We start from the raw sequence: 72,089 nt of genomic DNA on the forward strand, positions 1-72,089 counted from the left end.
TTGTTTTCCCTTCTAAAAACTCGCCATTAGTTGAGAAAAACAAAAGAAATTCGGATGCAATTCTGCTTTTTTATTTCCTTTGTGAACCTAGACACTTTAGTTTCATTAAAGTATATTTTTATAAAGTAATTAATTTTTCATTGTTTTTGTTGTATTGCTATGTATAGCTTTATAACATGAACTAGTCATTTTCTTCCGTAGTGTGTTTTACGACAACCCGACCATCGAATTTTTAGTTCAAAAAGTTGTGTCTTGTTCTTCAAGCATGGCATTATGATTGGTTCCGTTCGACAAACCAAGCCTAAAATTTAGTTGAAGTTATAATTCTACCGTGCATGGCATAGCATGACAGACATAAATCTCCGAGTAATTAAAGAAAAAATGACAATGAGAATTCATAAGGTTAAATGATAATAATGAAGTTGATAAAGAGTATAGCTTCCAAAGTATTGAAGTGGTAAAAAAAAAAACTACAACGTTACTCTACTCGCAGATTTATTTATGTTATATCACTCCTGTTTCTATTTTTTCACTTGATTTTTGCATTCTTTCCATGTTTTCTGTGTTAAGATGTTCCATGGACTGGCCTGCCAGAGTCTACCGGGATTCAACCATACACCCGCTTACCCAACCGGCGCCCCGCACATCAGCATTCGATAATAAAGATATTACCCCTTCGCATACAATTAATCTTTACCTTCCTTCCATCGGACTTCTCGTTGCCATGGTAATTCACTAATATCCTCTCATCTTACAAGTGAAGCTCTAATTGCATATCCGATTAGGTTGGATTTTACACACATTCCTAATTGAAGAATACATGCATATATTCCTTCCGTAGCAACCGGCGAATTAGACTTCTGATATCAAAGGCCGTACTTTTATTTGTTATATCGACTGTTCGATGCGCCACGCGGGGGTCGATAGTTTCTCCTATTGCCCGATGTTGTTTCCTCCCCTGCCCCATTCTCCAATCATTATCAATATTTAATGAGGAACTAGTTCCTGACTGGAGGGGTAACAAAAGCAGGATTGATCGGATTGTGAGGGGGTAAGAAAACTCTCCACGGTGGATAAGCATGAGAGGGGGTAGGGGTGCAACGTGCCGGTGTATGGTATTGAGCGAGGGGGCTGTAGGGGTGAAAGGTTATAGGAAGGGGTGGTATAGTCTTTCCCCATGAGCATGGATGTTGTTGCCATGGTGATGCTAATAGCGTATCGCAGACCGCGGAAAAAAAGAAACGTGATGGAATGGACTGGTGTGTTGTTGCGTGATTGGGATTAAATGTGAGGATTTTATTTCTTAAAGAATAAATACAAATTGTAATTCCCAAACGCCCCTTCTAGAGGGTTAAATGACTAACCCTCTCGCTGTCTCTCTTTCTCACTCTCACCGTGGGGGATCAATTTCGGATATAATGCCTTGCTCAATGGCATAAGTCTCGTGGCCAGGTTTCGAACCTCGTATACCTTGTACCCACCCCTTCCTCACTCTCTCTCTCTCTCTCTTTCTCTCTTTGCGATCTACATTCCAGCACCACCCGTTATCGTGGATATCCCACTCGTAGAACTGACCAAAAACAAACCCTTCTTTCCCTTTTGTAAAGTCACCTTCGCGGGGTGCTTCAAACAAGTTGTAAAAACCTCAAATGACAATTAATTCTTTCTTTTGGTATTGTCTGATTCTACACGTGTTATTGAAAAGCGTCGATAAATATCTTTGACTGAGGAATTGATCAGTTCTATCGCCTGGGGCTTTTAGCGCAACAAAGCCGCAATGCTATCGATCGTGGAGTATAGGCCACTCAGTGGAGTAACTAGTAATGGCGAGCATTCATTGTAGTTATAGTTTGTTGCTAGGCAACGGACTCGTAACCATACCCAATTTTTAGGGCGAAGATGAAAAATGGAGACAGGAATGAAGGAAAAAAGCGAGAGTAAAAGAAGGAATAGAGATCATAAATGTTAATGGATATTAAAACAAATGCAAGCTAGAGTGAAAGAATGAAAGGTAGGAAGAAGAATCTTTAAAAGAGAAAGAAAGAAAGAAAGAAAGAAAGAAAGAAAGAAAGAAAGAAAGAAAGAAAGAAAGAAAGAAAGAAAGAAAGAAAGAAAGAAAGAAAGAAAGAAAGAAAGAAAGAAAGAAAAAAAGAAAGAAAGAAAGAAAGAAAGAAAGAAAGAAAAAAGAAAGAAAGAAAGAAAGAATGAAAGAAAGAAATAAAGAAAGAAAGAAAGTAAGAAAGAAAGAGAGAAAGAAAAAAAAAGAAAGAAAGAATGAAAGAAAGAAAGAAAGAAAGAAAGAAAGAAAGAAAGAAAGAAAGAAAGAAAGAAAGAAAGAAAGAAAGAAAGAAAGAAAGAAAGAAAAAAAGAAAGAAAGAAAGAAAGAAAGAAAGAAAGAAAAAAGAAAGAAAGAAAGAAAGAATGAAAGAAAGAAATAAAGAAAGAAAGAAAGTAAGAAAGAAAGAGAGAAAGAAAAAAAAAAGAAAGAAAGAATGAAAGAAAGAAAGAAAGAAAGAAAGAAAGAAAGAAAGAAAGAAAGAAAGAAAGAAAGAAAGAAAGAAAAAAGAAAGAATGAATGAAAGATGAAAGAAAAAAAAAAGAGAATATAGAAAAAAGGTAAGGCAGTGAGTGATTCGTGTTTTTATTGGGAGGAATATTTTAATGGCTAACTAAACTTTCAAAAAATGACTTCATGAAATTATTTAGATAAGTATAATAGTATTGCTTAAATTTTCCTTCGTTAATAACAATTTTGTGCCTTATTCATGTTATTCCAGAGAAGAATTTCCTGCATTACACACACAGAACTTGAGGCATAAGGGTTATTACATAATTCTTTTTATACCAGTTTTTATAATTGCTATACACTGAATAATTCTACACCGTATACTTTAAACATATTCCTTTACTAGTCTGATATTCATTCATTCTATATTTATTTCATTATTATGATGTTTCATAAATGACAATTTTGAATACAAATGTTAACATTGATATTTTACATATGCGTTTTCACCCATTTTGTTATGTTTCAGGGCCTTAAGGAGAAACAAATATACTGCTGGACAAATCACCCACTTGAAATAAACCAACTAATAATACATTTTTGATTTTCAATAAAATAACTAAAATAAATTATTTCGACTGATGTTTTCTTCTTAGGTCACCGTGAGAAATAAGATTCTAAATCATTTTACTTTCCATATTTTTCGCAAAGTTATGTTATAATTTATCATTAATATTTTTATACATCTTTAAAAAATAAAATCACGAACCATTCTACACACACGAGCCAACATGTTCCCCTCCGCTTTTGATATTCAGATATGAAATACTACACTGTTAATAAAGACAGATTTGACAGCCTTTCTTCTCAAATCAGTGTCGGGAGAGGTATTTTCTGTAGCTGTTTGTGATAAACAAAAATCTAAATGATACTCATGGCAAGAAAGCATTGACTCTGATCTACGTTTCACCCGCAGATCAAAGAATTCTAATCTGCGTTAATGTTTCTTTTGCAAATTACAAGCCTTTTCGCAAATGTCAATTTAAAATTGTGGGAGTTTTGATTTCCAATGCGATTTTTGCCTTTGTGTAGTACTATTGAGCGTCATGGAGGTCGTTTTGAGTATGAGAATGAACTTTAAATGTTTTAAAGTGATATTAAGTCAGCTCGTGTCACGTGAGACAGGTGTCGTGTCGAGGGATGCAAGATTGTACTTCTACTGAACGAAAAAAAAGGTTGAAAGGTCAGGAGGAAGCTGCTTTTGGAAAGAAAGTGAAAGAAAATGTAAAAGGGTACGAAAGCTTGAAAAGCTTGATATATTTTATCTTGATAGGTTTATATATATATAATATGCATATTTCATCAACTTGAAAGTATATCTTTAGGAAAGTCAGATGTGTACGTGTGTGTAGGTAATATGTGGAGAGAGTGAGAGATGGATGTGGGAGAGGGTTGAAGGGAGACTGGAAGAAAAAGATTGATTTCCCGATAATGGGGAGGGGTGTGTATTTTTTTTTTTTCGGGTCAGTCCATGGTGTTATAAAATAGCAATGTAATATGTATATATATACTTATATATATAATATTATATTATATAATATATAATAATATATAATACTATATATAATAATAATAATAATAATATAGGGTATTTATATTGCGCACATATCCACCGTGTTAGGTGCTCAAGGCGCTCCTATATTACCCGGCTAAGCTAGGCGTTCATAGCGCACACAGCTTTTTAAGGAATTACTTCCTACCGGTACCCATTTACCTCACCTGGGTTGAGTGCAGCACATTGTGGATCAGTTTCTTGCTGAAGGAAATTACGCCATGGCTGGGATTCGAACCCACGACCCTCTGTATATATATATATATATATATATATATAATACTATATATATATATATAGTATATAATACTATATAGTATTATGAATATAATACTATTATATTATATATATATACTATTATAATACTATATATATATACTATTATATTATATATATAATACTATTATATATATAATACCATTATATTATATAGTATTATATAAATAATACTATATAATATAATATATAATACTATATAATATAATATATAATACTATATAATATGTATATATAATACTGTATGTGGAGCGTTGTGGCCCAGTGGATAAGTCTTCTGACTTTGAAACAGAGGGTCGTGGGTTCGAATCCCAGCCATGGCGTATTTTCCTTCAGCAAGAAATGTATCCACATTGTGCTGCACTCAACCCAGGTGAGGTGAATGGGTACCCGGCAGGATCAATTCCTTGTATGCATGAGCGCTGAAAGGCAACTCGAGCTAAAGCCGGGGTAATAATGATAACAACGCGCCTCGGAATATAATATTTCTAGATAGAAGACGCTATATAAATGCCTATTATTATTATGTGTACAATGTATACACGCTTAAAATGTTGGGCAACATACTGTCCACTGTATTAGGTAATGTATATGTTGGTAATATATATATATTATGTATTCTGGGCAATTATTACCCAATTAAGCAAATTTATTAACCAATTATTAGTTTTTATTACCCAATTTGGGCAGATTTTAACCAATAGTTGTGTGGACAGTATGTTGCCTAGGGTTGGTTAAAAGTTTGGCATTTTTTGCCAAACTATTTTAAGAGTATATATAATACTGTATGTGTATATAAAATATATGTGAAGTAGTAGTTCATATAGTTCAGTAGTTCATATAGTTCATTCTTCCTTTCATAAAATTCATACATGGTAGTTCAAAAAATGTTAAGATTAAAACAGATTGTCCACATAACATAGATTGAAGTAGTTACATATCTCACGTCATATACAGAGTAGGATTCCGAACACAAAAGTTACACAAAACTTACATTTTGAAAGAAAGAGGAGAACTTAAAAAAGCTAGGCTTGTGAAGACAAGGTCCTTAATTAGGATACGATGTGTACAGATATGTCTTAAATACCTTAAATAAGACTACAAGACTAAATCTACATGGAAAAAATGAAAGAAGGAAATACAAAATGAAATTAGTAACAGAAGGAAATAAATTAGGGATAAATATCAATTAATAAATATATATAAGTTTAAAGGTCAAGTCCTCCCCAGGAAAATGCTGACTTGAATAAATAGAGAAAAATCAAATTAGCATAGTGCTGAAAATTTCATCAAGATTGGATGTAAAATAAGAAAGTTATGACATTTTAAAGTTTCGCTTATTTTTCACAAAACAGTGATATGCACAACTAGGTGAGTCGGTCGATGATGTCCATCACTCACCATTTCTTTTGTTTTTTATTGTTTGAATTATGCAATATTTCATTTTTTTTTAGATTTGACAATAAGGACCAACTTGAATGAACCATATAGTATTCAACAATGCTAATTCCACATGTTTAGGGAGGAATTAATCGTTGTATCACTTGACAATGAGGAGAAAATTAGAATAATTCATTTTTCATATAGTAAAATACAAAAGAAATAGTTAGTGGATGACGTCGTAGTCTCCTCATTTGCATACCAGCCAGGATGTGCAAATAACTGTTTTGTGAAATTAAGTGAAACTTTAAATTGTCATAAATCTCTTATTTTACATCCGATTTTGATGACATTTTCAGTGTTATGCTTGTTGGATTTTTATTTTCTTATTCAAATCAACTTTTTGTTGGGGTGGACTTGTTCTTTAAGTTAAAGAAAAAAAATTTGCTCATCTCTCGGATGTACTTAGGGTATAATTTCAAGATGCCAGGAAATCCTTCAATTATAATCTCTAATTAGTCAAAATGTCCCCCCAAAAAAAATTCCGAAGTGAATGAAAATTGAGGAAGAAGGAGCGAGCTGAGGATTTTTCGAAAGCAACTACTTCGGTTTCTTTCATTTTGGTTACTAATTCATTGCATTAGGCAAATATAATTGGAATTTTCTGCGTCGCGTGCATTATCATCGATTTATCAGCAAATGGTTATCAGCAAATATTTCATATAATGAAATACAAAGGAAATAGTGATTTGATTTGATTTGATTTGATTTGATTTATTGATTTCCGTTTCACAACATAAGCATGATAAGTATAACAAACAAGGTCGAAAATAATGCAAGACGTAATAAAATATATATAACATAATCTTAGATTTAAGGAACACAATTCAATAAGTGAGTGGGTGATGTCTCTTGATTAGCATATCGACCAGGATGTGAATAAAAAAGTTTTGTGAAAATAAGAGAGAAACCTTGAAATGTCCCAACTCTCTTATTTAGCATCCGATTTTGATGAAATGTCCAGTGTTATACTTGTTTGATTTTTCCCTTTTTAGTCAAATCAAAATTTTTATGGGTGGACTTGTCCTTTTCATACCCCTCTTCCTTATCTAACCCCCCCCCCCCTTCTCTCTCTCTCTCTCTCTTCAACTCGTCATGAGGAAATACCTCCTCCATATACTTGGCTTGGCATTTTTCAATTCATTTTTTTTTTTTCAATTTAAATAAACATTTATTTTTTTCCATTTCATTACATTTTTCGTAAACATAGATTCATACATAAATCAATTTGTTATGAAAGATATAAATAGGTACATGTTGGGTTTAAAGAAGAAGGCGTATATCCTAAAAGCTGAGGCTTGTGGCGGGATACGCCTATAGACAAAAATACAATACAAATACAATAAACAATACAAAGGAAAGGGCAGATACAAGAAGAGAAGGAAAAGGAACAAGAGAGGGAGAGGTGAGCGGGGAGGCGGGTATGAATTACTAAATAAATAAATAAATAAATAATGAACAATAATTACTGTTTTCAAAATTTTGAATAGCTTGCTTGCGCATTCGATTATTCCATCTTGGAGAAGGGGAAAATAAAATCTAACCCCCCCCCCCCCTTTGGTGGATAATATCATACTCATTTCCCCATGATTTATTTACTTCATCCATTTTGTAGAAGCCAAAAGTCAGCACTCTTCTGCTAGATAATGTCAAATCCATTTCCACACCATAAATTGTGTAATGTACAAGTAATGCGATAAGACTGGACATGGTTTTATAATGTCAAATATTGTTTGGGTTTTCTGATAAGATAGATTTTAATTTTTTCCCAGAAAAGTCCGAGATGTGCGCATTAATACAAAATGAATATATTGTTCTATATTTGATATTTATCATTTACAGTAAATCTATTCGTTGAGGTTGCACGGCCCTATTAACAACTGGAAGGCAAAAATATCTTATTCTCTTATATATATATATATATATATATATATATATATATATATATATAAGGCCCCCAGCTATGAACGCCGGTGCCTTAACCACTAGACCACAGAGACGGGTTAGTGGCTAGGGCGACCCCGATCCGATTGACGTCAGATAGACAGAAAGATATAATTTCCTTTGTCGGGTGTAGGTGGGTTTTGAACAATGACAAGCCGCCATGCCTCAGCTGGATCAAAGCTATTGCTTTGATACAATACACGTATGAGAGAAAGTATACAAATGTGTGAAATTATACATGTACAACAGCTTTGGCAACTCTTTTATTTAAATATTTTGTGAAAGAAATGGATGAGGAGAACAACGGTATATATATATATATATATATATATATATATATATATATATATATATATATATATATATATATATATTGTAAAGAAATGGATGAAGAGAACTATGGTAGGCGTAGCTTAAATCAAGGTTCCCCAGAGCTATCTACCCTTTGGAAAAATTGGTGATGCCGAAAAATGCCTCTGCCGGGAATCGAACCCGGGCCCCCAGCTTTGAACCCGGCAGAGGCATTTTTTCGGCATCACCAATTTTTCCAAAGGGTAGATAGCTCTGGGGAACCTTGATTTAAGCTACGCCTACCATTGTTCTCTTCATCCATTTCTTTACAATATTTAAAATAAAAAGAGTTGCCAATGCTGTTGTACATGTATAACTTTACACATTTGTATACTTTCTCCCATACGTGTACTGTATCAAAGCAATAGCTTTGATCCAGCTGAGGCATGGCGGCTTGTCATTGTTCAAAACCCACCTTCACCCGACAGAGGAAATTATAATTGGTATAGTGTCGAAAATCTGTCTATCTGACGGTCAATCGGATCGGGGTCGCCCTAACCACTAACCCGTCTCTGTGGTCTAGTGGTTAAGGCACCGGCGTTCAAAGCTGGGGGCCCGGGTTCGATTCCCGGCAGAGACATTTTTTCGGCATCACCAATTTTTCCAAAAAGGGTAGATAGCTCTGGGGAACCTTGATTTAAGCCACGCCTACCATTGTTCTCTTCATCCATTTCTTTCACACAATATATATATATATATATATATATATATATATATATATAGCTGGTGACAATGTGTATGAATATGATTGTCCATCTAACGCTGATTCTTATTAGGGTAACTACTGAACTTTCTTTTCCCTAATCGGGAAGAAATATCACCAACTTTGGAACTATGTATTTGACTGGCGGAAGGATTAGGGCTATTTTACTGTTTCAGGTGATGAATTTGTTGTTGTGGTTGTTGTTGTTATTTTGAATAGGCAATCAAGTCAGTTTTGACTATTGTTGCCATGTTAATTTGCTTTCCTTTTTTTCCAAAACAGAATAATTTCTTTGTTCAATTTATATCAGTTAGAAAAAGTAAAGGAAAGGGAGGAAAGAAAAGTTCTTAGGATATCGTGCAAGACCACCTCTCCTTCCCTGCACTGTTAGAAAATGTATCCTCAAAATAAAAGACGTTCCCGCAGCAGAGTCTCGAGAACACCTGTAATCTTATCAGGGGTCCGTTGCAGAAAGAGTTGCATCTAAACGCAAGTCAAAAATTCAATCGCAAGTCCCAAATGCGCGCTGTTGATTGGTTGAAAATTAAGTTGCACATGATTCTTAGAGTTGCGATTGATTGCAACTCTTTCTGCAACGGGCCCCAGATTGCGTAATCTTACATTATATCATGTAAAATTACAGGAAATTGGTATTTGGTGTATGGAACCTTACAAATTTCCTGAAATAAAACACAATTTCCCCCTTTTTAAATAGACCTGCATATGGGCCCCGTCTTACAAAGAGTTATACCTTGGTCACATTTGTTCTACGGCGGCCGTACGGCGAGTCGAAAACAGCCGTTTTAACATTTGTTTGTACCAGCTACATATAGGTGGTTTTAGTAAAAATGAATAAAACGGCTGTTTTCGACTCGCCGTACGGCCGCCGTAGAGCAAATGTGACCGTGGTATAACGATTGATCCAATCAATTGCAACTATGGATGGCCAGCAACGTCAACATGTATTATGCATGTTTGTTCCAAATATTTTCAAACTATGATGAATAATCATGCATTCATTGTTTTCTTGAAAATTCACTGTGCTTCTCTTTGTTTACAAAGGACATTGTACCAATCTCCTATAGAAAAAAATTATGACACTGATGGATTTCCATAGAGTTACGATTGATTGGATCAATCGTAACTCTTTGTAAGACGGGGCCCTGTTCTGTTAAATCGTAGAAAAATTCCTGTTTTATGAATTTACAGAATGATCTGTTATTGCTTTCTGCAAAATCTTATTTTTTCCCCTTGTAAAATCAGGGTTTTCTTAACAGTGTGTGTCCTGACAAGATGAATTTGATCCCTCAGGAGACGTTTTCATAAATGCCGATTTTTATTTTTAAAAATGAGCCGGTCGAGGAACCCTTTTGGGGGTCAGATATATTTCCTATCCACTGGCATGACTGGTAGTAAACCTCGAATTTCATCCTTATTGTTTTTTTAATCAAAAATGCTACTTTTACACACAAGTCTATGGGAAATGTTTTAGACCCGTGAAACCTTTAATATTGACCGTTGTCACCACCCTATGCGATCAAGAGATACATGTATATCTCCACGTGCTAATAATTAAGGAAAAATAACACTGCTGTTATTTTTCCTTTGTCAGTTATCATAATCACTGTCAGTGGCGTAACTACGGGGGCATGGAGGGGCACGTGCCCCCCCCCCCCCATCGGCTGACCCCCCAAAAAAAACGTGGAAAAGGAGAAAAAGAGGGAGAGAGGAAGAGAAACGTAATGGGAAATAATAAACTATTGTTCATTGTGAAGTTATATTATATTACAATTATGTTATATTACATAAGGAAAAAAAATTTCATTACTTTATGAAACATAATTTGATTATGGCCTATGTCTTCATTGTTCCTGGTGCTCGCATTGTCTGTTAAACTTTAACGAGATATATAATCCTGTTGTACTAAAACCTCCCGTTTTCAATATACTTCCTCGCACTTCGAGTCATTATTGTTTGATGTACAATAATATAATCTATGCTTCTTTTTCATGACTGCTTAAAGTGATCGCCACATAGGTCTTAATATAAAACATTTCTTGTCCGTGCTTATGTTCGCATTAGTGGATTGGTGAGATATGTCTGCTCTCCATGAGTTCCTAGAATCAGTCCTTAAAATGTTCCTTTTTCTGATCTCAATATCAAAAATTTTCAGCTCGCGCTTCGCGCTCGGTCTTAGTGAATTACTACAAACAAGCTTTAGAATGTCCCTTTTCAGGTCTGAATATCCTGAATTTTCAGCTCGCGCTTCGCGCTCGCAATATTTGATTATTGAGATGCGTATATTAATAATCATGATTACAATGACTACAAGTGATTCATGTGTAATTCTAACATAATCAGCAAACGCTTAGCATTAGATGACTGTGGTGAGATATGTAATGGATTCCTTATATATAGTCCTTAAAATCTCCCTGTTTGGGGTCAATATATACAAAAATTTCAGCTCGCGCTTCGCGCTCGCATTGTTTAGCGAGACAGATACGTATCATGATTACAAAAAGTTGATTATAATGTCCCTTTTCAGGTCGGAATATCAAAAATTTTAAGCTCGCGCTTCACGCTCGCATTATTTGATCAGTGAGATACATATCTGTTTAATATATGGCACTGTCCTTAAAATGTGTCTATTAGGTATACCTGGCAACTGAGCGCCGGCTGCAATGCCGTGACCCACGGTACGCCACTGATCACTGTGATTATTACCGTGATATTCAAAAATTCATTTTTGGGTTTAGGGTTCGGCAAACTGATTTTTGGTTCGTTTCCCAAAATACATTATCCTAGTTTGGGTGAAGGCCTAATCGAACCTTTCCCCTTTTCCATGATTAATAGAAGACAAAATTTCCTTAAATTTACAATCAAGAAGAACGTTTCAGTTTTATTATTTTTCTCATTTCCAACAAAACAGTAGACCAAATCCATAAAACATACAGCTATAACATTTAAGATATAAATAAAGAAACATGTAACGCACGCAAAATACATATAAATATATATATATACAGTATACATTCATCTTAATTATACATTTAAAACTTAATATGAATCATTAAATATTTGTTGCTGAAATTAACATGCTGGAAATGGAAAGGTCCACTGTGAAGATGTGCTTGTAAATCGTAAATCGTGGACCCCTCAAATCAAATTATTCATTAATATTTAAATTACATAATTAAAACGTCTTGGGAAGAGGTCCACAAAAACATATTGCTGTTGCTGTTGATGCTCCGAATATTGTTCGGTTTATAAAAATTATGTTCGCAGTTTCGCATTCTGCCCCTTGTTTGAATTAACTTTGTCATCCGTTGCTACATTGATGAATAATCCCAGGATTAAGTATATTTGTAATCTAAAAAACAAAACAAACAAAAAACACGACAAAGGTGTACACAAATAACTCACTGGATTACTAAAAGCTTCGATAGACTTTTCAGTGAGCTCGGATAATGACTTGTTTAATGTACAGGCTATACAGGAATACACTGCAAAACACCGGTGTTGATTTAACACCAGCCCGGAATCTATATTATGTCCAAACCAGAGAAGTGTTAAACTACACCAGTTTGGTTTTGATCTAACACCAGATAGGTGTTTATACAACACCAATTAGTATTAAAACAGCATGCATGGGTTTGATTCCAAACTGGTGTTGTTTCAGTACTTCTCTGGTGTGGACATATGTAGATTCCGGCGGGCTGGTGTTAAAATCAACACCGGAGTTTTGCAGTGTAAGAGATTTTTTTCATAAACTAAAAAAAAAGGCTGATAGTATTGATAAAAACGACAATACAAATAATACATCCTGACACTTTTAATATTTTAGGTATATGAATTACAAATATCAAATATTCGCATTAAAAACCCCTTTGAAATAGAGCTTGATGGGGGTGGAAAAGCTGTTCGTATACTATACATGTAGTTACAAATACAAACATAACATTAATCTTACCTTATTTGGAATCGATCTTACCTTTCTGAAAGAAAATCAAATAATTTCATCAATGACGTAAAAGGAGGATCCCTTGATCTCGAGTTTTATTTGGCTATTTCGATCTGTCACTGCCGTTCCCCGAGTGTGTTATGTAGTTTGGCGTTCCATATGACGTAGGACTGTTAAACACAGCAACATACATTATTTAAAGATTGTAGTGTGTTTCTACGACGCTGTTAACGTATTAGTTTAGGAGAAAGAAGAAAATAATAAAGAAAATCCTGACAAAAAAATTAACGGCAGATAGAGATCACTTTCAGTTGTATCGATCGAATGCCCCTTTTCTTTTCCTAATGCATTGATTTGATCCTTAATACTGCATGCTCCTGATAGGCCTACTGCGTAAATCAATACTTAAAGACTTGGTCATGCCTTTTATAGCCACCATTATTAAGTAACCAGGCAATGATCGCATTTCCCCTCCATAACAATAGAACTTATTTCGAAAGTGGAATGGCACTTTTCTGGTTTCGCGGCATTCATTGTATTCACTTTCCGCCCTTTCACACGGTAAAAAAAAATCTTAATTTGAATGATGATTCCAGTGAAATATAAGGCTAATGACGAATTTTTAGCACGTGTGAAACCAAACTAGAATCACGAACGCTAATCACAATCACGAATTCAAATTCTACTCCAGAGGTGAATACCATGAATTCCAGTGAAGTTTCATTCAAATTACGGTACGAATTTTCCGTGTGAAAGTCCGATGATTCTAAAGACATGAAAGACGAACTACAATCATCATTACAATGATGATTCAAGATTCACATGTGAAAAGGCGCATTGTCTGAGGCCTAGAAGGGCTCTACTTTATAAGGGTGCCTTTTTAATTCATACATCGTCTTGCACTATAATTATTTGCCAACACTCATCCATTATTTCTTCCAAATCCCTCTCTCTCCCCCATTATTTTCTCTCCCCCTTTCTATTCTCCTTCTCGTTGCATTTTTGTCTCTAATTCGAATTCTTACCATCCCCTCGTCCTCTCTTCGACCTTCCCCTCTTGCCGCGGCCCTTTCGCATGGTTTAAAAAAAAATCGCAATTTGAATGCTGATTCCAGTGAAAAATAAGGCTAAAGACGAATATTTAACACGTGTGAAACCAAACCAGAACATGCTTAAAATCACCAACGCTAACCGCAATCACGAATTCAAATTCTACTCCGGAGGTGAATTCTAGTTAAGTTTCACTCAAATCACAGTTTTCGAGTGAGCGTGTGAAAGGTCCGATGATTCTAACTTAAGACGAATTGTAATCATCATTACAATGATGATTCAAGATTCACGTGTGAAATGGCCCCTTCTCTTCCCACTCTCTTTATTTTCCCTCAAACCCATCAAAATCTCCACCACTTATTCCCCCTGGAAGAACATCATTCGTTTCTTCAAAGTAAAAAATAAGAAGATACACCTTATGTTTTTGTTAAGTAGTCTTTATTGTTAATTCACTTAAAATTCACATACATAATCTGAAAATTATTACATCAATCATTAATGTTGCAATTATAACATCGTTGTTCAAATCGATTGTATCTAAAATTCTTTATTTTTGGCAAATCCCCACAAGCATGTCATTTTTCTGATTCATTACTAGATTACATTACATGATGAATTGAATTGAATTTATTAGAACGTCACTGGCATTCGCCAATATTTTGTTCAAAACAAGAAGTACAAAATAATACAAACACATATATACAATTCAAGGAATATAAGCAGATAAAAAAATAGTATTTCGTAAAAAAGAGAGACATGTATAGAAAGATGTAATTAAAATGTATTTTATTCGATAAAATAGACCTATATAATCCTACGCAATTTAGGTTTTGGCCTACGTTATCGCGCTGCAATTTTATCGATTCATCGAACAGACAAAAAAGAAGAGAAAAAAAACACGCACTGACAATAGTGTACAAACAAATTTAAATCGAGCCATTTCTACAAGATAGTTGTCTTCAAGTTTTTTGTTCTTTTTACTATTTCCCCCAAACCTTTATAGATTCTTTCAACATCGTTTTAGCAAAAAAAATAAATCAATTGTCCAAACAATAAAACAAGCAGACTATAATACCGCATTGAGTGCCAGTCACACCAACGAAACCGAGTCCAAACCAATCGATGGTATGTCATTGGTAATAACGTAATAAATTTGATCGGTATGGAATCAGTTGTACAGGTGTGACTGGACACGAGAACTAAGTCAATTGCTGACGTCACATCCTCCACGCTATCAATAATTGTCGTGAAGAGTGGGTTTCTTTGTATATTTCTTGTGACCGGAATACGATCGAGGATTCTGATAATATCATTCCACGCCATTCTCTCTCGAAACGTTGCTTTGTTATTCGTCTCTTTTATCTTTGCCAGTTTGTCTTGATCATTTCTTTTAATTCAGACTTCTTAATAATCGATTTTGGTGTTCAAGGTTTTCTTCTTTCTGCTCCTTCATTGCAAAAGGAATCATTCCCCGTTTTACTGCACTGCAGTAAAACGGGGGAATTGATTCATTTTATGATAATTATCTTCTCCGGCATTTAAAGAAATATAGGTTGGGGTCATATTTCTTGCTTTCTTGCAACTAGATTCCATGTGTAGGCGATACCATGCTAAAATTTTTGAATCATAATACATTTTGTATTACATTTGTATTAATTGTATACATTTGTAAGTGGAGGAGCCGTGGTGTAGTGGTTCTGACTCTCGCCTTGTAAACAGAGGGTCGTGTGTTCGAATCCCACCGCGGTCTGGCGTCCTTTGGCAAGGCGTTAATCCACACTTTGCCACTCTCGACCCAGGTGCTAAATGGGTACCCGGTAGGATGTGAAAGTCATTGTAGCTTGTCCAGTACTGTGTGCGCCTCACCGGCGACTGACTGGAATACTCCCCAGGGAGTGGAGGATGTGCACACATTGTGTGCGGGTATGACTGATTGAATCCGATGACCGGGGTAATAATATATCTGTAAAGCGCCTAGACACGTCGTTCCGATGTATTAAGCGCTATATAAAAAACGGATTATTATTATTATTATTATTACAATGTGACATGATGTTTGCATGTTGTTTTTTCAAATCTAATTCGGAGCTATGAATTTGTATGCCAACTCACAACTGTATTCTCCCGATTTTGTGCATTACAGAAGTGCCTATAATTATTGAAGAGTTTGGTTGCTAAAGGGGTTAGGTCCACTTTGGATCATTCCGAGAAGAAAGCACGTTTTTTATTCTCACTTATTGCAATATTCTTATGAGAAACTAAATTGTCATGATGTACTACCCTATCATGTGAGTTAAAATGAAATTGGGTATAAGAAAAATCTATCTGTCTTCAATTTTTTTCAAAAATTATCATTGTGGACCTTACCCTGTCTGCAAGCAAACTAAAATGAATCCAATCTCTTTTGAATGAAAAAAGTGATTTTTCTTTGCCACGTTTATTCACGTTTTAATGTGAATTTCAACTTGTCTTTGGTATCATCTTATAGAGTTTCTAAAATTCTATACATTGAGACAAAAAAAAAATCAAATTTGGTGAAAATTGACCTAACCCCCTCTGCAACTGAGCTCTTCAATTATTGCTTGTGTCTCAATCATATTTGATAAGTTCAATTCAATTCAATGCTTGAAAATACAATCAATATAATAGCAATCTGAAATTACGAAATATCACTTGTTTTATTCTCCTATCATTTAACTTTCACCATATTCCGAGTTGTTTTGTATTGTGGATATTACAACTTTTCGTTACCTCTTTCTATCTCTCTCTTTCTCTGTTTTCTACCTGCAATATGAGTTAATTTTTCTTTTTTTCATAATTTTAAAGATTTTTAAAATTTTAAATTCTCAAAACATATCAGTAAAAAATGACAATTTAATCAAGTCAGCTGGGTGCAACTATGAATATACATTATATTTGACTATTTTCTAATCGTATTTTACTAGAACAGAGTTATTTCTGACTAGAAGATACGACTGAAATGTGACTTAACATATCAGTTGCACCCAGCTACCTACAGATCAAGTCAATTTGTATGATGCGTTTTAAGAGTGAAAGCTTGTTGTCGAGAGATTGTATGTTTACATTGACCTTTTTTCCTCTAATTTGTTGTCATCTTTCCTTAATATCTAAGCTTGTTGTCGAGAGATTGTATGTTTACATTGCCCTTTTTTCCTCTAATTTGTTGTCATCTTTCCTTAATATCTACAAAGTAAATCCCTTTATTTTCATCATCTGCCCTTGAAGCGTCCATACAGCTATTTCGGATTAAAGATTAGCGTTTGCTACAAAGTAGCTTTTAGTTCACAGCGGACTCTAGACATGACCAAATAAGTAAAATCCAATACATATACAAAAGAACGTCGGGTTTCTCGCAACAGGGAAGAATTCATTCTTCATAAGTAACAGGACAAAGTACTTAAAAAAATCTTCATGAAAATACACATTTTTAAATTAACCATCTCCTCTCCACTATCGATTAGTTCCTCATCATCCTCCACCATCTCTCTCTCCCTCTCTCTCCCTCTCTCTCTCTCTCTCCATTTCTAACCTTTCTCCCCCTTTCCTTATTCATCTTTCTCTCCCTCTTTTTGCCGCTCTCTCTTTCTTTCCTAGTTTAATACTCTCTTCAGTATTTTCATTATTACCATTTCCATTGAATTTCAAACAGAATATGGTAATAAACCTGCAACTCCCACCCCCCCCCCCCCCACCCTGCGTAACAGATAAATTATTCACCTTCAAGTGTAATTTTTTAAAACTGTTTGGTTTTTCTAGTCGGGTAACATTTTATTGCATTTGTGAAGGCTTTACCAAGCGGTGCTAATTCTGGTGTTTTTAATGATAAATATATCACAATGTTTAATACAAAGTTACGCCCCCCCCCCCCCGTTCTGTTGGCAACTATTTACTGTATTGCATGTCAGTGCTGTATCCCTAGATTAACAAGTTCAGAATTATGTATTTGATTCAGTCGATATTTGAATTGACAAAATACTGTCCGTCTTTCTTTCAGAGTGATACAGCGACCATTGATTGCAGAGTTTATATTTGATAGACAATTGGGTCGGTGCAGGGATATGTGTACCTCCTATCTCTTGTCGTACATGGCTCGATTTTGCTTGACCTGCAAAACAATTAGAATTTTGAGTAATAATTTCGATTATTTAAAATGTATAGGTTTCACTCTCTAGCATGTATATCATTATTGTGGGGCTGAGTAATTTTTAAATAAAAAATGTTCTTGACAAACCAACAATAATAATAGTAATTGGCATTTATATAGCGCTATATCAATCCACGACTGTTCAAAGCGCTTCACAATTATTATTACCCGGTCACTGGATTCATAGCATTTCAAGCAGCCTGTTAGGCGCACACTTGCTTAACCAACCACAATGACGGTTGCTTCCTACCGGTACCCAATTAACACCTGGGTGAGAGTGGCAATATGTGGATTGACGCCTTGCCAAAGGGCGCTAGGCCATGGTGGGATTCGAACACACGACCCTCTGATTACAAGGCGAGAGTCAGAACCGCAATACCACGGCGCTTCCACACTGTCGAACAATGTCAAACGGTCTTTCAAATAGCCATATCCATAATGTATTTTGAATGTAAAGTATTTGAGAATAGCTTACCATTACCATAAAGAAAGTATTTTTTTAGCTTCTTTATTCCCTTCATCATACTGGGAGTTTTAATGATGGATTGACAGAACTACCTATGTCAAAGATACAGTTTCGGCTGGATTCATCCAGTACAGTAAGCATCGCACATCACCATGATATGACAGAAACCATTGGTTTTTATCTACTTCAGAAGAATGTCGTAGCTCTGTAGCTGATGCCTTGATCACGTTTCTTTCTTTCATTCATTCTTTCTTTCATTCTTTCTTTCGTTCGTTCGTTCTTTCTTTCTCTCTCTCTCTTTCTTTCTTTCTTTTTTTCTTTCTATCTTTTGTTCCTACAAACCAAAAGAGTAATAAGAAGGATTGTTTATGTTGGTGATGCAACGATTCACTTTGATTACAATCCAATTTATTGCACAATTGAACTACTATCCAGCCAACGACAAATTATAGACATCGACCTCAGCTGTAATATTGCTCATTGAATCGGGATGCTTACCTGTCCGGTAGTTGTTCGAGAGCAAGAATGAAATCGTTTCATTGAAGTTGAACGTGTTGGCAGGTAAGAAGAAAATGGCACCAGGTTTCGAACCCAGGTCCTCATTATAACAAGGCCAATGATTCCCTTGAACCATCAAATTCCCAAGTCCGTATCCTGATTCTAGACCGTGTATAGCATCCCAATAGTAAATTGACCCTCTCCAAGTGCTCTGGGAAAAATCTTAAAAAACAATAAAATGAAGAAGAAAAAAAGCATGGTAACATTCAAGATTTCGATATTCGATTTTTAACATTCCTTTACGAAGCAAATTAAGGCTAAAATGGGGGATAGTTGATTTAACAGTGTTTCTGATACTGGTATGGAAAGCTTGATAAATTCAATTAGCATTAGCTTGTACAATTTCCTCTTACGGATTTGAGATATTTCGAAAATTCAAGTAGTTTTTTTTTATTAAAAACAGAACATCGCAAACATGTCTAAATTTTCAAAGTCCGTTGACTCTCTATTTACATTCATCACACTTATTAATTTTGTTTTCATTTGTGTAATTATCGGATTTACAAACCTTGGGAATATATACGATCGACTGGTTCTCAGATGACCATTCTAGTCACAGTGGTTGTTGATGGGCTCCTCCAATCCTATCCTTCCTTCTCATCATCTCCATAGTCGCCCCCTTCCATCTCCTTCCTCCTCCTCTTCCGTCACCTTCATGCTCCTCCTTCTCCCCTCCAACTTCGTATGCGCTCCTTCCCCTATAGTCATCTTCCTCCCCCTCCTCCATCTGCCTCCTGCTCCTCTTCCTCTACGCATCCCCCTTCCCCTCCTTCTTCTCCCTCTTCTCTAAGGGGACCCCTGTGATCATGCAGTTGATGACGTCCCAGAGATCAGGGTGACCTAACAAAAAAAAGCTAAACTTAAAATAACGACCTATAAAGTATGATTATGACATCGTTTAGACCAGCGCTTCTCAATCTTTTTTTACTGGAGGACCACTTTGACTCTCAAATTTTTTTCGAGGCCCACCTACCAAAATTTTAAGAAAGCGATATGACTACTTGTCTCGACTCAAAGATAGACAATGATTATAATGAACATATTTGTGCGTATAACTTTCAGTAGCCCGGCCTTTGAGCCCCTCCTCCAAACATATACAACCATGACAACATAACAACTTAATAACAAGAATACTGAATACCTTCAACATTCGACACACATTGCATATGGTTTTGCATCACTGCCAGCCATGATGAATCCAAATTTAATGTATTCAGGGTCATATTTTCTTACAGTTACATTCAAAGACTTTTCAATTTGTTTCGCCTCCATCGCCCTTTTTAAATCGCTTTTTAAAAAAGGTCAATTTTGATGAAAGTATGCTTTCGTGAAATTTGAACACAAAGCCCTGAAGCACGTTCGAGACAAACAGTTCAAGAACTGCATTCGCAAAGGTCCGGTTAATGGGCGACAATTAACTAAATTCTACACAATATGCATTCATGATGAGGTTCACATCAAAGTTAGATCGAAACCATCATACTGTGTATGCATATTGCAACATGCATAAAGCAATATGCTTTAGCTTTGTTTGACCCACGTAGACCGGTCAAACATAACATATTCGGGCTGTCGGACAGGTCCAGGTCTGTCAAACATGCTATAGTCATGATAGTTTTTCCTCCATTTTTTTTTCTTCCTCTGGAGCTTCTCGCGGCCCACCGTTTGAGAAGCGCTGGTTTAGACTTAACACCATGGAAATATTCATCAGCTCAGAGATTTTCTTTTCCTCTGACAAGAAGCCAGAATAATATTAGAAAAATCAATAAGATATTGTAGGGGGGGGGGCAGCCACACCCTGTCAATCTTCAAGTATAAGGGGGGAGGAAGAAACAACGAAAAGGAAAAAAACAAGAAATTAAAAGTACAGAAGAGAAAGGTTCCGGTCGTGCTACTTTATACCTCTTTATTTCATGAAAAAAATGACACAATTTTGGGACCATCTTGCCTCCACCTATTAAAATACCTTTAAGAGGCACGATTAAAATGTGTAATGTAAAATGCCGTTAAAACTGAAGTGTGCCCCCCCCCCCTGATATGCCCCCCCCCCCCCTTTCGAAAAATCCTGGATCCGCCCCTGATGGCGCCATCCCCTTTTCTTTATAGAGTATACCTACAACCCATGATAAATTATGCATTGTTTATTTATGTTTTTAGTTTTCGATTGTTCTGATTACAATATTACACACATTGGCAAATATTAATTGATAAATTTTAGAATATATTTACTGAAAATTATGTATAATAATCTAAGGGATGTGTTCTGTTCCTAATCGTTGACCAACCTGATGAAGTATGATATGTTTCTTCATCATCGACCACGGCGCATTCCTCATCGATGTCCATCTCTTTCTTATGTTCTCCCATTACGATGTCCTGTACGATCTGGAGTCCTGTTCGGTAGACGTTGCCGCATGCATTCTTGATGTCATCCAGGATATTCAATTGGAAGTCATGATACTTGTCTGGATGTGCGATTAATGAAAACGAAAAATATAATCAATTCAATAACGACTGGATCTTACTGTAGATATATTTCAGTGAATAATTATTAATATTTGTAATGAAGAAGTGACAGAAACACTATTTTGATTAAAAAGATAACCTTTGTACAATTATTTTTTTATAATTAATATTACTGTTATTTTTTTTATGTGGACATGTCCTGTCCTTCAAATGATTTCAGAACATTTTCATTCTCCTCTTTCTTCTTCTTCTTATTCTTCTCCTTCTCCTTCTTCTCCTCCTCCTCCTATTCCTCCTCCTTCTTATTCTTCTTCTTCTCCACATTCTCCTTCTCCTTTTCTTCGTTTTCTTTTTCTTCTTCTTCTCCTTCTCCTTCTCCTCCTCCATTTCATTATACTTATCCTGTCCTTTCCATTTTCCTCATTCTTCCTATTCTCTTTCTAGGTCATATCTTCCAATCATTCAGATAGACAAACCTAAGAGAATACGATCTCCGATCTCGTCAGGGACACCAACACCTATCTCCTTGTCGATGTCCTTATCATCCTCACTTGTGACGTCATTTCCCTCTGATGTGCACGAGGGATAGATGGTGTCTTCATCTAATAGGGAGAAAAAAAAGATTAACAAAACTAAATTAATTTTGAATTTTTCCTCAGAGTGACAACTATGCTAATGATGAAACCTGTGGTTTTCAATAATTTCCACACTTAAAATTGGGAAATTTAGAAATTATCAAGAAAAAAAAAACACTTACATTTCATCACATACATGTAGAGAGAAGAGAAAACGAAGAAGCAGGAGAGAGGGAAAAAAGGAGCGATGGAGGCAGCTGAGAAAGATAACATGCAAAAAGAAACACAGAGACGTAGGGCAAATATAGGAAGAGAGAGAAGGTTAACAGAAAGAATGAGCTTCTTCATAAACTCGTCATAATTGCCGCTCAATTATTTAAGAGTAGCTCACCTGACCAATTAGTGTCCATGATATTTGTAATCTGCTCACGGACATACCCCTTGACCACCTCCGACTCTGAGCTGGTTATATTTCCACTGCACCCGTCGTCCGTTTCCTCGACAAGGTTATCGAACCCCTTACGAACGTTGATGGTATCTTGTTAAAGTTATATGATACTTCACAACTACATGTATGATAAAGAAATGTTATAATTGTCATCTCTCCCGAATAAAGTACCCAAAGAAGGTAGATATCTTTAGTATCATCGAATTCATCATCATTATCAATGTAACTCTTGTTTGATCAATTTTGTAAAAAAAAATGCTAATGTTCGTTGAGTGTATAATCCTTTATGCTTGGATATGGAATCAATAAAATAAACTTGAAACTTGTGGTTTATCATTCTTACCCCTTCACTCCCTCCCTACCCCTTTAAATTACCCCTCCTCCATTCTTTGGATCTCACCTATGAGATAAAATGTACCTTCATGATTTCACCCTTACTGGCGCTCTTGTCCTCATCCATTATTGTATAAAACACTTTATTATTACCCGTTAACCAATCTTGCTCCTGAAGTATAATATGACATACATATAGTTACTGAAATTACGACCATGTTTGTTTGTATTTTCTTGATACTTACACATATCCTCTGAAAAATCAAAGCCAGATATTGAGGTCTTGTCATCATCGATGTTGGATTCAACATCAGCATCGCAATGGTCATCACTGTAATCGACGTCAGATGAAACCGATACATCATCGTCGTCCTTATCGTTGACGAATCGATCTTTTTGAGAGGCAACAAAAGAAATGCAAATAATAATAATAATAAAAACATGACTACATCCACACACCCCTTCTAAACATTTTGTATACTTGCTCTTCTTATGACTCACCTCTATTTTTTTTTCTCAACATCTTTGCTTGTGTTTTCTTCTTCCTCCTCTTCCTGCTCTTCTTCGTCTTTTTTCGTCTTTCTTCTTTTTCCTCTTCCTCCTCTTCTTGTTCCTCTTCTTCTTCCTCAACTTATTTCGGGTTTTTTCTAGGCCTACACAAATCATTAACATCTTTTAATTTCTCGGTTTTCTTCCTCTGTCTCTTTTTCTATTATTCACATGTAATACTTCAAATCCAATTATCTATATTTTATTTGACGCTCCAATTGAAATCACCAAACGAATAGCCTATCCAACTTACGGTAGGACAAGAAATCTTGTGCAGAGACCCTCACGTCCCTCGGATAGGACGTAGAGGGCGGCTCATCCTCGGTTCTGGGGCTCAATTCGGACATCAAGGTCTGGCGGCTGTCTCGGCTAAGAATAGCTGGAGCAGACCAAGACTGTCGGAGCACCGTTGACTCGATGGTAGTGACTGAGTGGTTGGATGTGGCGGAGTGGGTGGAAGTAACTGATAACTGATTAAAGTTGATGCGGAAGCTGTCACCAGTGTCAGCATCACTGCAGATATATTCCTCCAAAAGCTGCAACTCCTTCGAAGTTTAATTTTTTGGCAATAACATTTTGTTTAACTTAATTACAAATTCATTATCACTTGTTCGGGGAGCGGTCAACTCTCGCATTATAAACTATAGAAAAACAAAGCCATAAAAGCAATCTATGGTTGAAAGTAACTGTTTTAATGGAATCATTTTTCTCATTATCTAACGTCTACCAACTCAGCTCTCTTCTTTCTATATTCATCTCTTCCCCCCTCTCTCTCTCCCTTTTTTCCTCTCTCTCTCTCTCTCTCTCTTGATCCATCAGTTCGTAGACCTTAAGATCTACACTCTAAAACAGGATTGTTCAAATTCAAAATAGCTATTTTGTTGGTGATAGATGACGTGTACGACAGAGAATGAAGGTTAATTGCAAATAGATTCTAAGTTAAACCAATAATGAATTGATTTCTATAATTTTCTTTGTCGGTCGGACACAATCAACAAAATGGGTCTTGTCAGACCTCTTATATTTTCCATGACAATATGATCTCCAAAATGGTGGTTTGAATCTAAAATTCAGTTTAAGGTAAGCCTTTCTTAATGTGTTCTTGTGAAGGGAAATCGGGCCTCATCGGGTCCATCTAAAGATGAATTTAATATCTAATATTTATCTTCATTCCATATTAGGTTTAACTTAAACCATAAAACATTTGATTTTAATTGAAGACTATAGAAATGTGTAATGAGTCAGTCGGCACGTTGACGGCCCGCGACAAATAGTTTTTAAAAAAAAAAGACTTAGGGAAGAGAAAGTGGAGAAAGTGAAGGTTCATATAAAAATGAACATATTCTACACAGTTCTAAAAATATTAAACATGTATCAATGTTTTACACCCCCCCCCCCGTTTACTCTATAAAATTGTTCGTTAAAAGTTTAAAGAAAATGTTAACAAAAGTTTCACAAATTTAAATAACAAATCTGCAACTTTAAAACAATATACATGTATATTGCGTTTTTATTATGTAGATATTATATATTGCAGTTGAATATTTGATAAATAATATTTGTTAAAAAATTAAATATTATCCGATATCAGTACATATAGTAAAGCAGATTGTATAAGACCTTTTTGCTCTGCAATCAATCAATAATTGGCTCGTGAAATGATAATTTAAGATCATTCATTAACATAACAAGTCAGAAATAGTCGAGACAAGAATAAATATGGGGGCCAACGTGAACATTATGCTATAGAATATTTGCATGTCAACCCTTAAAAGGCTAATTTCCTCGACTCATGAAGTGGTATTGAAAAGCATTTAATTCTCTTAAAGAATATTTTGCATGTCTACATTATGATAATTTTCATGCATCCTCATCTGTTCTAAACGAAGCTTACCATCTTGTTCTTGGAGAAGAATGATCTAATTCCTGTCAGACAACAGGTCTTGTTCTTCTCTAAATCATCTTTGTTTTCTCCCGTGAAAGACAAAGATCGGGGTACGGATTTTGCACAACCCATCTTGAAATTTTGCTCAAAAGTTTCTGAAAGATTTTGAGAAAAATCGCTCAATAACTCTATGTCAGCAAGCTGTAAGAGATAAATGATAATAATCATGAAAGTAGGCGTGGCCGTGGTTACCTGAACAACACGCATGCGCATTGTGGGTTTAGATTCGCGCGTATGCCAATATACGTCAACAATAAATATGCGCACGCCTCAGAAAGTTTGGAAAGTTTTGTTTTGCCATAAGCTTTTGCATAATGCTTTTGTCTTTTAGTTTTCTTCACTCTCGAGAGTATAATTAGCAGGACCTATGAGTAACATGCTTATACACTTTTATGTATCCATGGATTAACATAGACCTACGACCCCCCTCCCTTACCTCCTATGCGGCTACGAGCTCAAGACATTGGCAAATGTATATTCCAATTCTGCCCTCTCTTCTTTTATCTCATATTCTTAAAAAAATCTCTCCTTCTTTTTCTTCCTATCTCATAGCTTTGATCAACTATTAAAAAAATTGAAATAATAAGGGGGGCAAGAAATGGCGTATGCGGAAATTTTTATGAAGTTGCAAGCGAGCGGAGAGAGCAATTTTTTCCCTTAACAATACAAAAATCAAAATTTGAGGTAGATTTTTACATAAATCCAGAGGGTGAGGGGGTGGGTCCATCCCCCTATCCGTACGAAAGCTCCTCCGATAAACATATGTCTCTTTGTTTTTGTCACTCCTTCATATGCATAACCATTCTAATCTTTTATCACCTCTTCACTTGTCTCTCCCTCTCCTCTCCCCTTTTCTTCATCACTCCTCTTCTGCTGTCTTGACATCATTCCCCTTCTCTCTCTCCTCTCTCTCCATTCTTCTATCTCTCTCCATTATATTCTCTTCCCCTCCCAATCTCACTGTATCTACACCCTCTCTTTCCTGTATGTTATCCTTTCCACAGTGACAAAACCCTAGTTTTTGCTTACGTATGTTTTCTTCCTTTTCTCTTATCTTGAAACCCCCCCCCCCCCCCCCATTTACCTCTTTTTCTCTCTCTCTCCTCTATCTTTCCATCATCTCCATCATCCTCATCCTGTCTGGTTATCATGATGTCATCATCCCTTTCTTTCTACCTTTCCCTCTTCTCTCCCCCTCCCTCCCTCTCTACGTGCTCTACCCCTATCTCCTGTTGCCTCCCTCCTCCTGCCCATTCTCTCCTCTCCCCCCCCCCCACCCTCTTTCTCTCTCTCTCCCTCACCCTCTCTCAATACCCCCTCTCTCTCCTGTTGCTCCCTCCCTACCTTCACTTTTTTATTCTCTCACACATAAAACCATCAAAATTAAGTGAAGCAAATATTTCATGCACTGCAAAACCGTGTCAATTTAACACCAGCCTGGTATCTATATCGGTTCACACCAGAGAAGTTTGGCGTTAGGCTGACACAAATTTGGCATTTAAGCATCACCAATTAGTATTAAACCAATATCGGTTTGATTCTTAACTGGTGTTGTTCAACACCTCTCTGGTGTGGACCAATATAGATACCGGGCTGGTGTTAAATCAACACCGGAGTTTTTGCATAAGTGATATGAATAAATGGTCAATAACACAGATGCGTTGCATGTAAATAAAATCATGTTTATTTGATGTTGTACATTTCCACCACTCGAATGTCACATTGTTCTGGGTAAAAGCCATAAAGGATATATATTTCTTTGCAGTAGATGAAATTAATTGAGTGGGTAAAGGGGAAGGAAAGTATTTTATGATGATTACATAATAAATATATTTAACAAAAATCCCCTTTAAAAGGTAAAGTATGGGAGAGAGAGGGAGGCTACACACCAAGGAAGTTTTTCACAAAGATTCAAGTCTGAACAAAAATCACAATTATTCAGACAGAACTCTTTGTGACCCCCCCCCTCAAAATTTGGTTCAAGCGTGAGTATGCAGAGGAAGCATCCGTATCAGTGACCAGACCCATTTTATTAGATGGGACAGGGCATTTTGGTGAGCAATTCAACAAGAAGAGGGCAAACAAGTCTTTATTTCTTCCTCCATTGAGTAATGAATTAACAAGCTATCTAGCTTATGTTTTCACAGGAAGAGAGGAGCAAACCGGAAGATGTAAGGTTATGGACACAAGATGGCGTTACACACTATATGGGTAAAGCAAAGAAATACCGGTAGTTTAATAGGTGAGGGCAAACCTTGCAATCCTGGAGCTCAAAACAGTTCAGGGGGTCGTGATACAAAGATGAATTAATTAAAGTAATTAATCATACAATTGCTTTGTATGCTAGATTGCACATAATGATTAATGTAATCATGTATAAAAATATGAAGCTTTGTAGTAAGTAGCCTCATGTTGAGGCCTTGGCGGCTGCTCTTGGTTTGTCGATAGTATACCAGGCGAAACATCTTGAGCTCAATTATATATTCACTAATGAATATACATGTTCTCATGAATAATCAACAATCACCCAGCAATTTGACCAATGAAATGTCAAGGGTGATTCAACTGGAGTTTGGAATAGTCCATTTTTAAGGCAGGGGGTTCAATCAATTTAAGAACTTTGTCTTTAAAATACAGTCATAAAAATCACATCATGACAATGACATTCTTGATTTTATTGTAAATATATGGGCTATTGAAGAAATTTTCTTCAAAATTCATTGCAGAATCTTAACGAATAATATTGAACATGATTTGTGGTTGAACGTTCAACCATGGCGTTCAACAACTTCACGTGGTCACTACCAACGGGTGATAACCAGCATAATGCTATAGTATTAGCTGGGTACCCGACCCATCACCTGCCCAACAACTTCCCAGGAGAGATCAGCCTGGTCCACACAGCGAAGCAGCAACAGGACAGCTCTATGTTATTAGACAATCTGTACCGATCGCAGAGAGAATTTGTTAGCGCGAACAGAGGCCCCGTTACCAGCGGTAATGTCGCGGCGATGCCCAACGTGATAACACAGTGTTTAATTTACATCTTTGATCAACATTTGGCATCACAATCCGAAAGATGTGACGGAGCCTACTGCACAGTTGGCACTCTGTTTGCACTAACGCTTCTGTGCGGCCAGTAGTTAGGATTACAACATCTGCTTGTAAGCCAAGCGCACGTAAACCCCACGTAGTGGTGACAACTCATATAGTTTCACTGTGGTCATTAAAGCAAGTGTTTTTTATTAAATAGTTCATGATTCATCTAAAATGAATAAGCCCAACTTCAGTCACTTGGCTCTTTGGTTTTCTTCTTCTTCTTCTTTTTCCTCTTTGCGCTCTTCGACGCCGACGATGTCGTCGATGACGATGCTTCCGATCCTGTCTCCATGGAGTCCGCCTCCGCTGCAGCTTCTTCGCTCTCGACTCCTTGTGACCTTTGACCTCTGTGCACCAACTCCGAAGGGTGTGGTATGACGGGATCTTTCTGCCGCTCTCCAAACCGCTTCACAACTACACAAAAGAAAAACAAATTGAGAGGACTTTCAATCATTGAACTTATTGGTATGTACATAAAATGAAGAAGTAAATATAAACCAATGGAGGTGTTTCAAAATGTTGAACTTTTTGTCCCGAATTGGTTGAACCAATGGTTTATGCAGATTTCCTGTATAAATTACGCTTATTTACCACGTATATTAAAAAATGTCCAATGCTGATTTGCGTTTTCGTCACAGTGCGCCAAATTGACACCCGTTACCATGGTTAGATACGCTATTTTATTCATGAGTCCACTGTTTGAAGAGTGGACTCATTAATTCAAAACAGTGGACTCATGAATAAAATAGCGTGGATAACCATGGCGACAAGCGTCAATTTGGCGCACTGTGACAAAAGCGCGCATCAGCATTGGACATTTTCTAATATACGCGGTAAAATAAGCGTAATTTATACAGGAAATCTGCATAATCCATGGGTTTTCAAAACCACCTTTGTGAATTCGGGCCTCAAGAGTTCTGTTTTCTCTCAAAACGACATTTCAGGGTAATAGCCATAAAGGATATATATATTTTTGCAGTATATGAAAGTACTTGAATGGGTAAAGGTGTAGGAAAGTATTTCATGATTACATTTATGTATAATAAATATATTTTACAAAAATCCCTTTTGAAAGAGTTTAGGATGGGAGTGAGAGGCTACACACCAAGGAAGTTTTTCACAAAGATTCAAGTCTGAACAAAAATCACAATTATTCCGACAGAACTCTTTGTGACCCCCCCCCCCCCCCCCCCCATGGCGACAGGCGTCAATTTGGCGCACTGTGACAAAAGCGCGCATCAGCATTGAACATTTTCTAATATACGCGGTAAAATAAACGTAATTTATACAGGAAATCTGCATAATCCATGGGTTTTCAAAACCACCTTTGTGAATTCGGGCCTCAAGAGTTCTGTTTTCTCTCAAAACGACATAGAAAAATAACACTGTACAGACTTGCACCAATTTCTGTACATGAATTACATGAATAAGATAAGGCCTAAAATACAAACAAACATATCTTTGCTTGCTGTAACTGATGAAAAATATGAATGATGATCTGTCGGTACCTTTTTTTATAAAGACATTATACACAAGATCTCCTTGGTTTATTTTTATATGGAGGTTGAGGGTTGTTCAGTTACAAGTGTCTTCTGCTTACTATATGTAGTCTAGACAATGTTCTTTCTCACCAATTGCCAATTTGATAAACTTTATTTGTGAAAAAAAATGTATAAATATAAGAATCAGTTGGTATATGATGGGAGTAGCTGCTACCCTGTTTGGCATTCAACGATTTAAAGGTATAGAGCAAAGTCGATCTCAACCTGCACAGTGGCTGCCGGGCCCATTTTCAATTGGGCAAAATGAATATTCAGAGTATTTCTGTTTCAGATTTCTATTTCGAACAATAAAATATAGATTCACAATAATTACACAATAAAATTTGGCAGGTATTACAAGGGTTGGTTGGGTGACGGAAAAAAGACACCTTGTTTATGTCGAATGTATCCATTCAATAAAATTTGGCAGGTTTTACAAGGGATGATCGGGTCATGGAAAACAAACAACTTGTTGATGTTGAATGTATCCATTCAATAAAATTTGGCAGGTTTTACAAGGGTTGATTGGGTCATTGAAAACAAACATCTTGTTTATGTCAAACATATCCATTCAAAAAAATTTGGCAGGTTTTACAAGGGTTGATCGGGTCACGAAAAACAAACACATTGTTGATGTCAAATGTATCCATTCAAAAAAATTTGGCAGGTTTTACAAGGGTTGATTGGGGTCACGAAAAACAAACACATTGTTGATGTCAAATGTATCCATTCCAAATCAGAACATACTATGCGTTTCATAGACTCAGACCGATATTTACCTGGTGCATGCTGGGATAGATCCATGAGACGTAAACTGTCCCTCTCGCCTCCCATGGCCACAAGGAATGGAGAATCGGGACAAAAGAGGGCGTTGTTAATGATACCCATTTTAGGGTCTTTAGATACCACCAGAGCTGGCTTGTTATCCTGTAGAGAGATAGAGAGAAAGTTGGTAATAATTAATTAATTAATGTATTTATTTATTTATCTATTTATCTATTTATTCATTAATAGATTTATTCATTTATTTATTCATTCATTTATTCATTTATTCATTTGTTTATTCATTCATTTATTTGTTCATTAGTTCATTCATTTATTTATTTATATATTGATATATTCATTCATTTATTTATTTATCTATGTATTTATGTTTCATCTAATTATCAGAGTATCAGAATATATTCATTCAAGTAAAGAGATCAGCAAAAAGCTGTATTCCAACAATGACTAGATGGAAACAGAAAACAAAAACATCAATATTATACATGTCAATAAAACCTTACTGAATATCATTATTTAGGCAATGCTTGGTGAAATAATAAACAAATATTTTTACATAAACGATAACATGAAAATGAATGAAATGTTTAAGTTATCACAACAGAAAATATGGAAATGAACTACAAATCGTATAATTTATTCTCTGAAAACAACCACTGAAATGAAAGTAATGAAATAAATAGGGGGTGCTATTACTCTTTTCCTGGAAATTAGAACATTGAGTGAATCATTATTTATAAAGTAATAACATGTGTCAAATAATATAAAGCATACATGATTATACAAGGATGAAATAAAAGGAAACAACCATTCGGAAAAAATTTCTTCGTAAGTTTGGAAAATGTGTCATTGTTTGTGGAAAAATGTAGAGTTTCTTGCTTTTGAAACATCCATATTTCAGAAATTGGGGGCTATGTGACTCCCATGTATTTGGTGTCACGTAGAGCAGACATAAAATGGGCGATTCCATACGTGTCGTACAGGAAATTTTGACAACAATTTGTAGTCTCTTAGCTGAATGCTTTAGCAATAACATTTTCTTTTTTGTCAATTATAAAGTTATAGTGGGTAGTCATGTGAAAAACTGATTACTGTTGTGTGTTGTACCTGACTCAGAAATGTCCCACACGACACACAACATTTTCATCTATAATTCACCCATGGACAACATTTTTTTCGTTGGTTGTCATTTTTTTACATGTCTACCCAGTAGTACTTTATTATTATCACAAAGCAAATTAAAGTTCTTCATTTGCTTGGACAGCAGGATGAAAAGTGCTGATTTTTCTAGCATGGAATGGCCAAAATGTCAAAAATCAAGGAAAAAAGTGAATTTTGACAAAAATCAGAATTGCTTCCTGTTGTCATGGTACAGCAATATTGCGATGCAATTTTGTAAGTTATGATGGTTGCAATAAATGAAACTGGATTGAATATAAATTGAATAAACACTGTCTATTGCTTACCTGGGTGTCCCAGACTTTATACGAGTTATCTGCTGAGCACGTCACCAGAAGATCAGGAACGGTATAACTCAAGGAGATCCCTGTCGTTGCTTTCTCATGAGCGTGTAACGTAAACAAGGGCTTGTCGGTACGGATGTCGTAGTTATACACAAAACCCTTGTCCGTGCTTGCCTGAGAATAAATAATTAAAAATATCACACAATAAATGAATTGTTTGAAATGACTTTGCTACAGTTTAATGAAACAAGTTGATGATGAGGGCATGATAAATAATAATAATAAAATAATATAGGATTTGTATAGCACACGTATCCACCTTGCTAGGTGCCCAAGGCGTTCCTATATTACCCCAGCTAAGATAGAATACCGATTCCGGTGCGCACAGCTTTTTGAGGATTTACTTCCTGCTGGTACCCATTTACCTCAGCTGGGTCGAGTGCAGCACAGTGTGGATAAATTTCTTGCTGAAGGAAAACACGCCGTGGCTAGGATTCGAACCCACGACCCTCTGTTTGAAAGGCGAGAGTCAGAACCACTAGACCACGACGCGCCCACATATGCATGTTGATATTAAATGTGAAGTAATTGTGCATTCTATAGTTGCTGACAAGCCTTCTAACAAAACAGTCTGTACAACTTAATATGCAAAGTTAAACTACTCCAGTCAATTAAATTTTCTACGTTTTCTCTGTCTCTTTATATTACATTCATATTGTGTACCAAGGAATTATTTGTACACTATTTGTGTGTGTGTTGTTTTCCTCAGGATATCAAAATCTGCAGATCCACGGATAAAAACTTGTCATGTCGGTGCAAGAACGCCCTAAGCAAAAACAATTCTGCGCAACACATCAGTGTAGAAATGCCCTTACACATTGCACTTATGCGTGCTGCTATGAATTATTATTCATACATTGTACGAGCTATGGTACTTTTTTCAGCGCCTCTAAATATCCATTATTATCATTATTAAGGGCATTCTTGCACCGATACGACAAATTATGCTTAACACTGCCAATCACTTACCAGGAAGTTATACGGTTGAAAGTGATTCCATAATACCCTTTCAATCTCGCCATCAACGGACCAAGTCTTAAAGCTATCGTCACTACGGCAATCGTATACATTAATCCTCCTGCAACGTTTTAAAGGAATAAAATACAAGCCGTGATGACAACTAAATCCTGCTGGAGCAGTATCAATTACTCTGCATGCATTGAAGATAAACTCTGCTACTGGCAATAACACAAAATAAACAGTTCACAGAATCAAACAAAACTTACACAGAATTATAAAAGAAATAAATAAATGATATCTGCCAAGCAATTTTTCAGTAAAAAGCATAATTACAGACTAATTAGCAAAATAAGATCAGAAAAACAAAGAAAAATGCCTGTCATATTGTAGTTTGGTCCCACATGGTGTTTCCTGTGTTAGCTACAGGTAAAGCACATGGTAATGAAACAATATAATTTAAAACAAGCCTGAATTATTGTAATTGAATTTTGAGGTTATAAATAAGCATTCTGGCATATGATAAACATTTTCGGCTTGCTTCCAACCATTTCCTATCAAATTAGATTTCTATACCAGAAATGGAACTGTACTATAGCTTTAAGGTTTCTATCGACTGCTTGCATTACTCACCCATCGAACCCACCACTCAACAATGACTGCATTTCAAATGGATGCCACTCGATGGTTTGAACCTATAAAGAAGGAATAAAGAAGAGTAATGTCATAAATTCAAGAAGCACAAGTGTCAAGATACATTATTTTTACAGAAGTCTGAGGAACATATATTCCTGAAAATGCAGTTTTGACCACAATCCAATGCGTGACCCTGAATTCCCGTTTCCAATTTTCACATATTTCCTAGATTCCAACTAATCCTATGATAAAGGTTGAATAAAACAGGACCACTTCACAAAAGGACTTGTCAGATGTGTTAAAGTCTGTATTGATAACTAATGATTTCCATGAATATTTATTGATTTATCTATTTTGCATTATTTTTTCATTTTTATTCTTTATTTAACTTCTGTGTTTCTATTTTGCATTTTATTTCATTATCATCCACTTATTAATTTTTATTTATTCATTCAATCATTCATATAATTATGTAGTAACAATAATCATAATCATAATAACAAATGCAATTCATTAGGTGCTACATTCATCTCGTAAGATATGCTCAAGGCGCACAAGTGAAGGGGGGAGCAAAACAAAATAATATAAAAAAAATCATAGATAAATGAGTTATAGAGGTAAGGATTATCTGATTTGCCCAACTAAGCATAATTTCTGAAATATGTTACCTTATCTGTGTGTTTCTGGAGCATTGATTGGAACACTAACACTGTATATATATGTTTATATTTATTCATTCATATTAATTCATTTTTGCAAGGAGGGGGGCACATTCCTTGTTATCTGAGGATTATCAGATTTGCCCAACTTTGCATAAATTCTGAAATATATTACCTTATCTGTGTGTTTCTGGAGCAGTGATATAGCCTTGCTCTGATTCAGATCCCATAGTAAGATTGATTCATCAGCTGATGCGCTGGCCAAACCATGACCAAGGTGATGGTTCCAGGACAGATCAAGAACAGCATCAATATGGCCATCAATCGTTGGAGCAGTAGGTTTCTGTTATATCGTAATAAATGCTAAAGTTAGAAGAAGTTGGTGGAGCGTTGTGGCCCAGTGGATTAGTCTCCAGGCTTTGAAACAGAGGGTTGTGGGTTTGAATCCCAGCCATGGCGTAATTTCCTTTGGCAAGAAATTTATCCACATTGTGCTGCACTCGACCCAGGTGAGGTGAATGGGTACCCGGTAGGATTTTTCCTTGAACGCTTTAGCGCCTATTAATATGGCGGCTTAGCTACAGCTGGGGTAATAATATGATACAAAGTATGAAAGCACAGTTGAGTATATGCACATAGTAACTGCGCTATATAAATGGACATATTATTATTATTATATAAGAATGTAGTTGCAGCAAACAAATATTTCATGAGAAAGTCTTTAAAATCAAAGTTTATTTTCACCCTATCATCATACGATAAATTGCCAATTCGTCCACTCATCACTTGGTCTACCTCCATTTAGTCTAATGCCATCAACATTTTGTCTAGCAACCATTTGGTCCAATAATCATTGTGTCCAATCATCACTTTGTCTAATCACCATTTCGTCTATGACAATTTCGTCTCATAACCAGTTGGTCTAATATCAATTTCATTTTCATTCATTTTGCACAATTTAACACTTAGTCAAATAGACCAAATGGTATGTGGACGGAATGGCTATTGGACCAACTGGTTATTAGACTTAATGGCATTTGACTACATGAAAGTAGACCATGTGGTGAGTGGACGAACTGATAGTAAGCCAAATGATATTAGACGAGTTGTGAACTTTGACATTTGACCTTGCACTGGCTTATCAAACCCGAATGATTGAATCCGAGGAGCTAACCTGTTTTGATTTCTTCTTTTTCTTTTTGCCGAGGGTGAAAGCCGGCTCCACAGCATTCATGATATCAAGATCCCATACATCAATCGAGGGTGTCATACTACCAACTGCTAATAGGTTACCTGTAAAACACATAACATGTAAATTTTAATTAAAATATATTTGATTTAATATCTTTCTTTTGTAATTCACTTTATTAACATCCATTAGAAAAGAACAAGAATACATAGAATCTATGAGCAATAAAACAATAATACATGAAAAATGAATATAACAAAAGGAATAAATAACATGAATATGCAGTGGATGTAGGGCATCGGCAAATGCCAAAGACCAATTGAAGTCAATCCCCTAATTTCTGAATATTGACTAAAAAAGTTTTAAAAACTAATAGGCCCGAATTCACAAAGGTGGTTTTTAAAACCATGGGTTGAACCCATGGTTTATGCAGATTTCTTGTATAGATTTCGCTTAATTACCTTGTATATTAAAAAATGTCCAATGCTGATGCGCGCTTTTGTAAGTGTGCCAAATAGACACCTGTTGCCGTGGTTATCCCGCTATTTTATTCATGAGTCCACTGTTTTGAATTAATGAGTCCAGTCTTCAAAGCAAACAGTGGACACATGAATAAAATAGCGTACTTAACCAGGGCAACAGGCATCAATTTGGCACACTGTGAAAAAAACGTGCATCAGCATTGGACATTTGTTTGATATACGTGGGAAATAAGCATAATCTATACAGGAAATCTGCATATGAAAACCACCTTTGTGAATTTGGGCCATTAAGTAATTGGAGGAGGATCCAGGGGAACCTGGGTCCCCACATCTGGAGGGAAAAAAAGTGAAAATTCTGGAAATAATATGACACAAAAAAATTTCCCACCCCCCTCAACAGCGAAAAATCTATGCAGGGACTCGGGCGCTTAATCCCCCAAAATGATCAAAAGAGCCATACGTAAATTCCCCCCCCCCCCACTGTCAGTAGTGAGGGGAGGGGCATAACTGATGTCCTAGACCCTTTAACACAGAGCCTTGCAATCTGATCACAAGGTAGACTTTAAAGGTAAAAAAAGTAGTTGCAGCAAACAATTATTTCATGAGAAAGTCTTTAAAATCAAGTTTCAATGCCACCATTTTGTCATAGATCTAGTTCTGGTGGGTGTTTCATAAAGCTGTTTGTAAGTTAAGAGCGACTTTAAGAACGACTGCTGAACCTTTCTTACGCGCTTAACCATCGTCGTTGAATATACCATTTTCCACAAGAAAGGATCACCAGTCATTCTTAAAGTTGCTCTTAACTTACGAACAGCTTTATGAAACACCCACCAGGTACACTAAAATAAACCTATCATCGTGAAATCATGAAATAAAAAAAAGGCATATATATGGGACAGTTTATTTTTTTCAGAGAAATACCCGACACTGCATATTTTACTGATTTCTCAGCAATTACGCATTTGTTTCAAGAACCATTTGGCACATATTTTTCATTCATACATACAAACACTTGGGTGGTCATTTGATTGGATTCTGTTCGAACTCATTTTGAGATCGTTACCACAACTGATATTTATCTTTAATCAATGATTGAATAGATCATTGTGTGATATCAATTATAATCATCAACTGAATGATCATTACTATGCCTCGTATTAAAGGGCCCTGGAGGGTGTTTCATAAAGGGGTTTGTAAAGTTACAAACAACTTTACGCATGACTGGAACACGATCTTAGGTCACAAATCAATTATATAGGGATATATCACTTGGCATAAGGATCACCGGTCGTGCGTAAAGTCATTCGTATCTTATGAACAACTTTATGAAACATCCACCAGGGGCCCATCTTACAAAGAGTTAAGATTGATCCAATCAATTGTAATTCTATGGAAATCCATCAGTGTCATAATTTTTTTCTACAGGAAATTTGCACAATGTCCTTTGTAAACAAAGAGAAGCACAGGGAATTTTCAAGAAACAATGAATGCATGAATATACAACATAGCTAGAAAATATTTTGAACAAATATGCATAATAGATGCTGACGTTGCTGGCCGTCCATAGTTACGATTGATCGGATCAATCATAACTCTTTGTAAATCAGGGACCAGATGCCTTTCACAGCATACATACCTGGTTGTTGTTCTAAGGGGTCAAAGTTCAACCATTCCAGAGCAAGAGGAAATGACGGCAGTAGAACATCATGATGAACATACAAAACACCTTCTTCCTCATTGTACACTAAAAAAAAGTCATAATCAAAATTCATAAATATTAGTTGTTTAATCTTCCAATATTTATTGAATATAAACAGGGTTCCAATAGAAACTTATTAATCTTTACAAAGTCCACTGAGTCAAAATGAACAATATTTTTACACATGCTAACTTCAATAATCTTTTTTAAGCACATGTCAATAATTAAGAGATCGGTTCAATCAGAGAGGCTATAGCCCCTAACATCAATTGTTTTAAAAAAAGTTACAAAATGGCAAAAGAAAGACCGATGAAAATGAGATAGGATTAAACAAACTTCCCAGTTTATCACACATATCCTTCACAGGAATATTTAATGACTGACTTGATCACCAAAAAGCTACAGGAAGTTGAATGTTTCAAATGACTGGAACAATCCAACACCCGTGCACAGATTCCACGGGTATGTCCCGGTAAGCAGGGGATAATCTGAACACAGTGGCCCGAATTCACAAAGGTGGTTTTGAAAACCCACGGTTGAGTCCATGGTTTATGCAGATTTCGTACATAAATTACGCTTAATTGAGCACGTATCGGGCGCGTGTATAAGAAATGTCCAATGCTGATGCGCGCTTTTGTCACAGTGCGCCAAACTGACGCCTGTTACCATTGTTAGATACGCTATTTTATTCATGAGTCCACTGTTTGAAGAGTGGACTCATGAATAAAAACAGTGGACTCATGAATAAAATAGCGTGGATAACCATGGCAACAGGCGTCCATTTGGCGCACTGTGACAAAAGCGCGCATCAGTATTGGACATTTTTTATACACGCAACCGATACGCGGTAAATTAAGCGTAATTTATACAGGAAATCTGCATAAACCATGGACTCAACCGTGGGTTTTCAAAACCACCTTTGTGAATTCGGGCCAGTGTTTTCCATGTGTGCATAAGTGTGATACACAGACACTTACCCTGTTCAGATTATCCCTCGCTTACCTGGACATCCCCAGGAGGGTTCGTATGTTGCTGTGTGATTGTTCCAGTCATTTAAAATTTCCTGTAGCTTCTTCGTGCTTGAGCCAATCACTATATAAGTATGGGAGCTCTTTAAACAAAAACTCTAGCTTTTCTCGTCATTTGAATCTCAAAATTATTATTTTATTTTGTTTGTAGCTTTCAGTGAAAGAAAATTAATGAATTAATGACAAAAAATATAAAACAAAACACATTGCCAATTTGAGGAGTAAACAATGATTGATTAAAACCTCAGGAAATCAGGTAAAATGTCTATTGGACTCTACATCCGCCTTTGTCTACTTCCCATTTGGTCCATACCACACGGTTCTACTTTGTTTATAGCTAGTATTTCCTATAACAAAAATGATGATGATGATGAAGATGATGATGACGATGAAGATGACGATGAAGAAGATGACGACGATGAAGAAGATGATGAGGATGATGATTATAATGATGATGAAGATGATGATGATGATGACAATGATTATGTTCATGATGATGATGATAATGATGATGAAAATGATGATGACGATGATTGTGATGGTGATGATGATGATGATGATGATGAAGATGATGATGATGATGATGATGATAATAATAATTATAATAATAATAACAATAATACATATACATACAAAAGAGTTTATACAGGAAATGACTGAGCCCTTTCTTACAACCGAAATAATCTTACCATAAACCTCCAGATTAGTAAAGTCCTCCAATGCCTTCCCTATAACAATCATGTTGTCAGTAGGTTTGATATTTGTGTCTTCTCTCTCATCATTCTCCTCCTGATCAATTTAAAAGAACAAAAATATAATAAATCTTAAATTTTAGTGTGTAATATTGGGTCACTACTAAAACTATGAACCCATTCATTGAATTCAATCAGTTTGCAGGCTGTTGATACATTGTATTCCAAAATCTACAACTTAAAATTAAATTGACGACAACTAAGAAAAAGTAGTATTTTAGTCTAGAATTAGGCAACGTGTCAGAAGTCTGTGCCACGTCTATTGGCTGGCTATAATGATCCTATGCATCTTTTTATTGCAGCTTTCTTGCATTACCTATCACTATGTCAATGATGAACAAATTATTTACGATTCATCCAATTCCCAACTCGTCTACTATCACTTGGTCTACCATCAGTTCGTCCACTATCCGCATGGTCTAATTGACATTTCGTCCACTCATCATTTTGTCTAATAGCCTTTGGTCCAATAACCATTTAGTCCATATACCATTTGGTCTAATTGGACTACATGTACCGTAAGTGTTAATTGGGCAAAATGGATGGAAAAAATGGATATTAGACCAACTGGTTATGAGACAAAATGATCATAGACGAAATGGTGATTAGACAAAGTGATGATTGGACTACAGAGATGCCAACCTAAAGGGATGGTTGTCAGGAATATTTACCATATTTGTCAGGAACAAATGGGAGTTTCTCAGGAACATCCCGCGAAGTAGCATCGTTTATACGCTCAACCACCCAATCGCCATTGACATTGTGCATGCATGAACCGCGGCTTGCACTCCGCACTTCGCTGTGTATTCAGCAGCAGCGCGCGGAGGCGCTTGCAATAGAAATCTCAGTAGAGAAACTCCCGTTGGTTTACCGTTGGCCACACACACGCTGCATGCACGATACATGTATACACAATACACGCATATACATGCACAATACACGCATATATACACATGCGCAGCAAAGCAATACACATGTATTTTAGTTGTTTTTTCCGTAACCTTTTTATTGTTGCCGTAACACCGTAATTGGAGGAATAAAATCGGAACAAATACGGCGAATCCGTAACGGTTGGCATCTCTGGGACTAAATGATTATTGGACCGACCAAATGGTTGTTAGACAAAATGTTGATGGATGGAATGGCATAATATTAAATAAAGGTAGACCATGGGATGAATGGAAGAGTTGGCAATAGACGAATTCGCAATTTAGTGATGAAATGTGAGTATTGGTCATAAAAAGCTTTTTGATGGATTCCTGCAGGAAAGACAAATCCCTGACATTTGACATGGTAAGGATAAAAACCTCGCATTGTCAGAAAACAGTCTCTTAATTCCTGTAGAGAACTCATTCTATGTAAGAGAAGGTTGTCAATGTCTTCTTAACTCCTTTTCTGAGCCATCCTCAAATTTCGATTTAGAGCAAAATCTAAGCTATCCTCAAATTTTGATTCAAAGCAAAAACTAAACACCTCTCACCACCTCAAATCCTCAATTTCTCAAATCTGTCCAAGTTTCTTACCCACAATGCAACATTCTCTGAGCAGTGTAGTCTTGCAATATAGGCCCATTTTAATGATAGCACACTAATTAAGTACTCAATTCATTCATACTGCAATAATTATGTTACCAAGTAAGTACTTTTCCTCTCAAAACATAGTCTCTCTATACAAATGAAATTATAGTCTAATTCATTCTCTTTATTACTCATAGTTATCTTAAACGTTACAATTTAATTGATTACAAACCAATTTCAGGTCTCAAAACAAATCATAAGTCTTGGTATTGAAGCTAAATGAACGTAGTTGCAGTAAAACACTGATTTCGTGAGAAAATCTGTAAAACCAAGGTAAAGTATTGATATATCATCATGGATCTAGATCTGGTACAGTTACATAAACTGAACTTTGTGAAATCATAATATCTAGCTAAAAACGATCACACTGAAGATCGCCAACACAGATAGGCACACGTGGGACAGTGTATTATTATTGCCGGAATAAAGACCCGACGGAAGTGACCGAATCTGCGCTTATTTTGCTTATTTCTCAGCAATTACACAATTTCTTCCAAAATCCTTTGGCACATATTTTTTATTCATACAAACAGACACTTCGGTGATCATTATATCAAATTCTGTAAAAAGTCATTTTGAGATCGTTCCCACAACTGGAATTTATCTTTAATTGCAAATTTCCAATTGATCGCTGGTCTGTTTCTTGTATGATCAATAACTATAAATTGATTTGCTACAGTTAAAATTGATCTATCACTTGTAAATCTGCACTTGAAATTTGCAATTGATTGCAAAAGATTTCTTGCAAAGCACCATAAGACTAACTATTTACAATACAAAGTCAATAAGAGATCACATACAGTATTGGCCATTTCGCTCCGCCTTTATTAATGAAAACTTACGTTTTACTATTAAAGCTTTTCACCATTTACAATAGCCAGATCATGTGTTTTGTACTTCTCATCAAAGGACACGGAATCTAATGTTTAGAATATTAAGAAACATTGAATTTACATATTAGAGAAAGAGAAAATTGATGACTTCAACTTACTCTGTCTTCTTTGAGTGTAATATAAGGATCATCATTATTATCTGCGTAGACGGCAAAGTTGTGAAATCCTGAGCCGTGTACATCAGGAACTATTGTGAAAAAGAAATATGATCAAAGGGATGTGGTATACTGTGTTACTGCGACGCATTGCGCGCATTAATTGTTACGTAATAAGTGTAATTTTAATCTTGATTGCTACGTCATGGTTGCCATGTATATTTGCGCATAATAATAATAATAATAATCATAATAGTTGCGCGCGTTTTATCAATAATTGTCATTGTTTAAGTATTACGAAGGAAAAAGGCTGTGTCCATTTCAGTAACCAACAGAAAGCCATATTTGGTAAGTTTGATTACTTTTATTGGATTATTGCACACTGTTATTTACCAAATATTTATTACGAGAATAATGATGAATGGATGTTTTTTTAATGTGAATGATGATAACTAAATTATGTAAATATGAATCTAATGTGTGAACGAGAAGATAATATGTCTGTGTATTTATGATTCTTGTTTATCTGATTTATAATTTTCACAATGTTATCTGCAACGCTTAATCTACAAAATAATTCTACTGATCATTAATCGACAATCATCTATATTAAAGAGTTCTTTAAATCGTATGAAACTCGTCGTGTCATTCGTCGTATATTATTGGAAACTCCTCTTATATAGAGGCAGCCACATACTGGTATAAACACATCACAAACTGAGTTCATAGGACTACCATAATGCTCAAAATGTGTTTTTATAGCAGGTTGTCACAATTTTATATGAATATTCTTTATCGATTCGCTTTCTCTATTTGGTCTTTCCTCAGCCGTGATTATTTATATGTTTGAACTTTTGTTTGCCTGCCAGTGGCAACAATTATTTCAGTATTAGTGGTCACAAAAATGCACATGGTTAAAACTTGAATTAAAGGGATGCTCCAGGCTGAAGATATTTATTTATCAATAAATAGAGTAAAATTCACAGAGCAAAAATGCTGAAAATTTGATCAGAATCGGATAACAAATAAAAAAGTTATTGGATTTTTAAGATTTGCATTATTCTGGTGAAACAGAACTTCTAGGCATGTCTTCATGAATATTCATAAGGTGTGCTGATGATGTCATATCCCCACTTGTTCTTTTGTATTTAATTATATGAAATTAGGTTTATTCAAACATTTTCTACCAAGAACTAAAATCAACTGAATTGACAACTGAGTAAGTGCATTAGTTATTTCTTGCTGCAACTTATTTCATCACAATGAAGACACATCATTTACACATTCATGAAAAAAAAAGAAACGATCATGATTTCATGTAATAACGTAAGAAAAGGGAAAGTGGGGATGTGACATCATCAGCCCACCTAATGAATATTCATGAAGACATGCCTAGAACTGTTTCAACGGAATAATGCAAATCTTCAAAATTCAATAACTTCGTTATTTGTTATCCGATTTTGATGAAATTTTCAGCATTTTGATCTGTGAATTTTACTCTATTTATTTAAACATAAATATCTCCAGCCTGGAGTATCCCTTTAAACTTACTATCAGGCTCTCCGTCATAGTCGTCCATCTTGTACAACCTATCCACCGCATCTCCTTGTTGTACTCCTTCAGTCTCCTCAACATCCTCCCATTCTCCATCTCCTTCGTTCCCGGCTGCGGCTCCATCTCCATCTTCATCGTCGTCATTCAGACTGAGATCTTCCAATGACCTCTGACCTTGTTCAATCAATAACTTGAGTTCATCCTTCGATAGCTCTACCTGACATGTAATGAATAATGATAATGAAAGTTAAACTTATGGGGTTGAGGGTCATCATAGTGATTTATTTCCGTCATCATTTTCCCTCTTATTGAAGGTTAGGCCTACTGACCCACGGCCAGGATGAAACTCCTTTCTTCCACTTCATTTTGTCTTTAGCATTCTTCTTCGTGCATATCAACCTTTCTGCTTTCCCGCTTCACCGTGGCCAGTTTTCTGAACTCAGGCTTAACTTTATAGACTGTGGTCTAACTCTGTGCTGAAATTATGGGAAGCCAAACATGTCAAAATTTGTTCACATGGTATGTTTTTTGGATGTTTACTGTGCTCTTTCCTAATTATCTTATTTATCCTTCCTAGGCAGTTAAGAATTATTTGAGTGTCGAAAGAGCTGATACTATGAGCCTATACTATTTATGTCAAAATAGGCTATCCATAGTTAGAACATAATTTAAGACCAGAGTTTTAATCAAACCCGTCTTCGGAATAGAGGCCTTACATTGTACCCTTGCATATCACCTTTGATCTTTCCTTTCCTGTTATGCCATTCGATTCAAGATCCCATGCTCTTTTTACAGGCTCATTATCTTCCCTCCTCAACAAATGGTGTCCTATCCATCTCAAACCACTTCTTCCAATTGGGACAGTGATTTTCCGTTTCTAAAAAATTGCCTTTTCCATTGCAGAATTTTTTTTATTCCGTTACAGCATGTCTGAAGATGGAAATTGCGTTTCCCCATAGCCAGTTGATAATCGTATTTCGTTGAGGATTAGGGAGGGAGTACTTTCTGTTGCTATTCTGTGCATTTTGAGAAAAAATATGTTTTCCGTGATTTTCCGTTTGAAAAGCCACTTTCCGTTTTAAAAGGCCGATTCTGTGAATTCCGTCCGTTTTCCGTGATCGTGGAAAATCACTGTCCCTATTCCAAGCCAAACCTTTCCAAGAGTTCACTTGTATTCTTCATCAAAATCAAAAGTTTTATGAAACATCCTCAGTCATGATCAACTTTGCAAGATACACGATTAAAATTTCAACCTACCTTGTCAGGAACTGCCTTCGCCACTCCTCGCCTGACCCAGCTCAAACTTGTCACGATTGCACTCGCCATCTTTCCTTCTCTCTACAAATGCTATAACAGAAATCAGACAGAAGGAATGCAGAAACAGACCAATTAAACTGATCATTGATTGGTATGACTAGTGGTACACTAATGTTTTAGATGAACAGTTGGTCAGTGTTATCAAATAAGTTTGTCCGTAGGCGCGTCGTCATGGTCTGGTGGTTGTGACTCTTGCCTTTCAAACAGAGGGTCGTGGGTTCAAATCCTAGCCATGTCGTGTTTTCCTTCAGCAAGAAATTTATCCACACTGTGCTGCATTTGACCCAGGTGAGGTGAATGGGTACCTGGCAGGATTCATTCCTTGAATGCTTGAGCGCCTAGGCAGCCCAGCTAAAGCCGGGGTAATAATAGCAGGGCCCGCTGGGAGAACAGTTTTCGGAACTGAAGTTGCTACCCTGGGTAAATATACTGCTATTATGATAACAATGGGGAATAGAGAAGAAAAAATAGCAAAACTCAGAATATGGAGACAGTAAACATTAGAAACGAGAAGGGAGGGGAGAGGGGGAGCAGGGGGTGGAAGGGAAAGGGGCGGGGTGGAAGGGAAAGGGGCGGGGAAGAGGGGTAAAGGGGGCAGGGAAGAGGGGGAGGGGAAGGGGGGGGAGGAGGCACTCTAAGGGGCATTGGTACGTCAATAAGGTGGAAAAAGGTTGCCAGAGTAGACAGACTTTCAAGCATGACATTGTACATAATCCACAGGCCACAATGAGATATTTATTCAAAAATTTTACCTGTATTAGTGAATGTGATATGAACAGTAATTAATTTTGCTCAAAGAAGTTCATGGTGCTAATGCATTTTCGCACCAGCCAACTTAGAGCAAATGTCCCCACCAGAAATTGTTCGCAAATGCCATACATGTAGCAACATAGTCATAACAAGTCTCTTTGTCAAAATATGCCCACTACTTAATTTCAAATATCGCGATCGGCCACTTGCTCACTGCAACCATCCTGCCTGTGGGGAATCTACAGGTAGAACTATGGTATGCCAATGATGTACAGAGCACACACTTGGAGGCGCGATAGCTCAGTCGGGAGAGCGGGGGACTCGTATTCCGGTGACCCGGGTTCGATTCCCACTTGGTGCGCTAGTGCCCTTTGGTAAGGCATTAATCCTCAGTACCAGGTCCTTCGGAGAGGACCTTAAGCCGTCGGTCCTCTGGTTGCTTGCTTACAAGCATTCATGCTTTCTTAGCAATCAGGTAAAAAATCACCACCAATAACTTAAAAATATAATTAAACTTTCACTTTTGTGACCAAAATTACTAATTTTCATACAGTTCCAATTTATTTTCAATGGTATATTGGGAATATTTTGGTATTCACCGAAGCGCTCAAAAACCGGAATTTTGGTCATATTTTTGTGTACGCCCTCTATTGATGAAAAGTAATATGGCAAGAAAATTCTCATTTTTCAATCTCTATTTTTTATTAAGAAGAAATAATTTAAAGAATCAAATTTACTTAAGAGCCAAGTTTATGATGAATAGCTGTAAGTGTAATGGAAACAGACAGTTTAAAAAATTTAAGCATTTGTCCCAAAGAAAAAGAGAAAATAAGCCAAACATTGCAAACCTTATTTGGCCACACGTGGAGATGTAACAGAGAACTTGTTCATTGAATGAGTACGATACGCAGTACTTAGATTCTATAAAGCATTTATTGGCTTTGATCGATCTTGTCCCTCGTTCAAATTCTCATTCGTACATTCAGACATCGCGTTTCACTTGGCTTCGCTATAATTTTGATATGGACTGAAGTTCGCGACCAAAATCAAATGAATGGGTGAGCTGCCGCAGGCAAATCTTTTGTTTTGGTCGCTAAATAACAGGCTACTTCAGTCCATATCAAAATTACTAGGTGAAGCCAATTATTGAAGACTATAAAGACTAAAAGAGTGAAACAAGTCGCCAACGCATTGGCAACAGCCAAGCGCAATTGTCGAACTCTGAAAATTTGAATGATATTAACATGTAAGATCTGAGCCGAAATACAGCCGTTCGTTCAGAATCGTGATATTTGGGAAAACGGTGGATATATTAATTATTGACTTTTAAAGGTAAATGCTAGTTTTGGTAACGATATCAAAATGAGTTCGTACAGAATCCAATGAAATGACCACCAAAGTGTCTGTTTGTATAAATAAAACGCATGTGCCAAAGGATTCTGGAAGAAATTGTGTAATTGCTGAGAAATCAGCAAATAAGCACAGGATTCGGGTAGAGCGTCGGGCCCGACGCTCAAAGCAATAATTACACACTGTCCCACGTGCGCATATCTGTGTTGGGGAAGTTCAGTCTGAACATTTTTCAGCGTAGATTCAAGATTTCACAAAGTTCAGTTTATGTAACTGTACCAGATTTAGATCCTCGATGATATACTGACAATTAAGCCTGGTTTTACAGACTTTCTCATGAAATCAGTGTTTACTGCAACTACTGGAATTTCTCTTTAATTGCCATTCCATTGACCTCGTGCATGGAGAAAAGTGAGACTTGCGTTGCGGTCTGAGTCTGACATCATGATTTGCAAACAATTTTTGCTGGGGATTTAATTGTCGAGGTCGTCCGGTGCAAAATTGCATTAGCGCCTAGTTCATATCTAAAAACAATGCAGACTCTTTTGACAAGTTTATTCAACGGGACAAGGATTATTAAGCGAGCGCGAGTCATTGACATTGCTTAAAGTAGAACTATATTGAAAATCGTAAAAATGGAGAATCATATATCAAATTAAAGGAGAAAATAAGGAGAACACGATGATGTAAATCATTTATCATGGAGACCGATGGAACTCAGTTAATAGATAGATTAAAGTTCTCTCTCTGAATGCTTCAAACACGCAGAATTACGTCCGCGAAATTGGGGATTTTTTATGACGTCATTTTCTGTACGAGAGGCGTGATTGGCTCTCCAACGTGAAGCTCCACTTGCATGCAAAACCTGTTGCGAGGGTACGTTTTCTCTACATTTGTCACTGAATACTTCGATCCCGAAATGAAAGAAAACCCAGAAGTTTATCTAGATTTGGATTTTCAAATTGATGATTATGAAGATGAAGAGAATGATGATGAAGTTTCTAGCTCTAGAAAAACAAAGTGACGTGGATAGAGGTATACATTAGGGGAATTACGCCGGTGATCATGAGTCGGATAATTCAACTTGCATGCCGATTCGCTACCAACACATGCAGCTGATAGCTGCTCCGCGGGTCAAATCCATAAAAATGAATTCCATCACGACCACATCCAGACAGAGTCTCTTTCTTCTATCAACAACATAATGAGAATGAAAATAATGATATAACTGTTCTTACAAACAAGTGAATATATCCGAACCTAGGCTGAAGGTAAATCAACTCAAGGAATAACAGCAGACGGTATGCACCGACGATGAATTTCACGTGGCTGGGAGATTGTCACTCGTTCTGTTAGATAAAATTTCTATCTCATTATTTTGACTAAATTACGAAACTCGGAGAATTAGTATTCTACATAAAAATTAAGTAACACCTGGTACTATATTTTTTGAATTACGATAAAACCTTTTTGAAGCAAAGAAAATGAGGTGAATTAAAATTAGATATAAAAGATCATCCGCCTAGCTCGCATTCGATTGTAAACAATCAGCAAGGCGAGCACATAGAGTTGGATAAAGCTACGCTTTATCCAACTCTATGGGCGAGCAAGCCACTGAACTGAAAATACATATTTTCAGTTCAGTGGAGCAAGCTGGCCATGTGCTTTTGATTGTTTGTTTACAATCGCATGCGGCTAAGTGGATGATCCTTTATATCTTATTTTAATTTACCTCAATTTCTTTGCTTCAAAAATATTTTATCGTAATTCAAAAAATAGTACCAGGTGTTACTTAATTTTTATGTAGAATACTAATTCTCCGAGTTTCGTAATTTAGTCAAAATAATGAGATATACATTTTATCTAACAGAGCGAGTGACAATCTATTCCAGCCACGTGAAATTCATCGTCGGTGCATATCGTCTGCTGCTATTCCTTGAGTTGATTTACCTTCAGCCTAGGTTCGGATATATTCACTTATTTGTAAGTACAGTTATTTTATTATTTTCCTTCTCATTATGTTGTTGATAGAGGAAAGAGACTCTGTCTGGATGTGGTCATGCTGCATGGAATTCATTTTCATGGATTTGACCCGCGGTGCAGCTAGCAGCTGCATGCGTTGGTAGCGAATCGGCTTGCAAGTTGAATTGTCCTACTCATCATCACCGCCGTAATTCCCTTAATTTACCACCATCCACGTCACTTTGTTTTTCTAGAGTTAGAAACTTTATCATCATTCTCTTCATCTGCATAATCATCAATTTGAAAATCCAAATCTAGATAAACTTCTGGGTTTTCTTTCATTTCATGATCGAAGTATTCAGTGTCAGTGTGGAGAAAACGTACCCTCGCAACAGGTTTTGCATGCAAGTGGAGCTTGACGTGGGAGAGCCAATCACGCCTCTCGTACAGACAGTGACGTCATCAAATTCGAGTCAATTCAGAGACCGATGCGAGACATATTTCGGAGAGGCATTTTAGCGCTTTTTAATTGGCGATTTCCACCTTATGTATTATTTTCGTTATTTTTGAATGACCTAATGGTAATCCTCACATCATTACCTCTCCACTGATATATAATAAGGCCATATTCATAATCAATATATTTCTCCTTTAAACTTGATAACCATAGGTAGGTATGTGCGAATACGGGCGCATCGCGAGCGCCGGTTTTGGCTGCACGGTTTTCGCGCGGGTTTTGCTGCAAGTGGCATCGCCTCTGTCTGGGCGGCTCATCGAAAATGGGGTTTCATGCGCATGCGCACATAGTTGATGCAATCTCGTGCCTTGATACAGACAGTTGAAAATGTGCTCTTTCTGTACATATAAGTTTCAATGTGGATACTCGCCTGTGAAGTGTGGATATCGGAGCTTGAAAGTTCATCAAATTTTTGGATGCGCAAATGATCGAAATTTTTTAATGGTAAGGAGAACTACGATCCAATTATGTATCTTAATTGTTTTAGAATATATTCAAATCTACAAAAAATGTCAAATCAAAAGATTTTATCGTGGAGCAGTCCAGATATAAGCGAAGCGAGCTACCCTTGTCACAGCTGGTCTCTCGGCAGTCGAGCTGCCCGATGCGGTGGGCTCCCGACGGTCTTTCGGCAGTCGAGCTACCGGTACCCGATGCGGAGGGCTTGGTGACGGGAGTGGTCGATAGTGAGTCGTTCATGCTGGATTGAACTGGATCTAAATTGTTTACTTAATAATATTGTGCCTTTTTCTGAAAATGTCTGTCATTATACCGTAGATTGTTATTCTGATATTGATTTAAATACATGTATATACATTTTGTCACAAAAACATTCTTTCCTCCTAAGGTTATAGAGTCAACATGAACATGTTTTACTTTGATTGTTCAATCATGTTTTATCATTTGGAAACTGGATTCTTTTGGAAGTGGAATATTAATGTTGACTTATTAAATTAAAATGCAAAATCTATAGTGTTTTTTTTTTCTTTTGTAGAAAAAAAAAATATTTTGAAACTTTTCAATCATGTTTCATTATTTTGAGACTGGATTTGCTTTTGAAAGGGGAATATCATAAATGTTGACTTTTTAATTAAAATGCAAAAATTATGTTTATTTTTTAGTTTCTTTTTTTATATATTTTTTTAAAGTTTCTTTTTCAAATTATTGTATTGTTTATTTTTTCATTTTTTTTTGTGGTCATATTTCAATATTTGGAGACTGGATTTGCTTTTGAAAGGAGAATATCTTAAATGTGATTTTTTTATCAAAATGCACGAACTAGATGTTGTTTATTTTTTGTTGTTGTAATTTTTCACTCTTATGAGAAAATACATGAAAACTCAGAGGAAAGGATATTTCATTTCCAGATGGGTCTAACTGTATTTATGTTTTCTTTATTATTAATTGTACTATTTCTTTTTTTATTCACTTTTCTTTTTTTAGGGGTGCAGGTGGGGGTTGTGTTTTGAATTGGAAAATGGGGATGGGATTGGTACAAGTTTTTGTGTCACTTTTGTTTCTCTTGTTTCTCAAAATATACCCATCCCTGATCGTTGTGATTGTAAGGTTAAAATCAATAAAACGACTGGGTATCTACTCTATGCCCACACGTCCAGTGAACACATGTACAGCACGCTTCGCATCACACATACACACACGGAACACACAGACACCGCACTGTCTTAACTGACCAATCAGAGAACGGCTGAGAATGGAAACCCGTCGGTCGCTAGCCAGCAGTCACAAATTTGGATGAATATGTGCGACTTAAACTGGAATAACTTTATAATTTCTTGATGAAAATTAAAGTTCTTGGTATCATTTTAAAGGTCTTTTTAAGAGCTTTCAAGTGATACCAAATTTATTCATATTTGATGATTTTCATTTTTTTTGTCACATACCTACCATAGGGCCTACAAGTTTTTCTACATATGGGAACGAAGCCTAAAGTTAAACAACTCGTACAGTGCATGTACCTGCTGCATGTTCATGAAAATAACTGTCTATACAGCAGCCTATACATTAACAGTGCATCTAAATCGTTACTTTATGATCCTCAAAAATCATTTTCAATTTGCTACTACAAAACCAATAAATAAAGTCCTTATTAAAAACAAAAAAGCAACCCAAACTTACCGCATTCGCAATTGTCACATGTGTCCACTGGACCACAGCTGAGTGCATGTGTCTCGTGAGCTAGCTGCTCGCGCGTATGGTATCTTCGATAATTTTTTTTATCACATTCTACGAATTTTATGTCAATTTTTTTTTTCAATTTACCGTGCTGTTAATCACGTCTCGGTGAAATTCAGTCAAAGTTGTGCACAATTCATATCTGATTTCAAATCTAAACACAATTCATTATTTTTTCATTTTTTGAAATACATCTATAAATCATTTCTAATTTCATTCTCATATTTCTATTCTATTTCTATTGTATTCATTCATGTATTTATTATGTGTTTATTTATTGTTATCTAATCATATCTATTCATTGATCATTCATTCATCAAAGTTGCGCTATACAAATTATTATTTATTTATTATTATTTATTTTTTTAATCTATCTATTATCAAAAGCGAGCGAGCGTAAGAAACACCCTTAAAAATGTATACTTCTTCAGCAATACCAGCATGAGATAACCATATATGCATGATTGTGGCTTAATTTTGTTCCCCATCAAAGAAATATTTCCGAGAACAGCGAGCGAGAAAATATTTGAATTTCACACTTTGTGTACATTCTCATTGGCTATTTGTTATAAACTCTGGAAATATACCTATTGAGATAGATACCATAAATACAGATAATAATATCCTGATTATTTGTGTAGACAGAGAACTAAATTCATTTTGAATGGAACGCACTTGTTACTTGGTAACATAATTACTGTGTCATGAATATATTGCATAGTCTTCATTCAAGTGCATGGGCCTAAATCACATGACACCAAACAGTGGCGTAGATAGGATTTCTTTGCTGGGGGCACCGGGGGTCCTTGTTTTTTAATGGGGGGGGGGGCATGCAACCATTTTTTCTGTGAGTGTATGTGACAGGGGCGGGTCCAGCTTTCGCCAATAGGGAGGGGGCGATTTTTTTTTACCCATATTTTCCCCGATCGACCGTTTCAACTTTATTTTTGTTTGTTTCAGGGGAGGCGATCCGGGGGGCCGGGGGCACAGTGCCCAAGCTTTTTGAAGCACTGAAAACTTGCCCTGTCTAGGCAAGAAAAATGCTTTTTACGAACGTGTAGGCCTAGCTACTGTGCACCTTTCATTGGAAGAGGACCTGGTTTATAGGTGAGCGGCCAGAAGCCAAAAAGTGCCTTATTTCTTGACTTTAATCCACCCGGCTGGATCAAAGCAAATGCATACATCAAATCAAAGGATATTTTCTGAATTTTTCGAAATTGGGCATTGAAAATGCCGTAATGTGTAGCATCACCATGGAAACCAGCCTTGAATAAGCCACGCCCATTTTAAATACCTATTGAATATTTATCATGAATATTGATTTTTTACTCATTAATTTAAATTATCAGGCATTTTTTCTTATTTTCAAAGGATAGATCCACTATATATTGTAAGAAGAATTACTGAACAATAACTAAACATGAATTTTATGAATATTTTCTCAGAAATTGTTGCCTAGCAGCATAACTTTCCTTAGCAACCATTTAGCTCATTAAGTGAATTACTTATTTTTCCATTTCAAACCTAACTTTTAACTTTTTAACTAGGTTGAATTAAACCAAATAAGTTACAATGAAATTATATATAGTATTATTGACAAATAATAAACAGAACTGAAAACCCCCATTTTAGCTATTGCGAACCTCAAATGAATATGCTAATCTTTACCTGACTTACCCCTTCACATCGTACAAATCGCCATATTATTGCTCATTTTGACTACATTGATACACGTACGTACAAGTCACATACTTTATACTATTTTGTGGTGAAAAAGTTGATTGAGTTAATGATACCTGATCAATTAACATGCAGTATCTTGTTTTCAATAGAACAACAACAAAATGACCATTTCATATTACCCATGGATACCAATTTGTTGCCTAGCAACGAATATTTTCCAGAGCAACGACTATGTTAACATTCTTTTCCCTGGACAAATCTGTGGAAAAAAATAGTCCATTATGAGCAATAATACTGACACAATTATTTTATAGATACCTACAACCTCGTTTTCAATAATCAGTCAACAAACTGACTATTTTATAGCTTCCATGGAGTCAAATGTGTTGCCCAGAAACAATATTCCCTAGCAACAGCTATGTTACCACTCTTCATCTCAACCAAATGTGCTGACGAAGCTGTGCCGTAGAGTAAAAATATTGATAAAATTAACATATGATAGTGTGTTATCGATAGGCAAACAACATTTCGGAGTTTACCATTATCTAGTGACACAATTCCATTGCCTAGCAACACTTTTTACCATAGCAACGATATATTTTCCCCTTAACAAGTCTTGAGGAAAATAATCCACTTTTAAGTGTACAGTACCATTTGTTCAATAATATACCTACATGCATACTGGCAATGGTAAATTAAAGGACACCGCTTCATTTTCTTATTTCTTAAAAAAATATAATTTATCCTTGTTTGTATATTGCTTGTCAACCAATTCTAAACATGAGCATGGTATTTATTCTTTATCATATAAAAGAGAGCAGCTTCAAAGAGAAATTTGAATGTTTTTGCAGATAAAGATAGAATAATATGGTTTGGAGGATTCATAGCTGGGTATATAACTTTTTTTTTTTAGTTTGCTACAGTAGGTATAGCATTGATAATATAAAAGAATGGACAACACTATACCCTTCAGGCACATGCAGTCCCTGATTAAAACTTTGATCATAAAGTGGGTCTTCACCTAAGGATTGTACAGATATTTTGTTTCAATTTCAGGGACCTCCTATACTCAATTAAGTAATTGGCAGAGGCTTTTGACTGCATATTCAGATCACTTTCCTCGAGTGAATATGGAATGGTTAACAAATGGATCTGTCTTGTCAAATAAATTAATACCTAATCACCCATGCATGTCCAAATTTCAAGGTTGTGTCTGTGTTGAGGATGTAGCCCAAAGATGCCAAAGCTGTGAGCTTGACAAGTTTCTGCTGAAACTTTAAAAAGTGTCAGAACTTTAATCACAGGGAACTTATGATGTCACTTCAATCTGATAACTGTCAAGAAATCAGAAGGATAAAAGTATGGAAACGTGGGATCTTAAGCCTCAAAATGGCGGTCGTTTACCTGATTGCTAAAAAAGCATGAATGCTTGTAAGCAAACAACCAGAGGATCGACAGCTTAATGTCCTCTCCAAGACCTTGTAATGAGGATGCGCCTTAAAAAAAGAGCACTAATGCACGAAGTGGGAATCAAATCCAGGTCACCGGAATCCGAAACCCCCGCTCTACCGGTTGAGCTATAATTCCTGATTAGAACAAGAAAAGGACAAAAATCCATTAAGGATAGAAAGGCTTACTAAATTGGGAGATGTTTTCTATGTCTAAGTGTCATTATGTAATATGTCATGGGGTTTGCACACATCTGCTCAATAGAGATAACCATGGGCATACAATAAAAGTCCCTGAATATGGAGAGGAGGCATATCAGCTTATAAAGTAGTCTTTGATGTTGTCCTTCGGGTATTTTCTGCTACAGCGATGTTGTCAGTGACTCTGGCTGTTAAAAACTGATGCCTTAAATACTCAGTTTAAGAAAAGATGTCTGAAAGAAAAGACAAGGATTCCTCTCAACATGCATACATATGTAAAGGACATTGACAAAGGTAAAGCTTTGGAAAACATGTACACATGCCACTATTGTAGGGCTTACACTAACGCTACTGTTCGTTCCACGGAGATTTAGATCAATGTAAATCTTTAAAGACATCCATGGTATAAGAAATATGTCTGAATAAATATCTAAAACTGACGTAATTGGGATAATAACCCTACAGTATTAGTAAAACTTCTAATACTACTAATAATAATACAAATACATCTGTATGATGATGATTTGTTCATTTATAATAAGGCTGGAACATCTAAATTACAGCCATAATTTTGTATCACTACTTGAATGGAGTGGGAAACATTGAATTGTGCAATAATATCTAAAGTAATAATCACTCCTCAGTGTACCCAAATGGACTCAGTGATGATCTGGCAAGTCTAACTCCTTACTGTGCTATAAATCATCTCTGAGCAAATCCAGAAAGACCCCATTTTAGTGTTCCACCTTAAAAACAGAGAGCAGATAAAAAACTGAGGGTCAGATGGTAACAGCCAATGCAACCTACCTTGGCGTCATTCTAGACCGTTCTTTTGCATACAAAGAACATGCTGCCAAAATATCATTCTGAAGAAGCTGGGAAACAGATTGGGAATTGACAGATGCCAAATCTGTCTGTTCCGGCAGCTCTTGCTCTATGCTTCTCCACTGCTGAGTACGCAGCCCTTGGTGCTAAATATTGACTCAAAGTCTTGAATGGAGCTTGCAGAGCCATCACTGGCTGTTTGCGACTAAAAGAAGTGAGTAATCTATACCTACTCTGTATTATTGCCCCACCGTACGTCAGAAGAGAAGTCATCAGCACAGATGAAAGAAAAACAATGAAGAAAATAGTATTCCACTCGTCAACCATGAACCTGCCAAGAGACTCAATTCTAGACACATATTTCTCTGCTCAACAGAGTCCCTTGCTGATTATGAAAGCGTCACCCTCTGGTCTAACAATCTCCAGTCTGTGATGCACAATCTCACCTTTGGACTTAGTACATCACTCTCCAGGTCCAAGTGAAGAATGGCCTACCTGATCTTGTTTGAATCGGGTCACTTCACAAGTCCTGTGTCGTAGAGGGTTCAAGCAAGATCTGGCTTTGGGGTTGAACGACTCCAGATCTTTCGCAGCGCACGGCTCTGGTAGTAGGGGGGGGGCAGACCAAAATGTGATGCACTGTCTGATCCTCCCCTCAGTCGTAGATAGTGTCTGCATCCCTGCTGTTCCCCCGAACTTAGGCGATTAAGACGTAGCCAGGATGGCCACTCGTCACTTCAACCGGGGGGCGTGATTCGCTAGGTCACATGGGAAGCTTTTGCGTCACAGACTGTAGGTGATATGACCATAGGGATATCATTTGACTGTGTGCATAGCCATCAAGGGATTCAGTCAAATGAAGGAAACTGTCTTGATTCAAGTCTCTTTTTGGCAGGTTCATAGTTAAAGAGTGGAAGAAGAAGGACATATTTTTTGCTTGTTTTTCAACCCGTGTTGATACCTCTGATGTGTGGGGGACTGTGCCACACAATAGGTAAAGATGAACTACCCTTTTTGGTAGCAGACAGCCGGAAATTGCTCTGCAAGCAGCATTGAGGACTAGGTTAAACTTGTAGTATACAGCAAAGCTGTTGAACGGATTGTTTGGCATCTGCTCCCCATATCGTGTTAGCAAGCCTCTTTTTGATGTTGTTCCTTTCTTCAGCCTTTGCCTTTGTCTTGGCAAAATGTTCTTACGTACGCAAGAGTGACGTCAAGGTAGACAGGCTTTCTGGTGTGTTTCATTCACTTTCAGCACCATCTGACCATTAGTTTCTTGTCTGCATCTCTATTGTTAAGGTGGAATATGCTAAGTTGGGTTTTCTCTGAATAGTAAAGAGCCAGATATGCCAGAGCATCTCTGAATGTTTTCAAATGACTGCTTCTGTGAGGCAATGCACATTTCATCAGCATAGGTAGCTCTAGGTGTTTGGGTGGATTAGTTGGTCGTTTTTGCAGATGATAAAGAGGAGTTGGGCAAGGACTTTTCTTTGTGGGAAACCATTTTTCTGCCTCCACCATTTGCTGCTGGAACCACTGAGATTCACAAACAACCGATTTGAGGGCATGTTCTGAATTAGCCTTGTCAACTTGACGTCCTTTGTCATCACAATGACTTTCCTCGTAAGTAGGCCTATACCCTATGATTAACTGTTTCATAAGCTGCAGTTAAGTCAACAAAGGCTGCTACAGTTTTCAGACCTTCCTCAAACCATCTGATGTACTGAATCAGATTCTGTACCTGATAAGTAAAGGACTTTCCTGGCCTGAATCTTGCCTACTTGAACGAGGAACTCAGTCACAAAGGGAGCAATGCCGTTAAGCAGGAACTTTTCAAAGGGCTTGTATGTGTGGCAGAGTAGAGAGATTGTTCTGTAACTCTTTGGGCTGATAGGGTCTTTGTTTGGCTCGAGTTAGGCAACTACCCTCAATTTCCTCTTGACATTTTTTTTTATGCAAACAGTGGTTTAACATGTCAGCAGCCATTGGTCCAAGAAGGGTGATCTCCTCACAGAGGACATCATCTAATCCATGTGCCTTGTTGCCCTTCAATATTTGCTTTGAGGAGGCGCGATAGCTCAGTCGGTAGAGCGGGGGTTTCGGATTCCGGTGACCCGGGTTCGATTTACAAGTGGTGCGCTAGTGCCCTTTGGTAAGGCATTTATCCTCATTACCAGGTCCCTCGGAGAGGACCTTAAGCCGTTGGTCCCCTGGTTGCTTGCTCACAGGCATTCGTGCTTTCTTAGCAGTCAGGTAAAACAACCTCGGTATAACAACAAGCAGACAAGACGTTCATGCTGAATGGTCTTGTGTAAAAAAAGGGAGGCTGTTTCACTGCACTTTTAGGGAGGTTGGCCCTTCGCGGGCAATAAATAGGGTTACCTTGACTGTACACAAGAAGATAGTGGGCCACTTGGTAGGTGGTCACTAGGGGTATAGTTTGAGACTCGCATAGTCGTTTTCAAGGATCCGAATTGTTTTCCCCGGCTTTTCTGCTGTGAGTCATGTCCATTGATTTATGAAATTACTGTCACTTTCTTTTTACTATCCATAGTGGCAGTTGTCAATTTCCCCCACATTCAAGTGTATCGGCACCAAAGGGGTAATTTTCAAAGCTCCTGAAATATTCATTGTACAGCAGCTTCGTCATCCGTCAAGCCCGGAGAATAGTTTGTATGGCATCCTCGTGGAATGTTCTTCTGTGATGATTTCTTCAACAGCTTTCTAAATGTGTCGTAATGAGTAGGGAGTGCTGGAAGATCCTGTGGATGTTGAGTGTGCAGGAGAGGGTGAAGCACAACCTGCTGACATTTTGCTAGGTGATGCAATCTGATTTGCATCTGACCAGTTCTCCACTATTTTTACATTTCGTTGGTTTCTCCATACCCCCAGATAATGCTGTGACTGTTGAAATCCCCAATAATTACATTTCCTCGATCGGAGGTGTTTTCTCGAGGAAGGAAGAAAGATTTATAGAAAGAACTTAAAGAAATACTCATAAGTTCAGTGGTTAGGACTTTGCCCTTTAGCTTGATGAGACAATAATAGGGCCCACTCCTAATTAATTCTACTTAAACAGATATTTGACCTGCTTATTAACTGCTGGAATCAGTAATGCCCATATAGAATGTATAAGGGATTAACCGGGTTAGTGAGCAACAGGCTCAGTGACATATACGACATACTGAGGATCTCTTGATTTGTGTTTAAATCACGGCAGGTGATCATTGAAAAGCTTTTTTCACCAAGTTGTGCAGATAAAGCAGCAATCCTGCTTGAAGGTCTGCAAGTATACCATTCTGTTAACTGCCCTATTGCCCATGCATTGGTATAATACTAATAGAAAAAACCTTGAAACACAGGAAAATTGTCAGAATTGCAGATAGAAACTTTGATAGATAATTGTGATTTATATATTTTAGTATGTACCCCATAAAATAATTAGCTTTTGAGTTCACAATCACTACAGTTTAGGAATATTTGCCATAAAATGAATAATTTCGTTTTCCCATTGCAGACACTTTAAGACTTATTGGTTGGTCTTGGATACACTTTAAGACTTATTGGTTGGTCTCAGATATGTATTACCCTTCCTAAAATGTTATATAATAACATGTTCCAAATATCAAACTAAATGATATTGTTAATAATACCCATTTCCTCTCCTATTGCCGTACGCAGCGAATAGTTACATTTTCAAACTGAAAATTTTCACAAATTCACCAAAAGTGTGCATGATATCCTTCAATTTACTATGAAAACGCGCCCCTTGCCAAACTCAGTCGCTTTGTTCACTCGCTTTGTTTCTTGGAGACTTTTTAGTCGTCTTGCCACCCCAAGGAAAATTTTTCTGCATACAGCCATGCCCTTTCTCAATATGCCGACTGCCTGGCCAGATGGCTGAAATTAATTGTCATCACCACGATAAATGCTTAGAATAATATAAGATGCATTTTGAGGACCAAAAAGGGAATTTTGGGGAGGTTACAGGCTTGAAATATCGCCAAAAAGTGATGGTTGCTAGGGAAAATGCCGTTGCTAGGCAACATAATGGGTTCCATAGGGAAGGGAAAAATCTATGAATACTCAATTATTAAGATTAGAACAGATAACATGACGCAGCAGGGTATCTAAGAATGAACTATAACAATATTATAAAATCCATTAAAAGATAATAGACCACACTGATGTGCATAGTCGCATATACACACAAACATATTATATCTGTCACATGCAGGGGTTAATAAAACATGGCAATAATGTAATTTTTCATGATCATAAATGCATTATACATCCTAGTCTTCCTCTTTTATCACTTTTTCATCAAAATTCACCTTCTTCATTAGTTTTTACAAATAAATAACTAAAAAAAATGATAAAATTAATTAATCTGGTCAAAAAATAAGAGAATATTGAAAAGTGAACATGGTTGCTAGGGAAAATAATGTTGCTAGGCAACATTTTTAAAATCAAATATGTATGAAATATATATTTGGTTGCTAGGCGTTATCATATCATTCAACCTGTAGTGATTTTATCCTTGCAAAGTCTATATTTATATATAAATGTGTGTAATTGATTAACAAATATAAATAATAAGTTACTGCTTTGCATTTATAACAAAAATGGGCGTGGCCTATTCAAGGCCGGTTTCCATGGTAAAGCTACACTCTGTGACACTTTTGATTCTCAGTTCTAAAAATTCAGAAAATTTCCTTCAAAATGATGCATGTTTTTGCTTTGATCCAGTCGGGGGATTAAAGTCCCAAATTTTGGCCTCTCGCCGCTCGCCTATTAGGTGTTACCAAATGCCCTTTCTCGTATAAGTGCTAATTTTTTTCTCCTAAAAATGCCCCCCACGAAAGTGTTCTGTGCCCTTTTCACATAAGAAGGACCCGCTTCATATGTTAGCAAGTGCCATGTCTCGTATCAGTGTCAAATTTTACCCAAAAATTCCCCCTCACGAACGTGTTCTGTGCCCTTTTCACATGAGAAGGCTCCATTTTATGTACGAGCATGTGCACTTTAACCTTTTTCCATCTTGTAGGTGGCCTTTCTCGTATCAGTGGTAATTTTTACCTAAGAAAAAGTGCCCCCACGAGTGTGTTGAAGTTCTGTGCCCCTTTCAACTGAGAAGAACCTGTTATGTGAAGTGCCCCTTTGCTTCTCATAGGTGCCTGCATGTTCTTCATATCACATATTAGTTCTGGAAGAAAATACTTTTTTCGTGCCCGATGAGCGCTGCAAGTGCATAGTGAACGAAAAAAAAACTTGTAAAAATAATCCTACGTGACTTAAGTGTCATGAGTCATGTGAATGGAGTAGATAAGTTCTTAAGCAGCGGGGAAAACTTTTTTTTTTTCTGCGGATTTTCACAAAATTCACCAAAAGTATGCACAAAATCCATCAATTTCATAACAAAATGTAAAAGCATCTCAATGACATGAATGATAAGCTTGCTCGCTGTTGAGTTTTTCCAAAAAAGTTAACGCGTGATGCCCCCCCCCCCCCCCCGATTTTTTTGCATACGGCCATGTTTAAGATATAGTGCCTTTTTCGAAAGAAAAAGTGCAAATTTTTCTTTGTGCACCCCCCCCCCCTCAACTTTGCTCCGCCGCCCCTAGTTTGTTTCTTTGAAGGGGTATAGTCCCCACAGTCAACATGAAATAATCTCTCATGAGCCCTAGTTATTTTTTTGGGGGGGGGGAATTTTATGTAGATTGTCCTGAAAATATTGTGAAAGTTCTATGCAATGTTCGTGACCCTGATCTTGAACAAAATGCGTATGGAATTTGAAAGCAGCCATAACTTTCCTATTGCTTGTCCGATTGAATTATTTCCAACTTTCAACATTATGTTTTTCTCATTTTATGCAAGGTTGGATTTCCCTTTAAATGCACTGACATCATGCAATGGAACACACAGCCCAGACTTTGACAAACCTTCAGTTACTCAGTCCCTTTAAGAACAATTTTTAAACTATATTAGTAGAGTGAAATATCTTCTTTGGTATGAGAATAATTATATGGTTAATCATTGAAGCATGGCAGATTGCAAACACTAAAATGAAGCTGAGACTTATCAGAAACGATTTGCACATCAACAGTACGTCGTGTGGACCCTTTACTTCTTCTTTATTCCTTAATTACCCCTCCCCCTTTTTTTAGATTTCTACAAAAATTGTGTTATATTTGTGATCCAAATCGAAGTTTCTCATGTTATTAGTATCAAATCAGTCACTGGGACCCCATGGAAGAACCGTAACCCAACTGGATGTCCACCCGATTTCATTATTTTTGCTGCTCGCATGTTTCTACATAATTATAATTATGTTTTAACCTTTAATTCTGGATAATGAATAAATACAAGTACAAATCCTAATCCACCCTCATTTCGAAAATATTATCAAAACAAATCTTTAACAGTGCCAAAGAAATTCTAACAAGGCACCTCTGACGAGCTGTTATATTCATACCAAAAATGTTAAATTTATCTGCACAATTTGGTTTGAAGGAGTTTCAAAGTCTTCTTGCTCACACATGCTTGAGTCTTTCATATGATGTTACGTTGGCCTACAGAAGCAAACAAAAAAGAAATTCTAAATTTTCTTATTTAAATGAAATGGCATAAGTCAGTGTATAACTTTGGAGAAAAAAATGACCAGGAATCTGGATTCTTGGAGGCACTTTATCTAGAAGGAAAGAATGCCAAAACCAGCGAAGTATCGAACCAAGTACGCTCGAGCCGGAAGTAAGTGAGATAGACGTTTATGATTTTTTTTTAAATACAACAATAGGCTATAGACAGATTGATGGTAAATAAGTGTACATAAATTTTGGTGACAGTTTCTACATTTCTTTTCTAAATTTCATTTCATTTATTTTATTTTATTTCAACACGGTAAACGAACTTCAGCCAATGGCTGTTCTTCTGAACGTCCGTGCGTACATATTAAAATCACATTATATACAATTAAGATACATAATACGAAATAAATATACAATTAAAATTTCATCAATATTACAAAGAAAATAAACAAATAGAACAAACAAGTTTACATCACTCTGGCGTCCATTTGGGTTTAAGATGGGCGTATCATTGATTGAAAAGAACAACTGCCCATTACCGGGCCCAGATCACTGAGTCAAATAGCCGAAGACGACATGTGTTTATAACATGCTCAGTGGCGTATATTGAGCTAAAATTTTGAGGGGGCTATGTATGGCGTATTGCGTAAAATATAATTTTAAAAAGAATGCGAGCGAGCGAACCGAACGAGCAAAAATTTCGATATTTTTATGTTACAAAAATCCGATTTTGTGACAGATTTTGACATATTATTTTCTCTTTTTTTACTTGAGCGTAATTTTTTTTGCGTAGGGCAAGAGCCCTCCCCCCCCCCCGATCTATACACCACTGATCATGCTTGCATCAATCGTTTACTCTTAGCTCAATGGATGGTGGCAGTCGAGTTGCATTTGTTTAACTTATACTTTATTTGTCCGTTTTGTTGGCGATCGGGCGATAAAAGTTATTCATCACAAAACCCATTTTTGTATCAATTCAGCAACTTAGGCAAGGTCATCACCTTCGATCATTTCGCTACAGTCATGATAGTGTTTTTGTTATAAACTTAGTGAACTCTGACTTTTATGTCCATGGTCTCCCCCCCCCCCCCCCCCTCTCTTTCTCTCTCTCCATCTCTCTCTCTCTCTAGTCTTTCTCCAGGGAAAACTATTCTACGTATAAGCCTATTCATGATATTAAAAAATTCAGAGTATTTTTTTGTTGCTATTGATCACTCGACATTGAATGACAAACGAACTTGTCACAGGAAGATGTTTGTGATCTGCAATATTTTTTATCTAGAGGCCTATAGCTTGCTATTAACGTACATCTCATTGTTATAGATATCAATACCTGTATACACCATCATCGTCATCTCCACCACCATCCTTGCAATCATCATCATCATCACCATCATCACCATCATCATCACCATCACGATCATCATCACCATATGATCATTACCATCATCATCATCATCACATCACTTTGCGTGAGGGATGAAATACCGGGCTGAGAGGCTGGTCAGGCAAAGGCCTGCAAAATATGACCTCGTCTCTATTTCACCTCCTCCTCTGCCCCCTCCTACTCCTCCTCCTCCTCCTACCAGTCTTCATCTTCATCATTACTTGTTAGCCCTGTCCTTTCATCGAACTTTTTATTTTCATTTTAATTACCACAAGTCTCTCCAAGAGAGAAAAAATATAAGCGATTGTGATCAGACCTTCAACGCATATCCTTTTTTCATGTTGCATTATGATAACACCATTTCTGAATAAAGTAAAACGTCTCTTCCAATCATTCATCGCTAAAAATCAAACCTCAGGCTTCTCCATTACGATAAAAGCTTAATGTACCACTGTGAATTCCCTCAACATTCCGAGAGCGTGTCCCTACCACTATTAAGCACTATTGTACCGGTTGAAAATAATGATTACTTTGAACATGGAATAAAAAAGTACGTTAATATAGACTTTCTGAGTTGAAAAGGACTCGATCGAAAAAGTGCGTTCCTTTGTCGGAAATGAAATCCAAAGAGCTTTGCTCAAAATGAAAAGCCACGTGTGGTTTCGCATGACAAAGACGAATGTTCATTAAAAGGGGAGAGTTATAGATCCCCGATTATGGCACTTATCATATTTAAGTTCACCTAGCCTTCTTGTCCAAAGTAATTTGCCTGTGACTTTTCCTTTTTCTTCTTTGGACGTTTATGAATAAACAACAAGAGCAACGATAATAACAATGACATTTGAATTGTACTGAAAAACAACTGACGCGGGTAGAAGAATTAAATGGTAATTTCAACTTTCAAATGATGCACACATATCCAAATCCTCATACACCTACTATACAAAAAATACAATTCAGTTAATGCTTTTGCCAATGAAATGTTTATTGTTTATTAATGCTTCCACTTTTCAACGATCATTCGTCTTTGTCTTCCTAATTGAATAAGGGGTTACTTTTTCTTAAACATCAATGCACACATATTGTACACAATGTCTATGACAATAGAAGTCAAAATTTTAACAAAAGTGACATACATCATGTACATGTAAGGGTTTGTTTCATGGACGGCTTATGTTACTTCTGCCAACAGTTTTTTTCATGAAACTTCGGACATGGCTTCGGAGTGACAGAATCCAAAAGGCGAGCACACCAAAGTAATCATTCGATACGGCACAAAGTGGGGCCATGGCCCTGAATTTTCTTCTCATTTGCATAATCTTTTAATATTGTGTTCTCACTGAACCATAAAAATCAAATTAAATGAACTATGCAAAAAAGTTTGTGACAGATATCAATAGTTAGCTATTGCATTTTTCCAGTAACGTAAAAAATAGCTATTTACATTCCACATGTTCATTCAAGTGTGAATAGTTAATTAAATGCCTTGGAATCATTGAAGCATCTTACTTTTTTAATAAACTAATTGAAAAAAACCTGAGAGGAGATCATTTCAGTTACCAAAATGAAACAATACTTGCCTATGATATTTGAAAATCGTATTGTTTTCATCACTGTAAAATTTAGCAAAACAAGTTGTACGCGTCTTTTAGAAATTACCTTTTACAAGCCTTCTGACTATTTTTCATGATGAGAATGTGGAATTCGTTCCAATAAAGTGGAATCAAAGTCATGATATTTGGCTTGTTACGTTTGAAAAGTGACAATTTTGCCTTCTGGCGATGCTCACTGAAGCATGACATAAAGTACGTCCGTAACATTTTGATTTGATTTGATTTATTTATGTTCACATTCCAAAAACAAAAGTATGTACAAGTGTAATCATTTTTTTTCTTAGCATAACATAATAAGCAAATTACATAATTAATAACATATGCATATATACAATCTAATTGAAATATATTAGTTCCTGATAAATTTCTTTCTTTTTTATTATAAAAACAAATAGCAGAAAAAAAATGTATATACATGTATATACATATATCGACATAATACATTGTGAAATGTGGGAGACCTTCATCTTAAGCTTAGAGCTTGACATTGATAAAGGCCTCAAAGGAAAGGGGAAGGAAAATCAGACAAACAGTGCAATAATGGCGCAACATTCCCTCAGAGGGTAGCTTATAAAATTACCTACACGTTCATGTAAGAACATAATTAAAAACTCCCAGTAGTTAGGAAATTTTGGATGTTTGTTTAAGGGGGGCTTACATTTTTTGTTGTGTATATACTCAGGTACATTTACTGCTAAACCTCGACTGTTAGCGATGATGCCCATTTCAGATTTTCCTGCTTTGGAGCCGGAGATTCGCCATTGTCATCTTGCAGTCATAGCAACCCGCCTTTTGATGCGTCTTTTACAGTGCGCTTCCTCCATCTTTAGCGCATCGATTTCTTCGAAAGGTGAGTTCCACAATCAGTATGCCCATGAACAGACGTTGATTTTCGCGAGCTGTATAAAAAACGGATTTTTAATTCTCTCTCTCTCTTCATATAAAGGGCACTGACGAAGAGTGTGACTTTACCTTTCATTTTTGAGAGCTACGGCATTTTACTAAACCAATTTTTATTATTTCTTCCTTTATGCCGAATCAGACTATATATATATATATAGAAGTCAAGGTAGATGACATCGATTTCACATCATTTTTTAAGAGCAGTCCACACTTCCATGACTTCTAACAGTTGTGTAAAATAAGACCTCCCTGGAAACATATATGTATACAGTATATATATATATAAATATACAAATATGTATATATATATATATATATATATATATATATATATATATATATACAAAAATTCATCTGCGCCCCGTCTTACAGAGAGTTGTGATTGATCCGAAACAGCCTCAACTATGGCAACCACCAACGTAAAAATTAAATGAACATTGTTCATAATATTTTCTAGATATGATGTATATTCATACATTCATCTTTTTTCTGAAAATTTAGTGTACTCCTTGTTTACAAAGGACATTGTGCAAGAAGTATGGCATTGATGGATTTCCATGCAGTTGAGGTAGATTGGTTCAATCGTAACTCTTTTTAAGACGGGGCATTGATCATAATACTTTTAAAAATGAAGTAAAGAAGTGGCTTTTGGTTCTTGGAAAAGTGACGAGAAAGATTCCCATGACTTCCTTGTAGGCGTGATAAGATATCCATTGGTAAGCCCGACAAAGGGTAAGATTTCCATAAAATAGCTGCTAGGCAGAGTATCTGTGATCATGGTTATAGAAGTATTTTAGAATATCTGATTCATTCATTTATCTTCAATACCTTTTCCTATTGTTCTACTCATGCACTAGCGTACCTAAGAGGAGGGCAGACTGCCCCCCTGACGAGTCACAACGCATGCAGGGGATGTATCCCCCCCTAATGAGTCACAACTGATCCAGGGGACGTGCCCCCCCCCCCCTTCGAGAAGCCAAATTAATAATTTGTAATGTAAAAATGCAATGAAAACAGACGTGTCCCCCCTCTTTAGAACCTGAAGACCTTTTTTTTTTTTTTGCTTGTCAAATTCTTTCGCGGACGAAATGTCCTCGCAAAAATTTTGCCCCCCTTTTGGAAAATCCTAGGTACGCCAGTGTACGCATGTGATCCCGCTCCTCCTCCTGCTTATTTTTCTTCTTCTTATTATTATTATTATTCGCCTTCTTCTTCCTCTTCTCCTTCTTCTTCCTCTTCTTCTTCTTCTACTTCTTCTTCTTCTTCTTCTACTTCTTCTTCTTCTTCTTTTTCCTCTTCTTATGACAGGGGTGTCCTATGTTCATTACTCAGCCATTCATGTCTCGTGATCATGTACTTTGATCAGCGATCAAGATTAAATTATAATCATGAGTGACACTTTAATAAAAGGCCACTTTTCCCCTTAGCTCATTGAATACGAAAAACGATATAGTAATAAATCTATAAGCGCTTAGATACGGACAATGTGTGTCGATCTTAATCGCCTTATAAACACTAAGTTTTTTATAATTATTATCATACACGTCGATCCATCTAGGAGCTCAATTTCTTTGTCATTAAAATATGATATTAGCTATTATCTAATCCATGACGAAAAGAGGAAGAGTCGAAATCGTGACTAGATGATTCCATCTTCCGATCTGCCAGACCAGCGAAGCGTCTCATCTCACTGGTCGACTCTAATCAACAGTGGTATTAAAATAAGATCCGTCCCTTTCAGCTTTTGGCACAGAGGTTACCCCGACAGATTTTGAGACCGCTTTCTTTGTAAAAAAAAATGTTGTCAAATCGTGTGCGTTCAATGAATAATGGTATATGCTCAAAGTATATACTTTATTAGACATGCTAGAGGAGAACATGATGAAATTTTTGTTAAAATAATGAATTTCTCTTGTCAAAACAGAACAACACAAATAATCTTTCCAATTCAACAAATAAAGTGTTTGACATGAACATTTCCAAATGGATAAAATGGAATAGATTATTCTTTTTATATAATCTACAAACAGTTGAATAAAATGGACTACGATTCAACTCGGATCAGCACCAGCAATGTTCTATCAAAAATATTTTTTTAAAACAGTACACTATTTTTTCCAAACTAACAAAATTCTTATAAACATAGCAATGATGACCACTTATTAAACCAGAACTATTTTCCTATTATAATTTAAGATAATCTGCAACCATTAAGAGACATTAATATACCTTTGACTTGAATGATGGTAGTTTATATATTACTCATGTAATCTCACCGGATAATGAATAGGTTTAAACAATTATTTGAACTGAGAGCTATATTAAAAATATATATAAGCAACGAATTCCATTAAAAGTCCGCGCTTTCCAGTTCAATGCTATAATTGAATCGGACTTTTATTTGACCATCAAAGATAAATTTGTATCACTATTACTCAAAATCAAATGTTTCTACATTTCCTAAATATTTCGATATTTCCATAATATGAAAAGATATACAGATCGCTAAACATTAATCGAAATTAAATTGAATGGGAAATGTCTGAAAATTCCAGTCCTGATCGACCGTATACAGTACAATGCACTTTTACATTAAGAGTTATAATTCTTGATTTGAATAAAAATGTCTTTGCAATTCTGTCGAAATCGCTTGTTGAGAGGCCAATATATGAAAAAATTAATGGCTGAATTTATTTCGTAGAAACGGAAAAATATGGCGTAGAGCGTGTGGTGAAGATCGGACCTACTCATGAAATCACGACGAACTTCAACAGGGAGATAACGTCCTATTATGGCAGGAAGCCAACTTACGACGTAAAACACGGTCACCCAACCAAGCATCAGCGTCAGGCGATTCTCTCCCTGCCGTCCCAAAGCGGTTGTATCTACCGCAGTGGCGGTTGCGGTAGCGGCTCCAGGGTTTACTACAGAGACCCTTTCACCCAGAGGATATGATCGAACCGCAGTAATCTTAGTTTGATTTGCAGGAATGACTCCTTCATTCCTTACGTTGGTTTTGGTGTTAGAAATGGTCAAGAGTTCCCCTCCATTGTCTCCATCTGACGTATTTCTCTCGAGGGTATCGGATGATCCAGCCTGTTTAGGATCTGTCGATGTCGACAAGCCAGAACCAGATGTACCTTGACCGGTGTTATTGCCGGTTATGGATGGCATGGTCGCGGTAGCTTCCACGTCTGTTTTCGTATGCGATGGCTCACTGGCGGTTAGAGCAGTTCTCACCTTTGTCTGCCGTCGTAACGCAAAGACAATGCGGGTATACACCGCGGTAACAAGGATGAGAGTTAGAACCACGTAGCTCTGGACAACATATCGGTCATAGCTCAAGAACCATTGCAAATCCTGGCGGTAGATACAGTCCTTGATCGTCGGTTCATAGCGCACGGCAGCTAACACTGGGGAATAAAGAAGCGCGGTTCCGATGATGCAGAGAATTATGACGGCAATGGCGGTCTTGACGCGCGGACGGCGATGGATCGGACGACAAACCGCGAAGTAGCGGTCAACGCTTATCGCCAGTGTCACCGCCATCTGGGCCATGGCGATCCACCCCGTGAAGAAAAATTGAAACTGGCAGAAACTGTTGCTTCTCACCCAGGGTCGAAACTTGGCAATAGTCAAGAAAGATGAGAACAAATCCACTGCTGCGAGGCCCATGATGAATATATCCGTGCCATTCTTAACTTTCTTTTTGGAGTATCCAGCTAATATCAGGACATTACCTGGCACGCCAAGGCATATCAGGATGGCATAGAATGATATGAAAACCTCGCGGTTGATAGCCATTTCTTCCGTTTATATAATACTCGTTTAACTTCCGAAATATAATTAATGCCCTTCACGCTCCATGTAATAATTTTTACTATCACCGCTGCCATTAATCGATTGAGTTATCGCCATGATTGTGAACAGCATGAACATGGTAAAACTGATCCACTCTTGCTTACTGACACAAAGAATCTGGTGAAGGCATATATGTGAAGTGCAGATGAGCATCGGATGGAATGAAGTACGTCAGGCATTAGAAAGGAATAATTACCACCTCTATGACTGCATTCTGGCGGGAGGCGCAGCCAATTACAACGCTACTCTGAACATGCTGAAGCGAGAGTCAAGTTTGTGTAGGGGAATTGAAATTCCACCCTATTTATGTCAACACATAATAATTCATTTGCATCACTGCATCACTGCCTAAGTGTGATATTTAAATAATATTCAGGCATACTCCTCTAGATCCGGGAGAGAAAGATGCATGAGCCCCTTCCCTTTAGGACAGGGATGGGGGTGCTTGCCAGATTTTTTTTTGACAGGAAAGTGCTTCCAAATATTGATGGTGGTAACTTTAAATCTTTTCGTTTTTTTATTAATCAGTGGCGTAACTACGGGGGCACGTGCCCCCCCCCCCCTCCATCGGCTGGCAAAATAAAATGGGGGAAAGGGAGAAAAAATAGGGGAAAAGAAGGAGAAAGGTAGTGGGGGAAGAAAAAATTATTGTATATTATATTGTGTTATGTAATTATAAATATTCTAATTTATTACATAAGAAATATTTTTTCATAAATTTATGACACAAAATTTGCTTAGGGCCTATGTGTTCATCCTTCCTGGTGCTCGTATTATCCTGTTGTACTAAAAATTCCCGTTTTCAAGTCAATATAATTTACTCGCACTTCGAGCTATTGTTTTATGTAGTGACATATGCTACTTTTTCATGACTTCTTAAATCGATTGCCCCCTTTAAAGGTCTGAATACACTTAAAGACCGTGCTTACGTTCGTATAAGTGGATTGGTGAGATATGTCTGCCCTTCATTAATAAAAAAAAAAACATTTCCTTTCTCTGGTCTGAATATAAATATGTTAAGATCGCGCTGCGCGTTCGCAGTGAATTCCTACGAACAAGCTTAGAATGCCCCTCTTCAGGTCTGAATTCAAAGATTTTCAGCTCGCGCTTCGCGCTCGCAATCCAAAAAGTGTTCCATATGTTTAGGTGTAAATCTAACAAAATCCACAAGCGCTTGGCGCTCGCATTTGATGACTATGGTAAGATATGTATGCTCTTCATGAATTCCTTTAAAAAATAGTCCCTAAAATATCCCTGTTTGGGGTCCATATAAAAAAAAAATCAGCTCGCGCTTCGCGCTCACATTGTTTGTTTAGTGACACAGGTACGTATCATGATATCAAATATTTGCTTATAATGTCCCTTCTTTAGGTCTGAATATCAAATGATTTTAAACTTGCGCTTCGCGCTCGCGTTATATGATCAGTGAGATACAGATACACGGTACGCCACCTCACTATTATTAATTGTTAGAAAATCCCCCGTAAGTCCTGGATACGCCCCTGTCCGTATATCCAAATCTACCGCTACGCGTTCATTTTTCATTTATTTCTTTATCTCATTTCCGGGCGAAGGACGTGTCGTTTGAGCATTACGCACAAATTATTGATTAATGGAGTTTTATAATGCTACCGAGGCGAAACGTCCCTAGAGTGCATTATTGCATTGGAAAAAATC

The 72,089-nt window shown here is 36.6% G+C and overlaps 3 protein-coding genes across 4 annotated transcripts in view; all 3 read right to left on the reverse strand.

Moving 5' to 3' along the window:
• Positions 1–956, reverse strand: part of LOC135157844 (uncharacterized) — a 7,764-nt gene extending 6,808 nt beyond the window's left edge. The window contains exon 1 of the mRNA XM_064114891.1: positions 698–956. Within this exon, the coding sequence (XP_063970961.1) occupies positions 698–726 (29 nt within the window). The 5' untranslated portion in view covers positions 727–956. The remainder of the gene's footprint in view (positions 1–697) is intronic.
• Positions 957–27,011: 26,055 nt separating this feature from the next.
• LOC129282920 (periodic tryptophan protein 1 homolog) lies at positions 27,012–51,915 on the reverse strand. 2 transcript variants are annotated; one of them, XM_064114944.1, is made up of 13 exons: positions 51,848–51,915; positions 45,073–45,162; positions 43,813–44,032; positions 42,265–42,353; positions 39,634–39,733; positions 37,854–37,961; positions 35,721–35,839; positions 34,722–34,889; positions 33,885–33,946; positions 33,264–33,372; positions 32,238–32,408; positions 30,768–30,915; positions 27,012–28,861 (listed from the first exon to the last, which is right to left on the reverse strand). In XM_064114944.1, the coding sequence occupies exons 2-13, from the start codon at positions 45,139–45,141 to the stop codon at positions 28,635–28,637; spliced, it is 1,590 nt and encodes a 529-aa protein (XP_063971014.1). In that variant the 5' UTR covers positions 45,142–45,162; positions 51,848–51,915; the 3' UTR covers positions 27,012–28,634. The 2 variants fall into 2 exon arrangements, with proteins under 2 accessions (XP_063971014.1, XP_063971015.1); XM_064114945.1 differs by having other exon boundaries at positions 43,813–44,028; positions 45,069–45,162.
• Positions 51,916–67,711: 15,796 nt separating this feature from the next.
• LOC129282917 (adenosine receptor A2b-like) lies at positions 67,712–70,626 on the reverse strand. The gene has a single exon (XM_064115056.1). The coding sequence runs from the start codon at positions 70,353–70,355 to the stop codon at positions 69,144–69,146; it is 1,212 nt and encodes a 403-aa protein (XP_063971126.1). The 5' UTR covers positions 70,356–70,626; the 3' UTR covers positions 67,712–69,143.
• Between the last annotated feature and the right edge of the window lie 1,463 nt (positions 70,627–72,089).

This window comes from Lytechinus pictus, unplaced genomic scaffold (genome assembly GCF_037042905.1).
Source record: "Lytechinus pictus isolate F3 Inbred unplaced genomic scaffold, Lp3.0 scaffold_20, whole genome shotgun sequence".
In the NCBI taxonomy this organism is placed as follows: domain Eukaryota; kingdom Metazoa; phylum Echinodermata; class Echinoidea; order Temnopleuroida; family Toxopneustidae; genus Lytechinus; species Lytechinus pictus.

Bases quoted from the DNA above. Each gene is read 5' to 3' on its own strand.
- LOC129282920 (XM_064114944.1), bottom strand. From the start codon at position 45,141: ATGGCGAGTGCAATCGTGACAAGTTTGAGCTGGGTCAGGCGAGGAGTG. The intron at 42,354-43,812 runs GTAAGTTTAAAG...TTTTCACAATAG, and splicing joins CTATGACGGAGAGCCTGATA to TTCCTGATGTACACGGCTCA. The intron at 37,962-39,633 runs GTAAGATTATTT...ACTTTTTTTTAG, and splicing joins TACTAATCTGGAGGTTTATG to TGTACAATGAGGAAGAAGGT.
- LOC129282917 (XM_064115056.1), bottom strand. From the start codon at position 70,355: ATGGCTATCAACCGCGAGGTTTTCATATCATTCTATGCCATCCTGATA.